Source organism: Populus euphratica, unplaced genomic scaffold (genome assembly GCF_000495115.2).
Source record: "Populus euphratica unplaced genomic scaffold, PopEup_1.0 scaffold3.1, whole genome shotgun sequence".
NCBI lineage: Eukaryota > Viridiplantae > Streptophyta > Magnoliopsida > Malpighiales > Salicaceae > Populus > Populus euphratica.
Window position 1 is genome coordinate 5,484,217 of NW_011499847.1, and position 71,643 is coordinate 5,555,859.

The following is a 71,643-nucleotide window of genomic DNA, read 5'->3' on the forward strand; positions in this document are numbered from 1 at the left end:
TTTTAAAATCCAACCTAAAGATGAATTTAAAGCAAAGTCCAAATTACAAGTTAATTCAAATTAACCCGAGTCGATATAAAAATAAAAATAATTAATACTATAGTTTAGAAATCTAACTTAAAGTAATTCAAGACAAGGTTCAGTCACTTTTAAAAAGGATTATTTCAAAATAACCTGGGGTTAATTTGAAGAAGGCTTGGATTGTTTTGATTGTTAACATCGGTAATAAATATGTTGAAACAAGAATTGAAGATGTAAAGGGCGTTTTTAGGACTGTGCTTTAATGTTGCTGATTGTTGCATAAAGTTTTGAGGTCCAATTGAGGAGGCATTTTTGTTTCTTAGAATGAACTTTGCTTGGCTACCTTCTAGTTTGTCTGTCAAAAGGCTTGTGGTGAAAGTCAAGTTTGAAAAGATATGGCTGGTTTCGGATGTCTGGTTCAAGATATCTGGGGCTGAGCTAAACTGAGGATATGGCTGGTTTCGGATGTCTGGTTTAAGATATCTGGGGCTGAGCTAAACTGAGATTCTAAATGTTAGAATCGTACATCTTTTCATTAGTCTCGGTGCCTGTTTGTGCTTATAACCTCTTCCATTTAAGCTAGCATTTATCCGGAGACACAAATACATGTACGTATAACTACTTCGTCAATAAGCTTTGACCAACGTATAGCTCACGATCGAGGCCCTTCAGGGTATTCAATTTCCCTTTAATAAGACCAGCGGTGGCAGGCGTCTTGCGCCTTCCGCTGTCAAAGATTTGAGCTTTGGAGTTGTATATTTGTCAGCCCCGTGCTGTCTTATCTGTCTGCTGGGTTTGCAGGGTGTTCAGTAGACCATGGGGATTAGTCGTGGTGCGCGCAAGCTAGTCCGAACACCCCACGTAAAGCAAAAAAAAAAAAAAAACTAGTAGTAATTTAAAATTCTGCATTTATGATTCCCAAAATTAAGGGAGCAACAATATAGATATTTTGTCCTTATTGCAGGGTGCGCTGAGACATTCCAGAACTTTATGGGACTTGTCCATTTTAAAGATATAGCCTTAATTGGCGCATATCATGTGCGTTTGATGTCCATCTTGTCCTTATAAGCGGCGTTTTATAAATATATTTTTAAAAAATTTAAATTATTTATTTATTTTTTAAATTTAAATTAATATTTTTTTTATTTTTTAAATCATTTTAATATATTATTATAAAAAATAATTTTTAAAAAATAAAAAAATATTATTTTAATATATTTTATAATAAAAATACTTTAAAAAATAACCACTATTATATTTTCAAACACCTTGACACGTGCATATCGGAGCTATATAACTCGCTATGGTGATTTTGTGGAAAAGGTCGTCTCTGACATTTAGTTTTGCAGGGGCTAAATAATTTTATGTTTATTACTTTATAGTTATAAAACATAAAATTTTATACAATAAAACTGCAGCAAGCCATATACCATATTCTGAAATCAAATTGCTTTCCAAATGTTTTTTTTTCCCTGAAAGAAGTATCCATGAAAATAAAAATTATTGATAATTAATATTTTAATAGATTGATTTTTCACCCCTGATGTTATCTATAAAAATATTACTGATAAATTATATGTATTATATCAATAAAACTATTAATGATGTAGTTATTGTTTGATATCCCAATAATTCATCGTGGCGACTGGCGTGAACGATGTCGACAATAATATGCTTAACTCACAATTTATACGTTTTGGTGGAGGTTGGCAATGGATTAGCAGCCTGGGTTTTTCAGGGCAAAAAAGGGAGCTGAAAAGCTGATGGACTCGGGCGTAGAATTTACTCCGTTGGATCAAATCATCAAGGAAGCAGTCGACTATTTAAAGAGCAAAGGATTTGTTACTTAATAAAGAGCTCCTAAGAAGTTACCCGACAAGCTGTGAATTCCAATGACCTGCGTATAAACATCTGTAGCTCAGAAAATAAGGTTTATATACTTGGCAATAGGATTATTATTATTATTATTATATGAAATGTCTTATTTCATGGATCACATGCCAACTGCAAAGGTCTTGCTATTCATTAAATTACATATCAGATTATAAAACTATGATAATTATATAAAAAATAAATAAAAATAAATTATAAAATTTAATTTTTAATCAATTTAATAAAAAAATATAAAATTAATAAATATTGATTTAAGTAATTATATTTGTGAAACTTCACCTGACTTGATTTTGTAGATTGACTCGAGACTCAAATAATTCAAAATCTTGATTGAGTTTTAAGTAATTATTAATTAAATTTATAATTAGTTCGATAAAATTCCGACAACATATCCGATTAATACGAGCTAATCCGGATGAGAATTTTTTTTTTTTTTATCTTTTCGGTTTGATAAGGCAAGGAGAGAAGAGATGAGACTGATGGTGTTGCAGCTGTTGCTGGAGGAGAGAAACAAGGGATTGGAGAAGTGGATCGATAGATGATTGTGGTGCTGATATTGGGTGGAACAGTGGCTGTAACAGCAGTAAGGGGGGCGTGGTGGCTGTAAAAATGATGGGGACGGAGACATGGTTTTGGCAGTGGTCGTGAGAGGCCATACTGTTTGTTAGCAAAGGAGGAAAAGAGACAGCTCTGGAGGGTTTTGACAGCTTTGGAATGGGTATTGACGGATAAAGGGAAATTGGAATGGGGGCTTTTTGTTTTTGATATTTGAGATTTTTTTTTTGTTTTTAGTTATTCAAGATGAACAAAAATAAAGTCGTGAGATTGAATGATTAAAAATTAGAAAATTTTCGTGTATTTTTTTAATTAATTTATACATATTTAATTTCACATGTTTTTTATAATTTATATTAACATGATTATTTATTATTTTTTAACAAAAAATAACTATAGATAATTTATATTTACATGAATTATTTTTAAAAATTTTAATATGTGATAAATATATTTCATTCTATATGTTTTTAATAATTACATTCATTTAAATTATTTTTTAATTTTTTGATGTAGAGTAGGTATAATACACTTGAAGTTTTACATTTTTTTTTTCCAAAAATTTATATCTACATGTATTGTTTTAATTTTTTTATATAAGATATTAAAACATTAAGCATAAAAAAAATTAACTCAGATCACCCGTGTAACCTAAGGTCTAGCTTCTTAGTTGGGTTAGGTTTAATACATGGTTAAAATAACAAACTTGTAGTCGGGTCATAATAAGAAATAATCAAATAAAAAACAAATTGAAATTAATTATGAAAATTAATTTTCAACCAATTAGGTATTAAAATATAAAATTATATTAAAAAACATAAAAAAATTATCTCTAGTTAATTAAAATTAATTTATCAAACTTGCGACTCAAGTTATGAAAAGATGATAGATTTATAAAAAATAAACTAAAACAAACCATGATATTTAATTTTTAATTAACTAAATATTAAATAATAAAATTGAGGAAATTTTTTTTTGAATCAACTGAGTTAATTAATCACTTGTGATTTAGTCATGAAATTAAAATAATCTTATACAAATAAATAAATAAATAAAGTTCAATTCTCGATAAAATTAAAATTAATTTATTAATTAAAAAGATATAAAAAGTGATTTTAGTCCAACCAATTTAACATATTAAATTCATGACTCAAATTATTAAATGAGGATAATTTTATAGAAAATAAACTGAGATAAATGAATTCTAACTTTAAATAAATTTAATATTAAATAAAAAAATAAAAAAATTAACTAAAATTTTTTATGATAACCAAGTTAATTTATCAAACTTCTAGTTCATGTCATCGTGATAACAAAATATTTTAATAAAAAATAAAATGAAATAAATTATAAATTATAACTTCTAATAAATATAATTTTAAAGATTATAATTAAATTTATAAATAAAATAAAACTTCAATGAACGAGAAAGAAAATCAAAGTAAATAATGTCTTGAGAGAAGAGTTATTATAAAGGAGTGTTTTTTTTTTAAAAAAAAATGTTAATTGTTAATGTTAATATTAATGGTAATTATTAATAATCCATTATCCTTTATAAAGAAGCACATAGCTAGATACTGAAGTCTGTGAAACAAGAACACGAAGGAGAGAGAAAAACAGAAGAAATCATGTCGAAGAAAGGAGAAGTGGTGTGTGTTACCGGTGGAAGCGGTTGTATTGGCTCTTGGCTTGTCCGTCTCCTTCTCGACCGTGGGTATACCGTTCACGCCACCGCAAAAAATCTCAGTAAGTTAAAAAAACGACTTGTAGTCCGTCCAATATTGTTAGCAGTGGTCGTCCTATTGTGTTTTGCTAATTCTCTGTCCTCTGATTTGAATTGAAGAGGATGAAAAGGAGACGAAGCATCTAGAATCACTTGAAGGAGCAGACACTCGTCTCCGTCTTTACCAAATTGATCTCCTCGATTATGACTCCATTGTCGCCGCAATCAACGGCTGTGCTGGCGTCTTTCACCTGGCCTCTCCGTGCATCGTTGATGAAGTCCATGATCCTCAGGTACTAGAGTTGCAGTGATAACTTGTCGCCTTTTTTCCTTTGATTGATTTTTTATTTGTTTAGTTACACAAAATTCTGTGCATTTCCTTCTTTATTTTTCCTGAAAGAACGAGCTTTTGGATCCGGCAATTAAAGGAACAATAAATGTATTAACGGCGGCAAAGGAGAACGGCGTCAGGCGCGTCGTGGTAACGTCTTCGGTTTCTTCTATTACGCCAAGTCCTAACTGGCCTGCAGACGTCATCAAGAATGAGGATTGCTGGACGGACGTTGAGTACTGCAAGCAAAATGGAGTGAGTACTGAGTAGTGTCTTGTTCTTTTAATTTATTTCCAAATAAATTTTACTTTGTTGACTTTTGTGGATTATAATGTGATTGATTTTGTTTGTTTTGTTGTGGTGATTAGTTATGGTATCCTTTGTCAAAAACACTAGCCGAGAAAGCTGCGTGGGAGTTTTCAAAGGAGAAGGGTTTGGATATGGTGGTAGTGAATCCGGGTACAGTTATGGGTCCGGTTATTTCACCAGTGCTGAATGCTAGCATGGTGATGCTTGTGCGCCTTCTACAAGGTTATGTTGTTCACTAACTCAATCTATGACACTCTAAGCAGTCAGATCATAGAAGTATCCTGTCCATAGTTTGTAGAACAGCAGAATTAGTCATGAACTAGAATCCAACATCACTTTTATTTCTTTTGCACTAATAGGCTTATAGCTTATAGCTTATCGCTTCAACAGCACAATTAGATTTCCTTCTAATGCACCTTTTTCTCCTGCCGGATAGTAGCTGTGTCAAGGAAAAGTTTTTGAGGAAAATGCATAGAAAATTGCAAGAACCAGGAACAAAGATTAAACTTTTTGTTAGTTTTGATTGTCTGTTCATGTGCATACCCTTTTTTCAATAAGCTAACATTCATTATACTATTGCAGACATGCAAACATGTTTATGGAAGTATCTAGCTAAAAAGCCTTTAACTCAACCATTTTGCTATTATAATTTCTTGAATAAGGAAAGCACTAACAATGACTTTTTGTCCTTATTGCAGGCTGCACTGAGACATACGAGAACTTCTTTATGGGATCTGTCCATTTTAAAGATGTAGCCTTGGCGCATATTATAGTGTATGAAAACCCATCAGCAACTGGCAGACACGTGTGTGTTGAAGCTATATCTCATTATGGTGACTTTGTGGCCAAGGTTGCTGAGCTATATCCTGAATATAAGATTCCTAGGTAAAGAATTTAAGTTTGTTTTTCTGAGTGTGTACTGTGTGGTGAATATGAACAGACCTATGTACATTTTTTTTATGCCTGGTAATTTGATTATGTTGTCTGCAAAACACTATTGAAACCATGTACTATATTCTGAAATCTACTTTCCTCTTCAAAATGCTCTACCACATAATTTATCTAAACTTTGCACGTGGATGTACATGTGCGAGAAGCATTAAAGCTATCGAAGTCTTGATTGCCGTTCAAAGTGTCTCGGTAGTTGGGAGCATTAAATTTAACTAGTCTTGCTCTTTATTCTCGTACAGTGCTGTGCTTGCTGTTGCGTTGTTGATCAAACTTCCGTCCATTGCCACCCCTGCTTCATTGAGATCTTAAAACTTCTTTCTGGCTGTTTGATGGTGTGAATCATTACTGCTTGATCCTTAATGTGCCTATTCATGCAGTTTGCCGAAGGACACCCAACCTGGGTTGTTGAGGGCAAAGAATGGAGCCAAGAAGCTGATGGACTTGGGTTTAGAATTTATTCCCATGGAGGAAATTATCAAGGATGCAGTTGAAAGTTTAAAGAGCAAAGGATTCATTTCTTAAGAAAAAGCTTCAGTGATCAATCCATGGGGTAGAACTGATTAGTGTGTTTGTGCAGGAACAATCACAGCTTGCGTATGGAGGTTACCTGTAATGTTGGCAGGTCTCAGTGTTACCGTTTTAGCTATGTGGACAGTTTGAACAGGCTTATGTATTCGAAGAAAAAAAAAAAAACTTGGTTTTGCTTTGCTTCGTCTTCTCTTTTCTCTCCGCATATCAGCGTGTCTTTTGTCATTGATGGGCCAAAGTCTTAAATTCTTGGCAATTAGCATGAATGGGATCGATTCAACAAAATCATTGCAGTTTATGAAGTCTTTAATTGCATGCTTGCAACAACTAGTTTTCTGATAGTTATCTCCTGTTTATGATATGCAATCATTTAATTATGTGCAATCGGTGTCCTGTAATAGTCTTCGGTAGGGGGGAATTCTGTTTGTTCATGCTATGATCACAAGAGATCACAATCCATCTTCTGAGGTGAGGTAGACTACTTCAGTGGTGTTAAGAGCGTGGGAGGGGTGGTGCTCGGCAAGTGCAAGATCGAAGGAGCGGGTAAAACGTAAATGTTGCACGCAAACCCATCAACATGTCGACATTTTTGAATTTGACTACTTATAAGTTTGTTAAAGCAAAGCTAATTTTTTTTTAGTTTCTAAGCCCGAAACCCAAAATCAGTACTGCTTGAAGAAAAACAACTATTAGATTTTTATTTTCTAGCACATGAAAATTAAAAAAAAAAAGAAGAAGAAGAAGAAAGGGGTACCGAATTCCCTGTTTTCCTGGATACATTTCTTTGTGGATGGAAATAATGAATTTACTATCCTGCCCTTGAAAAAATTCACAAGGTTAATGATTAAGAGTAGAATTTTGTTTGCAATAGAAGCTTTTTAGTATTTTAAAATTGATCAAGGGCAAGAATAGTGTTTAACTTTTAAATTGTATAGTAAAATATCACAGACACCCTTAAGATTCATACATTGTTGGATGCCATTGAAATGTAAAATTATATTTTTAATTAACAGATGCACAGTAAAATAATATATTTTCCCTTGTAAACAAAATTTTTTTTGCTTGCCAGATAGGGGTGTTTTGGTCTTAATTCTTTTTATTTGCACGGTAAAAATCTTACTCTCAGGGTTCAAATTTTGATACCTTGGTTTTGATTTTGAGGGTGTTTTTAGCATTAATTTGTTGGGTTTTTTTTTTATTGTTATTGAGTAAAGCTAGGGGTGATTTTATTTTTTAATAAATTAAAAAAATTAATTTATTGTAAATTAAAAAAATTAATTTATTGATGCAGCTAACTTATTGTATTTGGATGAAGTGTGGAGTTGATTTCAATAATTAAAAACACTGTTATAAAGCGTTTTTAGATTCACACTAGCATCTTTTCCGTGTAATGGTGATGCATACAAAGAATGATCTATCAGTTTGGTTTCGACAATTATTTTTTATTGCTTGTCTCTTTTCCTAAATTTTTATGTTATATCTTGTAATTTTCAAAACCAACCCCTTGGATTCTTTCTTTCCCTGAATTTTTATGTTATACCTTGTAATTTTCAAAACCAACCCCTTGGGTTCTTTTTAGTTTTTATTTAGTCCTTGATTTTTGGTTAATATTTATTTTATTTAAAATAATATATGCAAACCAAAATTTGTTTCAATTTAATCCTTGTTTGATTTTTTTATTTATTATATTTGATCCCCGTTCTTTTAATTTCTATTTATATCACCTAGGATAATTTTTATAATTCTTTATTTTTTTTGCAATTAAACCTCTATTATTTTTTCATATCAAATTTTATTCTCATTCTTTTAATTATTTTTTTCTTTGCAAATTTTTAAATTTAATATTTTGTTTACTCAATTTCATTTTTCAATAATAAATTGGTTTAGATTTAGACTTTTTAGTTAATTTTGTATTTGAGTATTTGATTACGAGGTGCAATTTGAAAAATTAACCTAATAAAGAGCTTTGTTAACGTTGCTTAATTTTTTTTTATCATTTTTAAACCATTGCTTTTTCAATTTTGCTTTTGATATTTATTTAATTGAAGATTGATTTTTATTTTTTATATACTCTTTACGCCTTTTGTTTTTTTATTTGCCTGAGTTATCTCATTGTTTTTTATTTATTATTATTTGTTAAATTTATTTTTTAAAAATAAATTTTATTCTTGAATTAATTGGTTGAATATAGACAAATAATCACTCTAATGCATTTTGTTTATTTTGCTTTTTTAGGGCATTCTTCTACCGACCCATGCAATTTCTTTTACTATCACTGTGCATCTTGTTGCAATAGAATTTGAATGTCTTAACAGATTTTTTTTTTAATTGTGGATGATGTTCATAGTAAAGTGATTATGAGTTTTAATGAATTTTTTTATTTTTTATATATATGATATCGATCATTTATTTTTTTAGTTAATTATTGTCAAATTTGTTTTAGGATTCATTTTCTATCATTACCTTTAATTTAAATCAATTTATTAAATTAACTGATATTACTGAATATAATCAAGTTAATAATACAGGCATCAGGTTTTTTCGTTTTTTTTTTGAAATACTATTGTTGCTTGAGTTTTTCTCATGTAAAAAAAAAATGAATTAGATGGCAGCACAGCGTGGGTTACAGTGTAGTTGAAAACTAAGGGCACATGAAATCAAGGCAATGGATGATTCTAATAAATAAAAAAATTGTCGTAGTTTTTTTTGCCTGGAATAACATAAATGGACCGTTTTGGCTGTGCTGGCAGCGTAATATGTGGTGGCAGAGTCAGCTGACATTCACCTGTGAAATCCATCATTTTTGTTTCCTTGAAAAATCTTCCTCAAGGATACCCTCACAGCTCAAAGTTATCCTCATCTTCACTTTCAAATAACGTCGGAACCACCTAATCTCTCTTCCTCTTCTTCAAATTAAAGCAAACAATAATTAATAAAAAAATCATAAACTTTCAGTGATGGCTTCTCGTCTAACAACCACCGCCCTCTCTTTCCTCACTTACCTCTTGATTCTCTCCTCCTCTTCATCTACGACAATTCTCCCTTCAAATTCTGATAAAGTTTCCCTGGAACTATACTATGAATCTCTCTGCCCGTACAGTGCCAATTTCATAGTGAATTACCTTGACAAGCTCGTTGAAGATGACGATCTTCTCTCCATCGTTGATCTCTACCTCTCTCCTTGGGGCAATGCCAAAATCAGAGGAAACGACACCTTTGTTTGCCAGGTTCTTTATAAAAATTGGCCCTTTCGAGATTTTATTTCATTGACTATTATCCAACTGAAAAGGTCAAATATTTTTGTGGGCAAGGAATTGCCAGGCTGCTAAATTTCGTTTATTTGATGTTTAAATTGCAGCACGGTCCATATGAATGTTTATTGAATACTGTGGAAGCTTGTGCAATTCATGCTTGGCCTAAATTGGTTAGACTTCTTGATTTCTTCAAGTGTGATTTTATCTGGTTTAGAATAAGTTTTATGTGGTAATTAAGGTACCCAGTATTGGTATTTGTGTGTTTTGGTTCTCTGTCTTAAAATTGTGATGTTTATCATGCAGGAAGACCATTTCCCTTTTGTTTACTGTGTTGAGAAATTGGTTTATGAGAGAAAGTACCCAGAATGGGAGTCATGTTTCGAAGAATTGGGTTTGGATCCAAAGCCTGTTTCCGAGTGCTATACTGGTGGATATGGAAATGAGGTTAGTTTACTGTTAGATTTATTATGCTTTTGAATGAATCAATTCAAGTTGTGTGAGGCAATTTTGTGTCACCGTGTTCTCTATGAACTAACAAATTAAGTTACCAAGAATAGATCTTCATATGTGGTGATTCCTCCTAGTTTACAGTAATCAACAGTTGCTTTTTTAAGTTGTTCATTGAAATGTATGGACCTCGTATCTGGTTGATTAAGATGATTTGTTCTATTGCATATTGGCTGGGGGATCTGGTTGATTAAGATGATTTGTTCTATTGCATATTGGCTGGAGTTTTATGTAGACGCACAATGAAGTTAAGGCTTTGATTTCATGATTGTTTGATGTTAGGAAGCTCCAATAAAGTTTTGACAGTGATTTGTTACAGATTCTGATGACGATCTGAGCTTAGTCAGGGAAAATTGTCTTAACTTTCAAGTTCCTGGGGCACAAGTAGGGAAACGCCTTTGATTGAAGCAAATGCATTAAGAAATTAGCTATAATCTTATTATACTTGCTACTGTGGTTTTATTTGCTGGATTGACTTAAAGGGGGTAAGAAAATAGTTTTGTTTTCTTTACCCTGCTATGAAGATACTGCCTGGTTGGTTATAGGCAAAATACTAAACTCTGAAGCTTGGAAGAGAGAAAAGTTTGAATCATGCAGATGAAAAGTTGTGCTCGTTAGATATCTGAAGAACCAGCATACTGTTTAAAAGAGGGATAGTTCGGGCAGGCAATACATGGACACTGAGGTGAAATTGAAATGGAATAAATATATTGAAATCCCTGTGACGATTATAATTGCTTTAGACCTCTGCCTTGTGACAGTGAGGAAAGCCTGAAGCAATGCTCGAATCAAATGGTTCTAAGAGAAAAGCCCATGCAACTAGAAACCTTAGCTCTGATTCTGAAATTTCAATGTACTGTGATCATGTCATCTTCGGCATTTCTCCCACTTGTGGCTTGGTTACCTGTATTTCATTTTGGCCTCCCACCTAAATGTTCATTGTCTTGTACTGCAAAAAGATAACTCAATGTTCTGCTGACTCCCTAATGTTTCCTTCTCTCTTTTGTCGTCATGTTATTTATTTGATGGTCCAAAAATTGTTTTCGGCACATAACTTATTGTATCTATATTTGGCACATCTATGCAGCTTGAACTAGAGTATGCTGCTGAAACAAATGCCCTTCAGCCTCCACATAAATATGTGCCATGGGTGGTGGTGGATGGACAGCCACTTTATGAGGTTTGTTCTTTTAACTACAACCATGAGAAATTTGTGTTGTTTGTCGACTACAAAATTTGTTCACCAAAACTTTCTGCATCCCGGTTGCAATTTTGCTATTTGTGATAATTGTTCTTCACTCATGAACCATTGATGATTGATCATAGGTTATTGATTTCTCTGTACTTTTTATTTTTTTCAGTTTTAGAAGATTACTTGATACTTGATGGAATTTAGAAATTACTCTGCTGTGATTTTTTTAGGACTACGAGGACTTCATAACTTACATCTGCAAGGCCTACAAAGGCACTGCCACACCCAAAGCTTGCAGCAAACAATCTCGCCATTCCATCCCAAGGGCGAAAGCAAAATCAATCTCTCCAGTTTGCTACAGGGATACGATTGTATCAACATTATTGGAATCAATAAGATCAGCAACATCATTGTGGATGCAGTAGATGAATATCAGGGCCGCTTCAGCGTAGATGCATCTCAATTTTATTTACTTATTCCCTTGTTGGCATTGTAGTTATGATGTCAAATTAGCAGTACTCAGCTAAGCGCATGTCTAAAGCTGCCCCCCCTCGACTGAGCATGATCTATCTATAGTCATCTACTACTTGATAACATTGTGCTGTGATTGTGGGATTGGGATATGGTTAGATGATAAGCTGCCGGTATATATTATCAATTGAGCTACAGGTATGTGTCTGGACGAATAATTGTAACGTGTATTAGATGCTGCTTGAAAACAGACGGTCCGGTGGTTGGTTGCATGGATCTAATATGAACCTATATAGAGATGAAGGCGCACTTGAGCGGAGCAATGGATAGTCGATGCTAAGAATTGGAGTTCTGATAGCCCAGTTGAGCCTATGTTCACAAGATCATGTGTACGGCTTACACATGAGGTGGAGGCGTGCCCATCGGAGCGGACGAATCCAGTAGTTCAGATTTTGTCATCACGATTCTATTCTTCACTACCAAGACTTTAATGTAGTAGCTGTTACACGCCTTTGAAATGGTCTTATTATATCCCGTAGCGCTTTCTGTCTCACCTACGTCGGGAATTTTTTGTTTGAACTTGATTTTGGTTAAAGCAACCATCCACTGAACCCTCTCATCTCTCCCAGATTATTTACACAGATTCATGGGAGTCGTGTTTAAATGTCGGCGAGGTTGATAATTCTTAAAGTTTAAATAAAATCTTTAGCAGACCTCTCTCCCCCGTCGATATGTCCTAGTGGATAAGGAGACAGGCTCGATGTCTGTTGGCCTTTTCCTGAGCAGGTTCAAATCCTTCTGTCGGCGGCTTTAGCTTTCGTATTCGTGGAATGCTCTGTTTCTTTGATGGGTTGATTGGTTCAAGCAATTGCCCTCCATTTCCAGCCCAAATTACCAGATCCAGTTTTGGACTTAAATAAGCTGAGCCTACTACCATGACCGTCCTGGCCTCTTTCTTTCTTAAAAAAATTCAATTTTCCTCTTATGCTCCTTGTATGTCCATCCTCTTCCTCTGTTCAGGTGGATATGTTCTCTTTCGAGAAAAACAATTCAAGGACTTAACTGATTGCTATATTCTTTCTTATCTATATTTTTTTTAATGATAAAAAATTTAAAATCAGTTTTCATATACCAAGATGAGTTAAATTCACAACTGATTTCAACCTCAATAAATTAAACTGTATAAGTGACGGAAGAATGTCAAGATATCTGGTTCTGTAGAAAAACATAAACTATTATATGAGCAGATTTAACGAATAATTATACTTGGATTACAAGACAACATTCAAATGTGTATATTTTGGATTAGATTTCGAATCATGTTTAACAATGCACATATTATATTTTATTATTCATCTAATAAAGTAAATGTACAGAAAACATCTATCTCGAAGAGAAGTATCTGTCATGTTTCATCTTTACGTGCTGAGGACGCCCGCAAACTATTGTTCATCGAAACCATGAATATGTGCTATCGATTACGCGATATCATGATGATCTTGTGATCACAAACAATATAATTAAATGACTCAGGCACATCAATTTTCTCATGATTTTTGAAAATGGCGAATGACCAAATAATAATAACGGTGGAACCACTTTAACAAACGTTCAGGGGTCTCTTTCCAGTAAATTTGTCCGTTAGCACGCAAAAGTCAGACATCCCAAGCCAATATTAATACTAGGATTCTCATGTCCTCCCCTCCCATGCATCTTCGCATCTGTATCCCACTCTCTCTGGTCTCGAAAAGGGTTACAGCAAGGCAAAACAAAAGGCAATTTCAAAGGAAGGAGAATGATAGATGGGTGTGGGTTCATGTTCTTTAGGATCAAGGGTTGCAGTGCAAAAGGGAGAGGAGAAGAAGGGCCATCACGCACCGTTTGTCAGTAAATTTTACGATCCAGATATCATGTCGGCGACCAAAACTACAGTTTGTCCAACTATGCAGGACCCACCATGCTGTGACGTTTCAAAAAAAAAAAACACCATACAGTGACACTCCTCTTCTCCTCTGGCCCTTTTTTTTGGTTTTACCAAAATCCCATTGCCCCTCCACTTCCGGGTTCCACCGACTGTTTCTTTCTCTCTAGCTAGCGGAAAACCCTAGTTGATTTCCGGATGTAAAGAGTTCAAAGTAAAAAAATCAAAAGGGTTAAATTGCTCGGAGCTTGTGCAAATGCTGGTCTTTCATTGGAGATTTTTACTGGATAGAACTAGAACTACCCCGCGGACAACTCGCCAGTCCTAATGAGTCCTTTCCTTTTCTTTTTTTTTTTATCGTACAAAAATCACATGTGATCTACTAATGTAATAGCTTGTTTATCGAGATTCTCAGCAAGAATTTAACATTTTTATTTTCAAGAAATATATATATATATATATATATTAACTGATATCTTTTAATTCGGTCGAGGGGTATTGCTTAATTATGCCAGACATATATATATATATATATATATATATATATATTAACTGATATCTTTTAATTCGGTCGAGGGGTATTGCTTAATTATGCCAGACATGCAACCCAGAAATACGTAATCCTGTTCATATTGGATAAATTTTGAACCCAAAAGCATGTAACTCTGCTTACCCAGCAGACACGAAAATATTTATTTATAGCTAAAGGTTAAGAAATCAACAAGCTTGTATCCTACATCTAAATTAATCACATATATAAACACACAAGCCCATACTTTAATTACATAATTGCGCTTCGATGCTAGTATATATTTTCTTTCTTTCTCAGAAGTCATGTTGTCCTCTCTTATCTGCTAAATTTAAGAACATTAATTGGATCACTCAAATACATTCATTTATAAACCATCTAATAATTAAGTTTATATTCTATATCATGGCTCAATGTTTAGTCGTCATGGGATAGTTTTAACATGTTTTTTTAATCATTAAGTCAATTTTTGATGTCATTTTCTAGCACTAACGCTTAATATATACACTCGCACAAACCCTCATTAAGTAATAAAAAATACATGCTTGTAGGTTATAATTCCAGCAAGTAAATGGGCATCGAGCAATCAAGCGACAACCCCCACTAAGAAAATGGAATGGGAGGGCAACAAGGCCAACGAAAGCAAAGCGTGAGGCAAATTCTCTGTGGATGGATACGATGCGAGATCACGTTATCTTTCTTAACGCCGTGTATCTTACAACTTTATCTTGACAGCCGTCATCCTTCAACACGCACCAATTATATATTTCTTCTTCATTAATTTATTTATTTATTTAATACGGAAAACAAGCAGAAGAAATTAAACGACACTGTCTTTGTTTTTGTTCTCAAAAGTAAACAACGTTCTTGTCTGTTTGATTATCTTGTTGCTTGCTACACGTATTATATTGGTGGTCTGTGATCTGTGGTTTTTCATTTTCTACGCTTAGATTAGACGTCCATTTTTTTAGTTAATTAACGAATTAAATAGAAGTAGTTGCACTGTGCATAAGTTCAGAGATTAAATATATTAAATGAAATATGAGGTAATAAATTAAAGGAGTGAGAGTGTACGTAATACCATATGTTTAATTTATCTTCTAGAACGAGACGTCACCACTTATTGTGATAATAGCTAATCTTATTTTATTCTAGAGCTGTTGTTTTAGCGGTGCGGTGTGCTAACAACTGTCACGACCCAAATCCCGGATTCATGACCGGCAACGCAGGAGGAGTGTCGAAAGGACATCCCACCTACGCTAAGCCTCAAAACATACATATCAAAGTAATAGATATTCAAAAATACGCAGCATTTCATAATCTTGAGAAATATTATATTACTCAAAGCTGATGAAGTCAAAGGATAGTCAAAACTCTTCATCAGTAATTAAAACAAAATAATAATTCATAATACTCATTACATTGTCAAAATCCAAACTTAATTAAAACAGAGTAATAGTGGAGCGTCTAAGACTTCGAATCAAAACAACCTTGAACAATAAGCAAGGCATACCGACCCAAAACTGAAGAAGTAGGAACACTCAACAAAGTCCAACTGCTATTAGAAACTAAGAACCTGAAATAATATTAAGAATGAGGGGTGAGTTCAACCAACTCAGTGAGGGAATAATATTTAATATACATTTTAGATATTTTCATATTAATAATTTGTCAGATGATTTATCTTGATATACATATACATATACATACTAAATATATTATCATAACGTAGTAGAATGATATACATATACATACTGAACATATTATCATAACGTAGTGGAATACATGTCAGAGATCAGATGACACCCGAAGGTGACCAGATGACACCCGAGGGTGACCAGATGACACTCAAAAGTGACCAGATGACACCCGAAGGTGACCACTATGGGATGATCAGTCGCCGCAGGCTGATGCTTCTCTCATCAGCTAGGTATACAGAATACTATGTGCACATAGGCTAACTACTCTCCGTTAGCATGGAGTTACTGACAAGTCCTATATCAAGGCATAATAGATATTTACAGAATCATCAAGGAAACGTATATCATATCAAATAGAATTTAGCTCGATAAAATGCGAGTGCAAATTTCAAGAATAGATGAGTACTCGAAAAACAAAGCAAAATATATAAATATAAATATTCAAGAGATTAACTAATCGTACTCATCATATAATCAACATACATATTTACTTATATTATATGCATATTAAAGATTATCCCACTCACCCGGAAAATATAGAACTAAAGGAACGTCAGACGAAAGACCCGAAAATCCTATTGAGGATCGTTAGGAGAACCTACAACAATATATGAAATATACTCAAAAACAACTCAAACAAAATATCTCAATGCATAAAATAAAACTAGGTTTACTCTCCTAGGTTTAGGGACTAAAATGATAATTATCCAAATAGGGACCAAAATGTAATTTTACCAAAATTGGACCAAACTGTAAATATATAACCATACTGAAATTTCACCCATAAACCATCCTTCATTCTGTCCAGAACGAACTAGGGACCTAAAGGTAATTTTTATAAAGTTTAGGGACTAAAATGTAAATTCCTAAAATTTAGGGACCAAACTAAAAATATTCCAAATCAATTATCAAACTGAGATTTATCATCCTTAACCTCATAAAAACACCGTCCAAAATCTCAAAATACCATTAGGGGTCAGATTATAATTTTCCCAAAGTTTAGGGACTAAAATGTAAATTCTTAAATTTAGGGACCAAACTGGAAATATTCCAAATCAATTATCAAACTGAGATTCATCATCCTTAACCTCATAATAACACTGTCCAGAATCTCAAAATACCATTAGGGGTCAAATTATAATTTTTCCAAAGTTTAGGGACTAAACTGTAATTTCCACAAATTTAGGGACCAAATTGAATTTTCGTCATCTTCAACCTCAAACCCAGAATTGTTCACAGATTACCTACTGTTCTTTCCAGAATTCCAACTCAAAATTCACAATTTACACAAATCATAACTCAACATCATCATCTTTACCAACAATCTCTCAAAATCAACTAATTAATCAATTACCCACAACAATCAACCCTATAACATTCAAATTAATTCATCAATTAACCCAAAACACAAATTTTCAAAACCCTAATATTTATCAAAACATAAATTTAAATTTCAAACAACACATTTATACATTTAACAACCTAAATCTTACCTTTAAAGTTATTTCTTCTCAATCTCTTCCCTTTCCCTTCTTTTCCCCTCTTTTCTCTTCTTCTTCTTCCTTCTCCCTCTCTTACGTTTGCTCTCAAAAAAACACAGCTCCCTCTTTTGTTCTTTTGTTTTATTTTCTTTCTATTTATATTTATCAACTATTATTCAATTACCACAATACCCCTCATTTAATTATACTTACTCTTTAAGTCACCAAGGGCTTGGTTGCCCTTTCCTACTAATTTTCAAAACATCACAACAACACCCGCGAGAATTTCCGAACTATTATATATATATATATATTATTTGTTTTTAGAATTGTATTTTTCATTGTATTGATTGAATAGGAATGATACAATTTACGGAATACAAACTTATATCAAAATAGGAAACTAAATATATAAGAAAATCTAGAAATTAATTACAGAAATTAATTTTTCTAATTCGAGGAACAAATATAAAATTTTATACCTATACAATCCCTGATTAGACGAGATAAAATTTCAACATTTTTCCTCAAGTTGGTACATAGGTGTTAAACATGCTCAACTTATCTAAAAGCTTTAAGAACACTAGATTTGAGACTGTTTTGGTAAGAATGATAAAGCTTTAAGAACACTAGATTTGAGACTGTTTTGGTAAGAATGTCACCTAATTGATCCTCAGATTGAATTTTAGGCAGCTCCATAATTTTTCCATCTAATTTCTTCTTAATAAAAATATGTCTATCTCGACATGCTTTGTATGATCATATTGAGATGGGTTATAGGCAATAACACATGCTGCTTTATTATCACAGTATAGTTGAATTAGTTGCCTAGATTGGCAACCAAAGTCCTCTAAAAGAAGTCTTAGCCATAATACTTTACAAAGTCCAAAGGTCATACCTTTGAATTTAGCTTCTGCGCTAGAACGAGCAACAATGTTTTATTTCTTGCTTCTCCATGTAATGAGATTACCTCTTACAAAGATAAAGTAACCAGGAGTAAATCGCCTATCATCTATAGCTCCAGCCCAATCAGCATTAGTATATGTATCTATGCTTTGGTAATCTGAATTCTTAGCGAACAAAATCCCCTTTCATGGAGTAGTCTTCAGAAACCTTAAAATTCGCATAACTACATTCATATGTTGTTCTTCAGGATTATGTATAAACTGGCTAACAATAATCAATGCATATGCCAAATCCAGTCGTGTGCGCTCTAAGTACATCAATTTGCTTACAAGTCTTTGATATCTTCCCTTATCAGTAGGTACCTGGTTGGACTTAACACATAACTTTAGACCTTCTTCCACTAATGTTTTAGCTGGCTGGCATGTTAACATACCAGTCTCTTGTAATAAATCTAAGGCATATTTTTTTGAGATAGAAAGATTCCTTTATTAGATCGAGACACGTCTATCTCAAGAAAATATTTCAAATCACTTAAATCTTTCATTTCAAATTATTTGGACAAGTAATTTTATAGAGCCTTCCTTTCTTTAGGATCATTTACTGTAACGATCATATCATCCATATATATATAATGAGTGCAGTGATCTTATCCTATTGTTTCTTCAAGAATAATGTGTGATCTGAATTGCTCTAATAATAGCCAAAAGCTATCATAGACTTTGTGAACCTTCCAAAGCATGCTCTATACAATGCTTTCTTTAATCTGCACACCTTCTGACTCTCCCTTGTTGATATCATGCACCTCGATGGGAGATCCATATAAACTTTTTCGGATAATTCTCTATGTAAAAAGGCATTCTTTACATCAAATTGTTGTAATGGTCAATCCAAATTCGTAGCTAAAGATTACAAGACTTAAATTGTGTTGATTTTAACTATAAGTACAAATGTCTCCGTGTAATCAATCCTATAAGTTTGGGTGTAAACTTTTACCACCAGTCTTACTTTGAAGCGTTCAATTATGCCATCAGCTTTGTACTTCACAATGTAAATCCATCAACATCCAACTAGATTTTTTCTTGGTGGAGGATCAATGAGTTCCCAGGTTTCATTTTTTTGCTAGGATTTCATCTCCTCGTTTATAGCTGCTTTCCACTTGGGATCAATTAAGGTTTCCTGCATACTGTTAGGAATATGTAAGGTAAATGGCTTTGAGGGACAGAAAAAAAATGAAATCTGGCTATGGCATCGGAGTCTAGGGCATGCTTCCTTTGGGTATCTAAAGAAATTATTTCATAGTTTATTTGCAAAATTTGATATTTCTAGTTTCCATTGTGATTTTTACGAATTGGCAAAAAGTTATCATGCTTCCTTTAAGTTATGTTTGAATAAAAATCTACTCTCTTTTATTGTTATATATTCTGATGTCTGGGGTCCATCCGAAGTTACTACTTTTAGTGGATCACGTTGGTTTATTACTTTTATTGATGAATGTATCAGAATGACCTGGTTATACTTAATGACATCCAAAGGTGAAGTGAATTTGTTATTTCAGAAGTTTCATAAAATGATTGAAACTTAATGTAATGCATAGATTCAGGTTCTCCGCATTAATAATGAAGGAGAATATTAGAGTTCTGAACTTTAGAAATATATGGAATTATTAATCAAACTACTTGTTCCAATACACACCAGCAAAGCGAGGTTGTAGAGCGAAAAAATCTCAACATATAGCATTTTTAGAGTTGTTTTAGAGTGTGCTTGGTAATGTAATAACTGTTATGGTTGTGGTTTTAAAAAAAATTATTTTATAAAAAGTTTTTTTAGTTGAAGTTGGTTTGGAAAAATATATATTTGGTTAAAATTATGGTTGAAATTGAGATTGAACATAAAATAGTTTAATGTGTTTAGTTAAAGAATAATTTTTAAATTTAGGTTATAAAATAATTAAAAAAGACATATTAATATTGATGGTTTTTAATTGAAATATTTTTGATTTAACTAATGTTATTGCATCATGAAACAAATAATATTTTATATAAAATATTTTTTATTGTTGTATTAAACTATGCGCAAATTCATCACGTATGAAATCTATCAAAAAATAACTACAGTTTTCATGGTTTTCTAAGCATGCAATAATATTAGGTAAAATGTCATCAGCACCAAAATTGAGATTGCAATCAAATTCTGCAAATGCTACGTCATCATATAATCTCCTTTAAATGTAATTATATAGTATCATTGAATCGTGTTAAACATTAGTTTTTCAAGTAAAATACAATATCTGAGAATTTTTTTGGGTTTTTTTATTTTACTAGGTCATACCCGGTTCAATGCATTTAGGTTTGGGATGAATCCAGGCTAACCTGTTAATAATAGAGCTACTCTCCACGGTTTACTTAAACAATTATGAGTGAATTAATTTACTCTCCACTATTCACGTAGCAGAACAATGAAGAAATGAAAGTGTAGAGGAAGAAGGAGAAGGGAAAAAGTTGGAGGCCCTGGATGGTGGTGAGGGAGCCACTCGCCACTATTCTTCAACGTGAATAGTGGAGTCTCCACTGTTCACGTAGCAGAACAGTGGAGAAATGGAATTGCAAAAGAAAGAGAAGAAGAAGACCTGACGACCTTGGATGGTGGTGAGGGAGTTGCTCTCCACTATTCTCTAATGTAAACAATCTCCATTGTTCATGTAGCAAAATACTAGAGGCATGGAAGTACAGAAAGAGAATGAAAAGGGGAAAAAATGGTAACTTCTTTTTCCTCTGTTTTTGTTCTTTTTCTTGCGCACCTCTGATTACTGTGTTGTAACATAGTTTGCAACAAAAACAACAACAAGCTGCTTCTTCTCACCCTACGTTGTATACACAATAAACAACGGGATCCATGAATAGTAAATTCTATTTTTTTTTCTTTACCAAACATATTGCTCCTGTATTTTGCTTTAAAAGCAAACACCACCTTGTAATCAAACTGTCTCTTAAGCTGACATTCTTCCGCTGTGTTGATACAATTATTTCTTGTCATGGTTATAAAGTGAGGCTAAACTCCTACTCACTTATAATTTTTCTTATTATTGATGTAATTAAGAAACCAGGAGAATTTTATTTAGATTTTATGATATTAGCATATTATTATTATTATTATTATTATTATTATTATTGCAACTGAACTACTAGCTCAAGATACAATAATTAAGTAATAAAAAACCAACTAAAAAAAAAGAACATTCCTAATTTAAATTTCATCATTTGCATTTTTCAGCTTAGATACAAGTACACGATTGATAAGCTATTTTATACTATTTGAAATAATTGCACATTTGCGAGGATGTTCAGAGTATATTTATGATATAAAAAACACATTTTAAAATTTTGAATTTTTTTCAAAAACGTTTATTTTGTTTTTGAAAATGATGGAGAACTGTAGACCAGTCTGGAATAAAACGGGACGGTATGGCATCACGTCTTCCTGCCAGGGAAAAGACAAGAAAGAGAAACACCCGCATGGATAGATTGATTTGCAAGCAGATTCTTAAGGGGACACGGGGACCGATCGTTTAGCTGTCTTAAGCACTGTTTGGCATAGTAATTTGGAAGCCTGTGCTAAAAACCTGCATTGATTCCGCCTAGAATTGGTTAGGCAGATAAATGATACGTGTCTTTTGTTTAAGAGAGAAGGGCAGCAGCTAGTGAGCGGCCCATTTTAATTGTCTTGAAGCACGACCACGAGTCAAGATCATTCCTAAATAACCTTGACCACTTTCTCCCATCCAAGTGCTGCTGCCTGCATCCCCTAATCACGTGCCCAAATTGGAAAATAATGAATTAAACCTCACAACTCGGGCTGGCTGCAAAATTGCTAAGGGGATTGATAGTCTCACCAAGCTGAAACTTATTTATAAATTTCAATTCAGCATCCACAGCGATTCTCGTTCACATGCCTTTCAAGCTGCATGCCACGGCGGGGGAAGAGAGCTGCTCATAGCCATACGATATTTTAGATGCCTTGCTCTCTCAGTGCCACGTAGGTACAGGAGGGCAGTTGCTCCCTTATTTTTTTTAAAAAATATTTTTATATTAATATAATAATGTAGTGAATGGTTGGTATTGAAAAGTTGTTATTGTATCTCATTTCCTTTCTTTTTTGGCTTATCCTAATTATATAAAGTCTCAGCTCGTTCCTTATCTTTCTTCAATATGCAAATGTTTCTTTAAATATAGTTAAGTAATTAACTTTTTTTACTTTATATTTTAGATAAATTTCCTTCATCTTTTTTATTTATTTTATTATCTAATTTTAATTTTATTTTTTATAATTAATTATTAAAAATATTAAAGTTTATGATAATTTAAAGATTTTGATATGAATATATTCAAAATAAATATTTAAATATGTTAATTTAATCAGTTAAATATTTATTTTTTATTATAAAAAATATATTAATATTCATATAAAACCACTATTCTTGACATCTCTTATATTAATAGAGTAATTTATTGAAATTTAATATTTTTATATGATTTATTTGTAAGTAAAATATAAAGTAAAAAACATGATTTTCAAATACTGTTTCTCTTACACAGACGCTAAACATTATTACATAATCAAATAGCTAAAAATCACTAAATATAATTTAATCAATAAACTTATTATATATATATATATATATAGATATGTATGAAGCGGTTTCAAAATATAAAAATTTGAATAAAACAACTATAATATAATTTTTTATTTTAAAATATTTTTACATTAATTTTACTTCATATAAATTACTATATATATTTTGAATTAATTTTTAATACCTATCTATATAACATAGTATTTATTAATATTTTACTCTTCATTTAAAAAAACTCTGGCCCCACTGTGCTCTCTCATGGTAAATTCTCAAGTACATGAAACATTTATAGATGGTAACTCACAGGTAGCGTTTTGTGCACCTACTCATCTTCTTTTTTTGACCATTCAACCACACACATTAATTGGCCAGTCCGTGACATGTATAATAAATACAGGAGATCAAAGGGAAATTTCCTACTTAGAAAAGAGAAGAAAAGAAAAACAATCTATCTACTAAATTATTCCTGAACATGAAAAATTGAAACGCTATTTGCAAGAGCCCGTAGGAGCTACAATGGCCACCAGCAGTTAGCTAGAAATTGCTCATTCCCTTTTCTAGGATCGTCCAACCATCCATTCCCGAACAAATTCCTCAGGTGCATCAATGGGCACACCACTCGATCGATTTCCCTCAGCTATACTGCAGTAATATCCCATCACGTCATTGCACTATATTTGGGGACTAGACAAGCTTTCAAATGGAAAGGAAATTGAAGGTGTTGTCTTTAAACACAGCCCCTGAGACTGTATCACGGAAACTGCTAAAAAGGCAATCCCAATTTTCACCTGACGACTGACCACGTTTATGGGATGATGATCCTCTGCCATGTTAGGAGGGCATGAAGGAAGGTTTCGACCCTTTGGAAAATGGGCTGGGAAGAACCACTCGCATGACCTAAATGTTAGAGCAACCATTGATGTTGGCCGTAAATACATGGTGCTTCGCCTCAGGGGTGACTGCTTTGTCCGTTTATTTTTGGGCCTATAGACACAGGGCATGTGGGGGCTCTTTTGTTTTTCCAATATAAAAGTAATAATATATTCCTCACATCAATCCACGCGTCAATAATTACACCGGCTGTGGTGTGAGACAAGACTAGTCGCTACAAGGTGTGGTTTAGCAAATACCCCCAACCAATCCCACACCTTCCCTACTGATCTATCACTCTTTCTTAAATGAAGTACCTTCGGCCCAAACGACAACCATGAATGCTAACGTAACGACAAAGAAACTAAAATTTGATCAGTATCTCTGTGGGCAGGCCTCCCTCTCTCCGTTTTCAATTTTTTTCACCTTTTTTTTTCACATTTTGGTCCTTTTTGTACATAAATTGCCCATCAGGCCAGAACCCACCTCCCTCCGAAACCTTGTAATTAGACCCGAAGATGACAGCATAGAGTGATTTGCGTCAGTCAGTTTCGTTGCATTTCAAGAATATAACGTTTTCTGCGCAAGGAGAACAGCATTAATGAGTCGAACTTTCTTTGAACTTCGTTCCCGGAAATCCATTGTAGCTATGGAGTATACACGGTGTTAGCTATCCATCTATTTATTTTGCTTATTTTTCCTGACAGGAATAATGGATCAAACCTAGAAGAAGCAGCAGCAGCAGCGATCTCTCAAAAGTAAATTAGAAGGGACGAATCTATCATTTTTTATTTCCTTTTGACCTCTTCAGGACTTTGATATGGTTAAAGTTACAGCTCAAACGAAGGAAAAAGTAAAGCACGGTAATCAAAATGATTTGATTCTACAAAAAGACAGAAAGAGAGGCGAGGAAAGTTGCTGCTATATGAAAAATGATCGGGAATAATATTTTAAGATTGAAAAGAAAAAGAAAACCAGGACAGGAAGAATAGTGCAGGGAAAAAAACACCAAGTAATTTAAGAATTTGAGATCACCACCAAGTGTTGCATCATTTTAATTGGATATGGGTCTGAATTGAAATATAGAAATGGTATTTGTATGGGAGTGACTGGTAGGTCTGTGCTAATAATTAACAAAATATATAAAATACCATATGCTATATAGTAAGATATGCATCAATGATATATCAATAGAATGGAAACTAAAGGTTGGCTAGTGGTCATTTTCACATTGGGGTGGTGGTTAGCAAAATAAAATAAGAGCAGCAATCACAGGGATTATTTTTATTCCATTTCATTGATGCTTGTACCCTAATATCTCTCTCTCTCTCTCTTTTTTCTCTTTATCTGTTGTTATCGCAGGGAAGAGATGTTGTTTTCATAGGGATCAGAGAGGAGGATCAAAATGAATACTATCCTGAATCTCACAACCCAAGATCTTAAAAATCAATGCAAAAAGAAAAAAGAAAAAAGAAGAACAAGTCTAAGATCAAGATGGATAGTTAGATGGTGTAGTAGTATAAAGGTAGCACCAGAAACTGTAAGTACAAAATGTGTAAATCAGTGACGCACGTGTGTGTATTTGCCCATGGTGGGGAGCCCAGACGATCAAGAAAAGCCGGGACCATGAAGCCACATTAGTTGCTAAGGAATTAGGATTTGGTAAAAATTAATGCTGCCCTTCTTGCCAACATGCCTGCAGCCTCCCAAAATTCGAGTAGTTTGAACTTTGATGCTAGCTAGAAACCAATCACAAGAAAACAGTGCTAGGAAAGAAAACAAAGAAAGAAGAGAGGATCGAAGAATTAAAAATGCTAATTAATAACCTATAGAAATCAGTGCAGTCATCATATTGTTCAAGTGATATAATGGTCAATCTTATCAACAACTGTGCTGTGATATTTAGTACAGGGAGGGAGGGAGGCGAGATAATTATGAAATTAATAAGCAAACAAGATTCTATGGAATTCTTTCTCGCAGTAAATTCTTTACATATGGTGGAGTTTTAACAGGTCAAAACAAGAAAGAACCTGAAACAGAGACAGAATATAGCAGTAGTAATCAAGGCATCTAGGTCAGTTTCCTTGATTGCATAATATAAGTAGATGATCCAAGGGAGTTAAACTAGGTTTAGTTCAAGAAAAACAAGGGTTTTAGGTCTCCTTTTCATTCTTGCTGAACTCTACTTTTTCTTTAATAATAGTAATAATAAGGCCAAGAAAAAGAATAAACACAGTCACGCTAAAGATTTATACTTCTCAACTACCCCATTTTCCTATGTTCTAGCAAATTTTCAAATAATTGAATTATTGATCAATCTCTTAGTAATAATATCACGGGTACTACAAAGAAGAGACAGGCTACTATAGTTACCATTGAAGAAGGAGCCGGAGATATGATTTTTTTTTTAAAACTAGATTTCTAGTTAAATTTTGTTCAATGGTTCGATCCGATTATAAAGTGAATCGACAGAGATCACATATATCTCTTAAAAATCATAGTTAAGACAGGAGATTAAAATTAACAAAAAATTAAACACTATACGGTTGTTGTTGTAGTAGCAGCAGCAGCAGCACTACTATCAGCATCACCACTCCCCCCTCCGCCACCACTAGTAGAGCCACCACCAGCTGCCTCCACCGACACATTCACTGCAGCAACAACAACATTAGACCTTTTCCGCTTCTTCTTCTCGTAAGGAATCCCTCTAGCTTTAGCTTGACCTTCTCGAACTTCCCTCAAGTAAATCCTGACAGCTCTAGCCCCAAAAGGGTTCGATTCTGGCCGTCCACCGTTTTCTTCATAAGCAGCCCTAAGCCGTCCGATTAGCGCATCAAGACTACCCCAGGCCTGCTTAAGTGGACAAGAGCAAGGTGCTGGCGGGTTCGGGTGCCCAAAATAAGGACAGCCCGTTATGTGGACTTTGGTCTTACCAAATTGATCCAAGTATTTCAAGAACTCGATCACATGTGCACCACTGCAACGAGCTAGAGTTAATGGTGGCTTGTGGTTCTTTAAGTACTGTAAGAAAGTGTTCCAGTCTCTCCTCTTCTGCGACTCGTATCTACTTGGTGGTGCTGGCGGTGATGATCCCTCTGGTTGCTGTTGTTGTGGCAGTGATGCTGATGATGATCCCGCTGATGGACCCGGTTCTCCACTATTCGGGTCGGGTGCAGAAGCAACTCCAGATGTTGAGTCCATGAGAGTGATGATTGGGGGTGATTTTTGCCGATTTCTTGACCAAGTAACCTTGAAAGCTTTTCGGACTAAAAAGAGTGCAGTAGTGATATCAGCACAAGTAGCTGTGACGTTTCTTGTGATAGAAAGGAACGATGGCGCCGCTGAGCTCTGTTTTTTGTATGAGTTTGTGAAGATTCTTTCCAGGGGAAAGAGATCGTGTTATGAGTTTCTTTATGGGTGAGAAGGAGAGGGCTTTCTGGAAGAAGAAAGACGAGAGAGAGAGAGAGAGAGTGTTTGTGTTTAGTTGATGGGACGTGAAAAGAGATGAATGAATGAATGAATAGGACTCTTCTTACTTCCTGGGTGAGAGAGAGAGAATAAGCAAGAGCAAGAGAAAAAAAAAAAACGAAATAGGCAGAGAGGGTTATGGTGGTCGTCAAGAGGATTTTATTCACATGGTGGCCCCTGGTGGACAAGACAATGTTTACTATTCACCACGGCGGCCCCTCCCTCCACTCTCCTTTCTTTCCTTCCCCCTCTATTCCAAACTTCCAATTCTTATAAACAAATTACTGTGTTATATAGCAAAAACGTTTACGTGCTTACCAGGTGCGTCCATACAGCGAAGTGAAGGGGACTAAACAAAGAGTAGAGCGCGTGGTGGCCACGGGTGCTGTAAGGTGCGTTGAATTGGTGGTCGTAAGGTGGTGGTGGATTAATGGGGGTCTTCTTAAGGTCAAACAAAAATTTGGTGATGGTGGAGTGAACACTACTACTGCATAGGATTCTGTATACTGTTTTGTTTTCTCTGCCTAAAAATGGAAATTTTGGCTTTGATTTGATATCCACAACTTCTTCTCTACACATCTACTGCTCCTTAATAATTAATTAGCCTCTGCCAAATGAGTCAATGGCGTCGCAACACACTGATTCTGATAAAACTGCTTTTTAAATGTTAATTACCCTCCCAAAACACTGCTTGTGCCTCCTCTTTCTTGCCTGCACGGTTGCGTCCCTACACATTTCAATCGCCATGGCAAATTGTGTTTTTTCCAGGTGATTGCTCTTGTTAAACACTCTTAATGTACAGTGCTATTTATTTAAATATATTCTTATTATTGTATTTGTGTTTTTTTAGAGAGAGAAGCGATGATTTTATTAATATTAAACTGATATAAAACCAAAACTCTTCACAACGTTAGTAAAGCATACATGGCCTTCCGAGCGTTCTTTTGCTGCATGGATCAATAGAAGAACAAGTCGCCCTATCAGATTCCATTTATAAAAGTTTTTAACCGTTCAGCATTGTCAATGAATGTCAATTGTTTCACATAACAAAATAAAATCTCAAAACTTTTATTTAAAGGATCTAATCTCTTGAATCTAATCCATATACCCACGATCAGATTAAAAAAAAAAATAATTAAGCCATGATGGCATAAAATAAAAAAAATATAGAAAATCTTGTTCACATAAAAAAATAAAAATAAATCAATAAAAAAAGGTTTTCACTACTAAAAATAGAAAGAATCATAGTATTTATTTTAAAAATGGTCTGGCTAGCAGATATACTTGTTAAGAGCCATTTAATAATCCAAATCTATCATCTCTTCTCTTTATAATTTTTGTGAATACTTAAAAACACCATCATATAAAAAAAAAACACTTACTTAATTAATATCTATAATCTATATCATTTATTTGATCCTATTCTCTTCTTCTTTTTTATCCTAATCCAGCAATAGATTAATTATAATAAATGCATTTAGATGATGTTTAATGCGTTTCTTAGGGCTTTTGTTATTTAAGTATTGGATAATTCTTGTCTCAGTTTCAATACTATATATTATGATTGATCTTTCATAATAATATAATCAAAACATTCACTAACTTTTGATTAGATTTTTTATAAATGTTGCACTTTCTTAAATTGCCCATATATATTGGCAATTATAAATACATCATAAAATATATTTACAATACACTTTTTTATGGAATATCAAGAAAATGCTATTTAAAATAAATGTTGTTGTACCAGCAATAGCTGTTAAACTATGTTTTTGAGCTACAGAAATGCTCAATCTAACTAATCATCTTAAACATTCTTTAAATTTACTCAAGATCAACTCTCCTTCTTTCTTTCTTTTTATTGGTGGATTAAAGAGAAAGTGGATAAAAAAAGGGAGTGAGGGTTAAAAATATTTTAGGTGGATTCACAAAGACATGTATAATCAGGCATAAGCCAAACTCTCGAATGGTTGTGTTGTTAATCTTTATTCTTTTTCTTATTAATCAACTAAATTGTATAAGAGTTTATGATTAGTTCCATAAGTTACCCTTTTATACATGAGAATTTGTTTAAATAACTTTTGAATGGATATATATGATACTCAACCAAATATCCAAACACGTGAAACAATCAAATAAAAATATTTGAATTTAAAAATTTTAAATAAAAACAATGAAATATTATAAACAATGAGATACTCAACTCTACCAAAATCAATTGCGGGTTATTTGAAACAATTTTTTATTACATTCAAATTCAATCATAGTGTTTTATTCGAATTAAATTGATAAATAAGCTGACTTCATGTGTTTAGAAAAAATAAAATTTAATTCATTTTGTTTTATATATTACCATCATGATCAAAATATGAGTATTTTGAAAAAGTTGATTTTAACATTAAACTTCTCCTCTTTAAAATTATAAATTAAACGAGTTGATCTTTGATTAATTTTTATAGTATTTTTAGAAGTTAAATTTTATTTAGAATTGATAAGTTCATGATACTCAAAAGGATTTCAAAAATTAGATTTCATTAAAACTTTTAAATTGAATTGAATTCAAAAATTTTAAACATGCTATTAAAATGATGTACTGTAAAGAAATTGTGACAAGCTTCTTCTTTTGTATGTTAGGATATTCTATTTCAAGCAAGATCATTGAATCATTTTTTTTAGAATTCTAAGAAAACAATGTATTTACAATAAATTTCTTTTTGGGCCTCGTGATAATATGAAAGCCAAATTTTTTTAATTTAAAGATGGAGTGTCCAATAATAATGAATAGAAAAAATCAATCAAATTATGAATACTCATTGTGACATAAATAAAAACCAATTAGAAAAACTTGTTACTAAAACAATGTTATGCTTAGAGAGATATCTAGATTTTGAACACAATAGTAAAAAGATTGTTTAAATATTAAAGTGCTCAAGTTGTAATTAATGACATCTTATTAGATACTTCATGAGATCTATTTAAAGAGATAGATACAAGAAAAAAAAGAATAAAATTTATACTCTATCAAAGTGATAAAAATATCTTTACCTAGAATTTTTTTCTCTTACTTTGTACTTTTTTTTCTTCAAAGTGAGCATAAAATATTATTAACTAATAGAATGCTGCTAATTACACCTTTAGCACCATAAAATTTTTTATTTTTTCTTGGCTCTCAAAATTTCATAAAAATACTATTGTAACCAGTCAAATTTGCATGATTGCACACAATGTTTTGAAATGTTCATGGAAAAACCTTTATAAACTAGGTTTACTTGATTAAACTGTAAAATTCCTACTTCCTACTTGATCACTTGTGATAAAAAAAGAAGAAGAAGAAGTTGGATTAGGGTTGCAAAAGCAAAGTGGTGCCTCCAATATTTAAGTTAATAGTGATGCAATTATAATGAAAAATAATGAAATTTGTTACCAAATAAATTTCTAAAATGTCAAAAACATAGTAACTATAGAGAAACATTCTAACGTTTTTATTTTTTATTTTGTCAAAAGTCCATTGCAACCTTTTAAATAGGAAAATTATAAAACCCTATTGTAAATAGGAAAACCTAGTAAAATAAAAATAGAATACGAAGAATATCGAATATCCTAGTAAATATCTTTTATACCTAAATAAAACTAACAAATCCTAACAAAATTTTCTAATAAAAAAATATTACAATATAAATAATTTATCCTAAAATAATGGGATTTGTGTAGTGTCAATCCCCTCTACTTGCAAAAAATTCATCCTCGAGTTAATGAATAGAATTTGAACTTTTTTATTTAAAATAAATATTTTTCAGATATGGAACTTTGTCTAGCCTATTCATTAAATAGCGTATCTTCGATCTATTAACTAAAATTTCTTTATCATCATTGATGCTTTATAGTATGTATCTTTCATTACTAATTGTTTTTAATTTTTATCTCTTTTTATCAAGGAGTTGCTCCCTCGTATCATTCACTTTGTCACCTAAGCCATCATTGTCTCTTTTTATAGAAATGTCTTCATTTTCCTTTACCTTTTTATATATGTTATCATCATTTATATTGTTTCTTTTTTTTAAAAAAAAAAAAAAAGCATTATCCTTGTTTCTGTTTAACTTGTATTGATCATGATCAACATTGTGTAAACATTCATATTTATACAAGTCTTGTTGAGATGAGGATGATTTGGAGAGCCTCTATTTTAAAGATTTTAAATCCCATTATATGGAGAACTTTTGAGTTATGATGTTCATTAATTAAAACTTCATCTTCTCTATATTGACTTTGGCTTTAAGTTAGTTATTTTAGGATTATTAACTACGTCGACTAGTTCCTCATAAGATGATATCTGACTTTTTTATTCTCATGATATAAGGGAACAAATATATCTCTTTATAATTATCTCATACAAAACCAACTTTGAACATTCATTTTATTTTTTTCTAACGAAATATCTTGAACTTGTTTCAACCATGAGAAAGTTGTCATCTTCGATCAAATCTTCACCAATTGCCTCGTATCCTTTTCAGGTAATCTCAAATATCTCACCACTATATTATAATTAATAAGTATTTATAAATTCCTTGATATTTAGATTTCCATTTAAATTTACAAAATTAACCTTTAAATAAAATTCATTCATCCCATGAGAACATCTTTTAAGTGTAGTCCTATCATAATTGACAAAACTCCTATAACCGCTCATTGTTTTAGCTTCGTCAATCTTCAACATATAAACAAATTATGGTTATTTGTAAAGGATTGTAAGAAATTACATGATGGTTAGTCCATTGTGATGTATATTTATGAGCATATACTTCTTCGTATCATAGTTTTTGCATGCATTTTACCCTAGTAATAGCCGATATAGTCCTTATGTTATGTTTATTACAAAATGCTCTACTTGATCCAACCTCCATGCTAGGGTTTTTTGTATGGTATCCTGAGTCCTAATAATACCCTATATGGCCTTAACTCTTGTTTTATAGGGTGGGATGATGTTGCCAACATTTTTGTCTATCAAATAGGTTAATATACATTAATACCAATGATGATTTGTAATGAGCAAAGATCCTCAAGTACCAAAAATACCATAACTATAGAGAAACATTGCAAGATTTTGAGTTTTTATTTATCAAAATATTCTTATCAAATGACAATTACAAACTATTTTAATTGGAAAGCTAAAAAAATCTAGAAAAACATAACATAATACAAATAGAATCCTAATAATATTGAATATTCTAATAAAATTATCTCTTGATCAAATAAAAATAGTAGATCCTAGAAGATGCTAATAATTAAATAAACACTACTATGAAAATATAATCCGTATCTCATAGCCTTGTGGAAAATAATAATATAAATGGAAATGTATATAGATGGTGTATTTATAAGTTTTAACCCTTTGATGATGCTATTCTATACACATTCATAGTGGTTTAATAGTCTTAATTTCTCTTACTTGTAATTCCCCGAATTTCTCCTTTATCATCATTATCTAAGGTCTAATTTGTTTGCTGAAAAATAGTTTTTTTTAAAAAACAAATTCATGAACTATGAATTCATTAAAAGTGATTTTTTTTTTATGTTTGGTAATATCATAAAAAATGAGTTGAAAAATACTTTCAAGTGTATGATTATGTCGTTAAAAACGAGTTGAAAAATAAATTATTAATATTTTATTTTTTTGTCAAGTTTATTAAAAAAATATGGATCAAAACTGACAAAAATAGCAATCTAAAGAATATAAACTAAATTTGTTAGATTATAAAAATTAAAAAAGAATGATATTAAAAAAAATTATAAATTATTTCAAATAAAATAAATAGCTATTAAAAATAGGGGCCATGTATTAAAAAAATTTAAAATAAAAAATGATAAGATAAAAATAAAGAATAAAAAAAGAATCAAAGTTGAAAAAAAGAATTAAAGTTGGTATAAAAATAAATTAAATTAAATTTCAAGAAAAAAATAATATATATATATAATAATAAAAAAAGTGACAATTAAATTTAATATAATTAATAAATAGCAAGATTTTTCTTAACTCCTCTTTGAAAAGTTTTTTTCAAATAATGATCATTCTAATTTAAAAAATAACGTTTGCAATTTCAGCAACTCCTTTCTTTCCTTCTTTTTTGCCTTAATAATGCTTAAAAGCTCCATTGTTCAATGATGGCAGTATCCTGTTCATGTAGATAGACAAATACCCTGTCCCACGAAATCGATTAATTGAAGGCATGGAATGGGGAGGGCCTGGGCGTACCATATCTGTAATGCCTTGCTTTGTCTAATATAAACATATGCCGTGGTACTGATAGACATGACCTCTTGAAATGACCAAGTGTCTTCAGAAACCGAGGATTTATCGTCTCCTAATAATCTCTGCCCCATCAACACATAGAAACCCCACCGTGCTCTATTCCTTCTAGTTCTAGCTACATGGTTTTCCTTGATTATTCTTTTTCTTCACATTTCTCGTTTGTGGACGTCACGGTGAAGATAGCTACAGGGGAAGGAGGTGCCCATGTATTTGCGTGGGGTTCTTGCCATGCGTGCTTAGCACCTACTTTCTCTCCTCTCCCCTACTCTAGATGTTTTTACTGAAAATATCCCAGGTTATTAGACCAGCAACCCATTGTTTTCCTTCAAGTACTGTTCTTTTTTCTTTTCTCTCTCTCTCCTTTTTTCGTGGATTCGGACACTGATTGAGCAGGGTGGGGGTCCAAAAACATGCGAAGCAATTACGCATAATTGGTCATAGATCTGCTATGCAGCCGCTGGTCCTGACATCAGTTTTATAGCTTCAATTTCTTTGCTAGGAAAATGACAGTCAATTGCGTTACATAAACATTACACGTATCATGGTTCTTAGATGCTTCCGCGTTATGTCAGAAAAATATTACAGTATGGGTCCACATGCAGTACGTAGTTTTTAACGAGACCCGCGCCTGATCTTCAAGGTAGCTAAACTGTAAACAGAGTCATAGCCACTTCCATGCTTGAAACGAGATCTGGAGACCCAGCTACTAGATTATAAGAAGAAAAGGATGATTCTTCAGTATCTGAAACACGTGAGATTTAAAACATGATATCATCGGTTATTATGAGCCAATCTTGCGGGTCGTTTATTTGCATGACGGTATAGGATTTCAGTAAGAACGACATCGTTCTTCAAGGGAATTTAATATGCTTAATCAGGCCTAAGCCCAGCAAAGTCCAGTTCTCAAAAGGGATCGACAGGGCCTCGTAAAACTCCTTTTCTTTTCTTCCCTGAACGACGAACCTAATTAAACACAAGGGAAAATATCATTAAAAATAATGATTACAGCATCTAACGCATACACACACACACACACACACACACAAACGAAGTCATCTCACAATATTAATTAGTAGGAGACAATTTGACTAATGACTGCTTAGGGTTCTTAAACATGTTTCACAAGTTGAGATAATGGTCATTATAATATGATTCTGAGGTGTGATTCCATTTGCAATCAACTTGATTCAATACTTGTATAGGTGGGTCAGTGCATGATTCCCGTGATACGTTGCCCGGAATAAAATCGCTCTTAATTTCATGCTCTCCGTGATTATATTCCAAATTTTCGTTTGATAGTGATATCTCCATGGTAGCCTTTTTTTTTTTTTTTTGGTTAGGATATAGCTCAGCTCAAAGGCTGGGCTGGTCTCTCTAGGGGCATGATGTGTGACGCAACTTTTTTTTTTTTCTTTTACATCATAGAAACCTCCGTTAATAAAAAGATGGAAAATTCTTCAAAAAAAAAAAAACTGAAAGCACTCACGGCACCGTTTATGCTAAGGGGTTATCTAGAATTGCATTTTTAATCAGTGTTTTTCATATAAAAAATATTTTTATATGAAGTTAATATTTTTTTTAATTTTTAAATGAATTTGATATTTGATGTGAAAAATAATTTTTTAAAAATAAAAATATATTTTTTAAAAAATAATTATTATTACACTTTTAAACACACAACTCCTCCTGCATAAAACACTTACCTATGCTACAATAATAAAAAGAAATTAAAGAAGCAAGAACATGGATCTAAAATCACTTATCTCAGAGAATGGCGAGTTAGAACTGAGAATCTGCTACACAAACCACAACATATCATTCAAAACTCCAAGGGGTTTAATTCAAGACTCCAAATCTATATATTTGCAATATGATGGCTGTAATGGAGCATGCCTTGACCAAAGCTCAAATTCACAATAATCCAAGAAAATACATCATTGTTTATACATGGAAGATTGACTTAAAACTCAGAGTAGATCGGACTAAAAATCCCTCCAAATTACCCTTTTTTTATCTTCGTTTCAGACACTCCACTTCGAAGAGGGAGTTCGAAAAATCAAAGAGACATAATTGTACAACCTCTCTTACAATAAAATAAAATAAAATAAAAAACTACCAAATAATGCTGATCGAAGACTCCATCGTAATTAAAGAAAAGCATATTATTTTGTGGTTTATAATGGACCAGTGCGAGGTTGGAGGACCGATTGAAACTGTACGTTACGTTCGATATTTAGTTTTGACCGGGCTAGCATGGGATGAGTAATTTTTAAAAAAAATAAAATAAATTGTTTTGAAAAATAGTAAAATAATATAACTGTTAATCATTTTATTTTTCAAATGAAGAAAATATAATTAATATGGTATTTGATTGAAAAAATATATACATTATATTATAAATATCTATAGCTCAATATAACCCAACTTTCTTTCGTTTTATTTTATTTTGTTGTGTTAAGAGCTTCAAGCTCTTTTAATTTATTTTTTTAATTTATTTTTATCCCATTAAATTACATGTCAAATATCCGAGGCTTCTATCTCTATCTTCACTGTTCCAAATGTTAAAAAGTTCCCACACATTCAGCACTTTCAATATGTGATGTAGTCATTAAAAATATGACAGACAATTTGTTGTATAAACTCCACCGTAAAAATGTTGCGAAGCAAGACAAATCGTTTACTTTTGTTTTTTTGGAAAAAAATTGAGAACTTTTGACTTTTCAGGGGAAAAAAAGAGGGTGACAGCTTAAAGATTACATGAAGGAACTGTTTATTTTTAAGTCCAGTCTATGTTTTTTTAAAAAATTAGTTTTTTTACTTTAAATTAATATTTTTAAATTATTTTAATTTACTAATATTAAAAATATTTTTTTAAAAAATAATGTATATTATTTTAATATATTTCAAAAAATAAAATAAAATAAAAAACAGTACCTCAAAGTTAGTGGCCGGGATGAGAGCAGCTCTTTTAACAGTGCAAAAATTTACTTCAGAGGCTTGACACACCATGCATGAAGAGTGAGGTAAATATTGAATTTGTCATTACTATGGGGGGATCCCTTTTCTTTATAGGCTGGTACTACTTTAAAAATGGTGGGGTTCAGTAGCGGTACTATATTATTATTGGCAGTGGGATTCCAAATGTCAGTGGAATTAAAGAAAGGAAAAGTTTTTTTATTTATATTCATTAACGTGAGTGAGAGAGGAATGGAAATGATGGGTTACCTGTGAATCTGATTTAAAGCCCTCACCAAAAATCTTCGAGCGACACACCACAACATAACTACAAAAGGGAAAACGAGGACGGGTTCTTCTTTTCTTTTCTTTTTTCCTGGTCTGCTGCGTTTCGTACGTACCAGAGCCTTTCATGAGAGCTGTGCTGTACGTTGTCCAATTTGTAATTGGATCTTGGTTAAAAATTAAATTGACTTGCTCAAACGTGGGATAAACTCAATAAAGTGAAGCCCTATTTACCTCCAGATGTTGTCTTTAATTTTGTCGATTATTAGTTCGAGTACGAGACGCCCTGTTTCTGAGCTCTACTGACAAGAACCATCCGCGTGGTATGCCATGTTAGAGGCCTTGCGGGGCAAGTGCAGACGTTTCAGAATATTGATGGGGGCAGCAAAGTAGTCTACAGTAGATAATGCCGGTGCGAAAAGAGAGCACCGTCGTAAAAACGAGTTAAAGAAGTGATGTGCGGGGAAAGAAACGAAGGCAAAAGCTATGAGGTTTCAATCATTTGTATGAAAGTGCGACAAACTGTGTAAGAAATAAGATGCTTGCCACCAGCCACCTAATTAAAGCACAAGTTGATAATCATTTTGCCACTCATTAAAGCAAGGAATCGAACTACGTAAGGTTCAAGTCCTCCTTGAGTTGATAAGGATCTTGAAACCCTAATGGCCTGTGACACAAAAAATTAATTGCAAAACCTAAGGAATTTCTTTAAAAGAAACGAGGTGTACTAGCAGGAGTCAACAGGGCTTCACTGCTCACCATTTTCAGGTATGATTTCTGTGCCATGTATGACCGTATCTAGAGATGTATTAGTTGGAGTAGATTTTTCTTTTTAATTAATCAAAATCATTTCCAAATTATCCAAGTTTTTCAGATGTGAATTAAGATATCCATGTGGATGGTTGAAAAGGAAGATGAGCTCTCTTGTTGAGAGCCGTGCGAGACAATGCAGGTGACACGTACAGAGAGCTGGAACAAGTGATGATCAAAATCATAGTACTTACTATACGCGCGTGTGTTAGCACGTGAGACTCATCATGGTCTTATTAGATGGTTGAAACATGTTAATTTCGTCAATCACGAGTAATTAATATTTTTCAATTTTAATATTGTTCATGACAAATCACCTTAGTTCACACACCTAAAGCAACTAATTATTAACAGAAAGTAAGCATGGTGGGAAACCAATTTATCATTGCTTACTTTTTCATCCGCTCACAAATCATTCTCGGTTGAATCATGCTGATTTTATTAAATTTTTAGTTTAATACTCCAACTTATTTTTTGCACAATTAAGTTTAAATTAACACCCAATTGTTATTTTTCAGGAAATGATTGGGCTAAAAAATAGGAATCATAGTGAAAATAGTGGATAAAATAAATGTTAATGGGTTACATTTAATGAAAGAAATTTCACCTAGATGTTTTTTCCTTCAACTTCCTAATAAGACAGATATTCATTAAATTTGACAGCAGGAAGAACTTAGGGTTCTTAGAGATCTCTAGTTCTTTAAGCTATTTTTTAAGTTTTTTAAAATCATGAATAGATTTATTAGGTTTTAGAATGTTTTCTAAATTTTTTAAGTAAATAACATGTTGAAAATAGTTTTTAATGAAAAAAATAGTCAAACATCTAATTTTTAATTTTTGGTGATCCCTGGTAATTGAATTCTACATGAAGCAAGCAATACATCACTTGCTTTAAAAAAAATAGTAATGGGATGGACAATGATAAATTATCCATCCCTTTAAATGGAGGATTAAAGTGAAAATAATAAGTAAAATAAATATCAACGTGTTTTATTTGATAAAAAAATTTTAGTTAGATGTTTTTTCAATTCAACTTCTCGGTAAGGTAAATTTAACAGTGGAAAGAATTTAGAATTTTTAGAAATTTTTAGTTTGAGTTACTTTTCTAAGTTTTTTATATCATAAATAGATTTATTGAAATTAGAAAAAAACCAAACCTTTTATTTTCCTGTCATCCATCATCATTGAATTTTGCATAGAACAAATAATATACCACCTGTTATTTTTTTTTTTTTAAAAAAAATAGTTATGGGATGAACAACGACAGATCATCCATCCCTTTTTAAAAAATAAAGACAGATCCATGTGCGTGAACTAGACTGAAAAATAATAGCTTGTATATTATTTTCTTTACTGAAAAAAAAAAAACCACCCGGTGATGATAGAACACGGGTACAAAAATAGTTTACAACGACCTATCGTTGGTGGAAAAATTCCCAGATGGCAGCCCCTCCGTTTATTATTATTATTATTATTGCTATTATTATTATTCAACCCTCCTTTTCTCTCGTTCTCTCCTCCCATGATCGCCATTTTATTTTATTTTTGAATAATTTCACAACTCTTAAGTGGGTGCGCATACCTGTTACTCCACCCGTAAATTAATCAATTTAAAAAGAGATAGAAACAGGAGAGAGGGAGAGAGAGAGAAAACTATTATTAGTGAAAGGGATGCTATGGCCATCAACCCTCTTGGGTTAATCAATATTTAACCTAGGGTTTACATCAGTGGTGAAAGCACTGCACAAGCTTGGAGTGTCCGATTACGATGCAAACAGATGTTAATCTATAATCAATGATTGAAATAGGGGATAGATACAAGGTTTTTTTTTTTTTTTTCCCTTAGCCATTCTTGGATAGGCATCTCCTGTCTGGATCAATCGCCTGTCATCAATTCAAGTAAATACATCTACAGCCAGGTGAAAGGTGCCATCTCTTGACAGATATTGTAGCCAGGAAGGACGCCATGCCTGCACCATTATCAACAGGGATCACACGATGGGAGAAAAATAGAGACTGATTAACAACCAGTAGCTAGCCATCCAAACTTCCACAGGGATGATGGTGATATCATGGAGTCTTGCGCACTGCAATCTCATCTCTTTACATTTTCTGCAGTGTTTTTATTTAATCATCTAGCTAGTGCCTTCTTTTCATATATAATTTCTCATTACAGCCGAATTCAAGACTAGAAGATGTCAGTCTCCCAACCCCACAAATTTATTTTTGTTGATTCTTTCACAGTGTTTTGAAGAAAAATTGGGTTGCATACTAGGTGTTTTCATAGCTAGGCATGACCCACCACCATGGATTCTTTTTTAATCACTCATCACTACAGGTAGTCCCAGCTAGAGCTAAGAGAATGAAACCTCTGTCTATGGAATATCCTTAGCCTTGACTCGAGTGCCAAATAAATAATTATGAAACTAATGATAAGCTAGCGCATGTTAGCTGAGCTACTTGGCTTGTGTTAAAGGATCATTCATTCGTAGTCCCTCGAATTTAAATGCGATTAAATTTCCAATCTTGTATTCTAGGAATCAAGCCAATTATTGACAATACACGTTTTATAGAGAACAGTGGAGTGAAGATGCATATGGACTCAATTTCATCGTGCAATGGTAAAATATTTGAATTATAGTTTAGAGGTTATTTTTTATAAAAAGATTTAAAATAAAAATGGGTTAAGGTATAAATATATTTGGTAAAAACCGGCTATCAAATCAACTTTATCAAAAAATGATTTGATATAACTTTTTATTTTTTTATTAAAATAAAATCTTGACTTGACGTGGTAATTAATATTTTCTTATTTAAATTGAAAACCATTTTTTAAGCAAATATATTAGATTTTTTAATTAAAATCTAAAAAAAACTGTAATCGATTTATAAAAACCATAACAAATGAAATCTAGATTTGTTAAGTGATTTAATCAATGTCTGATTAGAAACACCAATACTACATGTTTATTAATTTTTTAATATATTTTTTATTAAGAATTATTTTTTAAAAAATATTTTGCTGAACAAATTCTCTTTTTTAATTTTAAAACGGAATTAATGTCGTTACCAAATCATCAAAGTTGCGTCTTGGAAGACTCCGTTTTTATCCAAGACAAAAGCGTAAGACGTTAAAAACGTAAAATGAACATGGACCCCCTGGTGCATGATAATACTTGTTGAAAGCGTTGCTGATACTTGTTAAATGCGGGTTATCATGTATGGAGGACACGCACGCTTCTTCTTCTTCTCCTTTTAATTATTATTATTATCTTAAATCAAGCATTGATGTGGATGTTTCTATCATGTCTTTTCCTTTTTTTTCTCTTTTTATATAATACATATATAATCACACACACACGATAGAATATCTACTAATCCTTTTAGTTGCAATTCTATTTTTTATTTTGACAACAACATATTTTTTTATAAGAAGCTTTACTTGAATTTAATTAAACTTATTAGGATCATGGAAACAAATTTCAATTGAAAACAAAAACATTAATTAAACGATAATTTGCACATACTTATAAAAAAGATATATAAAATTAAAAAAATAAATGAAGATCTTACAATACAAAAAATAGTTATTCTATTCCCATTCATATTAATGAATAGATTATTTTAAAAATTCTACATTTTATTTAAATACATAATTATTCATAAAGTAATTGATAATATCATAAAATCTTCTTAAAAACAATAGCATAATTGGGTAATTCCTCAAATATTATTTTAATAAATTAATTTTAAAAGAATTTTATTCTTGTTTGCATTTAAAAAAAAAAAAAACAAAATGTTCAAAGAACTTTAACGAAAAAGGCTAGGTCCATGTTTATGACCTTTTGTTTTTTTCAAAGGGTAGGTGACATGTTTCCATTTTTTCTTTATAAAAAAATAAAATCTGCCTGAACAGACAACATTTCTTCAACTAGTGTAATACTGATATTTAAATTCCAGAGGCTCCACACCCAATGTTGCAAAGAATTTGAATTTTACAAGTCATTCAAGAATCATGATGATCGCTACTTCGTTGTTACGAAAAAAATAATCGAGTGTATATGTTTAGGTGATTTAGTTACAGAAAAGAAATTAAATTTGATGGAAGCATATGATAAATTGAAATTATGAAAGAAAAAACCGCACAGGGTCTGTTAACTAGCGATGCTGACAAAAAAGTCCTCAAACTTGGTACAAGGGTAATCTGGTCATTACATGTTCAGAGACCAAGAGAGAGATCGACATCCAGATATTATTTCTAACGTTGTCTTAAAATATTATCGCGAGGCAGAACGATGGATTGGACATCCAGTACAAGGCTTTGTTTTGTTTATTTCCGGATGGTACAAGTTTTCAAAGGATGGTTCTATTTCTCAAGTCCTTGATAGACTTCACAGGTATCTTGTCCAACTAAGGTATAATTTATCGTGAGTGCGTTCACTTTAGCTTTACCCTCTCTTCTCTAAAATCCACGAAATTTCTAGAGCGGAATTGAAGAAAAAGCAGCCAATTTGGTCCCGCCTTCCACTGTACGTGAAACGACCCTTGAAGTCATGAAGCCAATCCTTTGATGAGCCTCCCAAAAGGATGAAGTATCCGCGGATGCCATGCATGTCATAGGCCATGGCAGACTCGGCGAAGGAAATGGGGAGGATATCCCAGCCTCCATTGCAAACTCCGACAAATACATATTTATGTAAATACAAGAATTCGAAACGGAAATCACACATGATACTCTGCTATTGCCACGGAAAGTCATTTCAAGGCAATGCTTCGGTTGTCCTTATGAATCCCTTCAAACATTAATTACAAACCCAGAATGATCAGATATGGTCCACTGATAAAACTCAAAATAATGATCGATATCGAACCAATACAGGCAAGAATAATTATCATGTACAAGATAATACGTCAATCACATGAGGTAACAGAGAGTGCTACACGAAGATCATTTGAGGTTCCACATATATACATTCGATATGTCTCTATTTCTCGTTGAAAACCTCTTGGATTGTGAGCTGCATAATGGTTGTTTCTCAAGCTATCACGCACTGAAAATATAATCTCCCTGACAATAGGTTCGTGACCATTTAGAAGATTACCCATGCTTAGCACTTTTCTCCAAGACTGGTTAGCAGTGGGGGGGGTGAACATATTCGATACACACTGTCTCTCGCGTGTCATTACTTGATACTTGACGTCAAACTCCTAGGTGAAGACAACAGATCCATGTCATGTCAGTCCAAGTTAAAATAAAACTACTAGGTTACCAAGGTTCTCGACCCCAATCAATAAATACAAGATAGTCACTAAAGACATTTTCAGTGGTGCCATTTCAAGTCTATCATGTGTAGTTATCCAATTCAAACCTATAAGACGGCCAGTATAGCTTGAGTCAATACAAAATCATTTTGAAGATGACATTATCAATACTGCTGGATATTAAAATATCCTTTCATTTCAGTTTTAACTCATCACTTAATGCAAATCCAGGGGCCAATACAATCAGATTGATGTATTGCTATTAACAGGAAACAGCTTTGATGGCATGAAAGAAGTTTTACCTTTTCATCAACTTCTAGAGAACCCGTTGACCCTGTTCCCATTCTTGGAAGATAAAAGTTGTAGTAGTCGGTGAAAATTGTTTCAGAGAGGCGTGGAGCCTGCAAGAAAGTCCGATGAAGAGAAGATGCAAGAGTAAGCAACTTCTCAACATGTTCAAAGATAACACAGAGGCGTCTTAGGTCTTCGATGGTCTCACTGTTGCCAGATACATGATTTGCTGCCATAAAAGACAAGATTTGCTACATTTATTGAACTCGCGAAGAAGTTTAATGATAGCATGGCAAGATGAAGAAGAAAAAGGAAGAGAGGATCTACTTTGCAAAGGCTTCAATGTGGAAGCCATAGTACGGTACAGTTGGTCCATTTTTGTTGTCATCTGCTTCAAGCCTCCAAAATTAGTCTGGTTTAGTGTGTCAGCTGATACTCTGAAGGAGGTACAGACCATCTGCTCAAGCAGTTGATGAGGCCGCAATGTCTCTAAGTAATGAAGGATCTATAGAATTCAAGTAACCTTTAATTGGTCAAAACAATAAAAGGAGCTAAGAGGGAAACTATAAAGACACGGGAATACATCCTGACCAAAATATATGATATCAATCAAAACATTTATCTTTAATTTTTTTTCCTAAAAGAACCACAAGAGGCCTATGAATTTGCAATCAGCTGTCTTATTTACTCTAAAAGGTAATGATCTTACATGTAAGTTGCCACATCATTTACTACCAGTCAGGTTACTGTTTGCAATTAATGGAGCTTGTGGAGCGGATTATAGAGCTAATTGGAAAAGAATTCAAAAAATCAAAGGTATGGATAGACAGACCTGAGCACAAATAGAATTTGGTCAAATTTCAAGTAACTGGCTCTGAAGCTTCAGCCAAGAACAATGTGCACTGTTTTCATGTTACCCGTTGCATAGTCTCAAAAGGTTTGAACATAGGCATCACAACTTCTGATTTTGTTTAGCTAAATAGGACAGGCTGGGGTTTCTAGAAGCTAAGAAATCAATAGAGATTTTGGGAGTAACAGTAACAAGTTCAAAGAACAATCAGAATAGTAAGACACAAAGTTAAGATGAATGCTTTTGGCGAACTGCACTCATCCTCCAAAAAACATCTACCAGTCCTTTAATTGCATAAAGTTTAATTTCCTTCATCTTTTCCGCACAAACATGATACACGCATACCAAACATAGCATAGCATGAAATAGAACTTAGACTTGTTGCTATTGGTACAAGCTGAACTTAATGTGAAGATTGCAATAAGAAATAATCTGACCTTCTCTCCTTCTCGAAAGGGGTCTATTAGGGGTTTCTGCTCATACACTGGCAAAGCAGGAGTATCGTTCCAAATCTTTCGCCATAAATTCCCTTGCTCCGACATCCGTTGCGAAAGTCGGCCATGAGGTGGCCAATCATCCTTCAAGCCCTTCGTCACTGGACTTTTAGATGGTCCACTTTCCTTATTATCATCATTCTCCCAATCTCCCGGTGAATGCCACCGGATAAAATCTTCAAAAACAGAATCTGGATTTGCTGCTTTGAATGCTGACATGTCTGGTTCAAATTTTCAAAGATTGCAATATAAAATCTTAAGAAAGTGAAAGAAAACTATGGTTGGATTAGAAAATGCACATTTGACAACAAATAAATACTTTTAAAGAAGAATACAGACTCAATCCACACAAGGACATTTATCACATCATCAATGTGAGTGCAATATGCGATGAACATCATACGCTTATCTTTGATTATAATATAAAGTATTGTTGTTTTCTATAATTTATTTATTTATTATAAAAAGCATTTTGTTTGTTATTGAAGCCCTCCGCTGATTAAAAATTTTTTGAAAGAATATTTTGGAAGTGATTACAAAAAGGCAACAATAATGAACTGGAAAACGAACTGATAATAACAAGGACTTGAAAGGGAAAAAATGGAAGCTTATTCCATACCTGATGATAAGATATCTTTCTCCAACTGAGCAGAAAAGCTCTGGAATGAAATAGTATAAAGTTTACTCAGCTAATGAATTTATAAGTTTCTTTCACTAACACAAAATAACATATTACACCCTCTTGATTAATAAAGATAGAAAACTTTAAAAAAACTAATTTGCTTGTCAAATGTTAGATCCCAGAATCCACATTAGCATGATTTTTCAAGAGTAACAAGGGTACTCATTTTAAAATTGCATAGAGGTTGTTTGAAATCATTTTCACTTGTTGATGCATATAACAACAAACTTACTCTTTTTTACTAAACAGAACTATGGTGTTTAGTATTTCATTTTTTTCTTTTATGATGCCGAACTAAGGGTGGTCCATACCCATGCTTTATTGAACAGATGAATTCCAACTAAGATCAGTTGTGTTTCCTGTTCTACTGTGATGAAGATGTTTAGTCCTATCAGGCACAAGACACCATCAGACATTAAGACAAACTTCTGTGAAGTTTTTGAGGCTTAGCAAATGAAAGTCAGCTGCCTAGTGCCAACAAAATCCTTCCAACTATAAAACTAGTTGAGAGCTTTTAAATTAGATCATCTCATTCACAAGTCACAGCTCCTCACAATTGATGTTGATAAACAGCATATGAATACAGCCATACTATGAAGTGGTGGGCGTACCCATCCCAACCAGGGGATAAACAACATATGAATACAGCCACGCTATAATCTAGTGACAAAGGAAAAAATGTTGCGGGTAAATAAATAATTTGAGCTTACAAAAGAATTCCCAAATGCTTCAACAGCCTGCAGTCTTTCTTCATGCATGTCTTCTGTCATAAGTGGAGCATCCTATAACATTTAACAGACAAATATAAATAATTTTTATCCATTGAACTTTGTTGATAACAATCATGTGATAAGAATGTCAAATGGTTCAGACTCTAAGAGATATAAAAAACCTGTGTGAAAGGGGCATGCATGCTCTGATAAGACTTCAGAAGCTTCATAGACCCCACAGCACCAGCTGAGCCCCTCCTGTTATGATCAGAAGATTTCAAACCAGTAGATAGAATGTCTCCGTGCTTCATGCTACGCCTTGATGTCGTCGTTCCACTCCCATGCAAACCATCCTTTGTCAAAGGGCTGCCACATGGATAGCAAAGTTATGTGCCAGGAATATGCATGGGATAAAATGAATTGTTATTGATGGTGAAAGGCCAGAGGTTGTAATGTTCGATACTGTATTTCTTCACATCAGAATGTAAATGCATTTCTAACAAAAAACCAATCTGCCCAATTCAAACTCCAAGTCCTTCAGGAGCCATTTCTATACTAACAACTTTGATCTCTAAAAATTTACTTCATGAACTTTTTAATAGCATGCAATATTGCCAAAAAAATAAAAACACCTAAACTTCAGAGGTTCTTTTAATGGAAAAGTAAGGATCCAAACTATTTTATGTGCATAAAAGGCTAAAAGGCAGAATACAATGGACCAGATCATGGAAGGAAAAGAAATTGATGATGAAGAATGCCAAAATTCTAATGCATAGTTATTTTTTATTATAACTGAAATATAATTACTATGTGTTCATCCATGAGATTCATAGGGCCTACTTTACTCCTAACACACGCACACCCGGAAAAAAAAAAAAAAACCAAAGGCATGCAAACAACCTTAGCACAAGGAAGAAACTGAATTGAAATACACTGTCACATGAGTGTGACAAAAATACACAACTAGATGCACTTTAGCAAAACAATGTTGATTAAATGGGAACTTCCAAAAATCAAGCACAAATCCCCTGCCTATAAACCAGCTCTCACTTAGGTTCCCGTGAATGTTTTTGCTCAATTGGTTCCCCAATGTATCAGAAATTATCAAGTAGGTCCATCCATCTGTATCCATTAATGTTTTATGTCAAAAATGCCTATTCATGAACATTTTTTAAGAAAACTTGGTGTTTTCTGTCATGATTTACGATCTTTTTAGACAGGATTCAATTGGGGATTTAAAAACAAAAAAATTGGTTGGGGACTCCATTGAGAAACAGGTGATACGTTGGGGACTCATCTGAGTTTACCCCTTATTTTTTAGAAGGATAGAACTAATGAGTTGGGGAAAAAAACAATACAATACCCTCAAGCCCAGCCAATTTTACATAGAAAATAAAGGAGCTCTCACTTGCTTAGTTCACCTGTCTTGAATCCCATCAAACTCATCACCATGTTTTTGTTTATTGGTTGTCTTGTCCCCAACCGGACTATCTTCCTGCATAATCCATTGAACTAGCACTTAATGCCCAAGAAGAAAAAACAAAAAGCAATCACCTGAGTTCAACTCAGTAAGCAGCAGAAACACTAGAAAAGAAATTAAAATAAAAACACCATGTCACCTCCATATGATCATAGGTATGATCATTGCTGCCTACACAATCTTGGAAGTCTTCATTCATTTCACACTTCTTCTCAATGCATATAGCAAGCTGAGCAGCAAAAAGCAAAATGATATGACTGACTCCACGTGCTATAAAATGAACACATACAAAGTGCTTAGATGTTTTCAGATCCTTGTTGAATCTGAATAGTTTCAATTATCAATTGTATGTCATACCAGAATAGAGCGCTACAAATGACGATTGAAAAACATAGTTTATTTGATGATGTGTGTGTTGCTAGGCAGAGGCTGAAACCAGCATATGAATTGGGATTTAAAAAGATGAATTTTGGTGGCTGTTTGGCTGTGGGAAATGTTAAAATTAGGTGAAGGATTTCCAAGACAGCAAGCTAGTTTGGGGATTGGGAAGATCTTTGTGCTATTTGGATTAGCGATTAGATTATGGCACAAAATAAGTTGTTCGATAGTTTTTATGATGAAAGGAAGGGCTATTTGTGACAGTTGACTGAGTTCCAGCAAGCAGTAGCAAATTTGAAATCAGAAAATGGAGAAGAAAATGATTAAACAAAAAGGAAATAGAGAGACAAACTGAAGGCACCCATTCATAGGGATTGCTAAGCAATTTTCGTATTCTTGACAAAAAGTAATGCAGGGTTTTTTAATTATCAGATATAAATCGAAGTAGAGTAGGCAAGGAATATCTCTTTATAAAAAGACCGACAAGTCTCAAGAACTTCTTCATTGAAGAACAAAAACAAGAACCCATCCCAATTCCTCAAAGACAGGTCAACATTTTCATGGTTTTTAATTACCAGATTTATTCATGATGCCAAGAAAGTTGCCTGGGTGCCAAATTAGTAAGTCATTTTACAAGGAAAATGATGGGTTTTGAGCAAGAAAACATCAACCTGGATATTTTTAAAAGAAAAGGAAAATACAGAGCACAGGTTTTTCAAAAGTTCAACTCTCAAAAGCTAACACCAGGCAAACTCAGGCTGATAAGCTTTCTAATGTCAAACAGAGTATTACCATTTGCAGTTTCTGGTTAATCAAACAAGTGGATAGATCAATTGAGCCATTGGCTTGCATTTTAGGTAGAGGCTGTGACTCTTCCCAACACCAACGAACTTCCCGGATAAACTCTATCCAGAGCACAGCAATAGCTGAAATACATAAAAGAATAAAAACCTAGTCATATAAGAGAAACAACAGAGATAAAAAATTAAAAAATAAATAAATAAACTCAATAAATTCATGTGTTGTGCAATTAGATAACAATATTCTTAATCCATATTACACAAATACAGCATATGCCATTTTTACACATACCACGTATATTGCAAGTCCCCACCCAAAGAGCATGTAAGCAAAACTGTGCAAAAAGAGATCCAAATGGTGCGCCTTTAATAGCTCGAGAAATCTTATGCTCACCTTTAGCAAATGCAGCAACTTGTGATCCTGATGGAGGAAAGATAACAGTTAGAAACCTTCAACAGAAATGGGTACTCAACAGTTTCCAACTGCATCTAAATCCTGTGTATTTTCCTTCAAATAATGCCCCATTAATTTAACTTGTACCATTTCCAGAGATTCAATGACTTCTATTCTATGTTTTCTCATATTTCCTTCCATCCACAGTACCAAGCTAATTTCAGCTACACTCAGCATTGGATAAACTTTGCCCGTACCATCCAAAATGGGTCAGACAGAGCAGCACTAACCATGCAGCAGTGACATGTTCATGAAAGAGTAGTGATATTTTGTAATCTTTTTAGCATTGGCACAATATTTTAAACACTAAAATGTGCCAGCAATTAAATCCAGTATGTTTTAAGCAAGTCAAAAGCTTCTTCCAAGCAATTTGGCAATCTAGATAAACCAAGCACGAGAAATCAAGCTCAGACTTGTCTAGGCATGCCCTTATTGGATTCATGACTGGTGCTAAACAACTAGCCAGCATATACAGTATTGAAGAAGTGAAATATCATTTAACTACAATAAAATTATGAATTAAAGAGAATAGAACCAAGCAGAACCCCAACCCCCAGCAAAACCAAATACAAAATTCCCAGCAAAACCAAATACAAAATTTGTACCCTCATGAAAAAGATCTTTGAACACACGATCAAGAACAGTTGGTGGCGGTACAATCATCGAGGACTTGAGATTATCAGACCCAGGGTTTTCAACTGCTTCAAACCAAAACCAAGAATAAGAGAAAAGGTTAGCAAGCAACCAAGTTAAATTGACAGGACAAGACATTAGAAATCATTTCAAACCTGACACAAAATCCTCCATAAATTGGGCATCAAATGACATATTTAGCGCATCAACCAAAAGGCGCAATTGGGAAGCAAAGCCAATTCTGTTTCCTTCTGAACTATCACTTCAAGGAATAAGAGTGTTTCAGATGTACAAAAATTTATCCAAGTTAAGATAACAAAAAAAGCAATGGAAAGCACCGCATGTCAAAAAAGAATCCACCAGGATATGCTAATCATATTTACAATATCAGAATTGGGTGAAAAGGCAAAACTAGTTTATTGATGGCAATATATTTTGGTTTCTTTGTTTTTATTTTGGCAACCCATACCACAAAGCACAGTGGAGAACAGTGAATGGGGGACATCGTTTCGTGGTAATTGGGAAAGCTCAGGATTAAGGTTGTGCAACTTGTGAATTTGGAAATTTAGCACAAGGAATTTGGATTCTGATCTGAATTATTTGACAAGGAAATAGAAAAGAACCAAGAGTTTCAGGAAAGCAGGTTCAAGAAATCACTACTCCCTCCTTGGTAGAAAGCCTCACTTTCTAAAGGGTAGAAAACAGAACAGCCATAAAATCTTATTAATTGCTTGAATTGAGAGTTAAAAAAGATGTTAATAGAAGTTCATACCACCTTCATGGTAACACCTCTAAGCAACTATGGCTATCGACTAAAGAAAAATCCCAGCAATGGACCCATGACATAGAAATAGTAAGAATAAGATTTTGTTATTAATAGTATCACAAAATTAACAAAAATAATATTCTGAACATAATAATTTTCTAATCATAATCGCATGTGAAGTGATCTATTGAAAGAAATTTCTCACAGATTTGGAGACAGATATGGAAGAATCATCCACTTCTCAGCTTCATGAGGTGATGCGTTTTCAAGTTCAGCCATTTCAAGAGAGCTTTCAACCGTCTTCTCAGACCATGTGGCAGTCAATTCAAGTCCTGTGCCATTTAATGAAGCATCAAAATTAACAAAGCGAATCTTCAGAAAGAAAGGTTTACAGTACAAACGTAGATGTGTTTTAATTAGCTCAAAAGAACTTCAGGTATGGTACCTGGATACCAAAGAAAAAGGAGAGACAAAGATGATAGACAAAATAGATAGTGTTACATAAGGTAGTTGGAATGAAGTTCATTTTGGATATTTGAGCATGCATGGGACAAGCCTGGTAAAATGGTGAGCATGTGCTTTGAAACTAGAAATATTTCTATCCAACATATTCCACTCTCGAAAAGACCAATAGAATCAACGATGGAACAAGGACAGCAACCAGAACTAGGAAATATTATTAATCAGCCATGGAACAAGGACAATAACCAGCCATAGAAGTTTACCTTTTACTGGGTCCTCAGCAGAATACCACTCACTCCATGGACAATCATCATCCCATTGCGATCTACTGCGGGTCTCATTACCATGATTGTCACCATGTTCTTCTTTTTCAGTACCAAGACTTTGGAGATCATCATCATCATGGTGAATGGTTCTATATGTTGATGTCATTGTAAAATGAACTTTGCAAAGATGCATAGCAAAGTCCAGGGTAGAGTAGGCCTTCAACATCAGATAAAAACACAGTAGCATTAAGAAGGGCAAGAATCCACAAGTGAACATAAATGCCAAGCAAAAAGGAAGCTGAAGTGGGAACAAATTTAGGTGTGAATAGGTTTTTGAAGCAGATTCTGATACAGAAATTGCATTCCTCTCTCAAGGCACTTGGCTGGAAATTACATCTGTTTCTTTAACAACTTAAAGAAGAGTAGTTTAACAACAAGAATGTGCATAAAGAATACAGCAGGAAAATATATGAGCATGAATTATCTGACTATTCTGCAAAAAGGTAAAAAATGCAATAATTTCATAGGTTGGTGGAACAGTAAAGATAAGAGGACGCCCTATATAGATCATTAGAAAGGATCAAATCCACAGGAGACTTACAAACTTCGAGACAAATAACTCGTATAACCCTTCCAAGTGCATGAGCCGTACAGGAACCTGGCTACCAATACGATCAGCCTCGAATCTTCTAGTAAAAACAGTTCCCATATTTTGAATTCCAATATAAGCCTTCCTAGAAGGATCATGAACTGGGACAAAAGCTGGCCACAAGCTGCATTTCCAAATACAAAACATTAGAAGCTGATTTGATGAGCTCACATTCTAAATAATAAAGCAACAGAAATTAGTCATTCAGTTTCAGAGAGCCATCATGAAAACCTATTGAAATTTCAATTTTGTTTTATTAAGGAAACAAAACTGGTGTTACATCGACCCAATAAATAAACAGGTTGTTATGCCTAGTGAAATGTAGTGCTACTATGTAGGCCCATAAACCACCATGTTACACTAATATCTAGAATCTTTGATTCAAAAACTCACCTGGAGCAATTTGTCAAAGCAATTGCAACTGCACTTAAGAGCTTAGAAGCCTCGGGTGAATCAAGAACCACACCACTGGCACTTTGAGGAGCAATAACCTGGTAATCCGAAAACACAATAGTCATGACTACAACATAACTTCAAATAAACCCAAACAAAATGCATTTGCAAATACCAAAAAATCCTTCACTCCAAAGCATAACTGCAAATCATGCAATGTACTATTCCCATCCGCAATTTTGCCTGCACCAACCAGAACTTAAATAAACAGATAACACTCCTGCAATCTCTACAGAAATAATTAAACCTATTTAGAGCAAAATTCTTCAAGTACCGCCGCTGCTGGTTTCAAAATAATACTCCATGTTATAGCTTTTCATCGCGTATTTCAACTCCATTTTAACCTTATATAACTTCTGCGAAAAATCCAACTTAACCGCACCCTTTTCCTACAGTCAAGTAATCAACAAAACCAGTAATGGAGCCTATTTCCCATATCATTCATTCCAGGAAAATTATATCTGGTAAATTGATAAAAACTTACCAGTAAATTATTTGGACCATCGGCAAGCCACTGCCTACAAACTGCTTCTATTTCAGAAATAAACCTATAAATTAAAGAAACAATAGATAGATAAATAAAATGGATAAATAAGTTTGCTATTATAATAGCAAAAAATAAAAATAAAAAACCTTTCCCAGGAAGAGGCAAGCGTAAAATCATCAAATCTTTCGAGCTGCTGCATCCAGTGAGTGAAACACGATCAGTTCATATACCTTATAAATCTTGAGATAATTAATATATATGAATTTGAAAAATCGAAATGCTAATTAAACCTCATCGTCGTCTTCTCCAGATAAGTCCACTTTGCTCGTAGATGCCATTAGAGATGAGGTTGGCAGAGATCGCTAAATGGAGAGATAGGTAGCATTGGCAATGGAACTGATGGACTTGAGAATGGATTGTTAGTTAATCCAGATCTGGTTAGAAAAAGACGATCATGCAGGCTATTCTGCTTTCCTTTACGTGTTCTCCTACCTTGGGAATTAGGACTTTTGTGTATTTTCAATTTTCTTTCACTTTCACCGCTCCCAAACACACTCATTTTTTGTTATTACTATCTATAGAGTCCATTTTACCATTTCACCTGTCTTTGGATTATTAATTTTTTTGTAATTAATTATATAGACTTTTTTTATTTTTTTCCTCGTAAGTTTTTCCATTGATGCAGGTTAGGGGTGTTTTATACTTAATAATATTAGATCTAACATATATTTTTAATTATTATTATTATTATTATACTTTGCTGTGAACTTCATAAATATCCTGTGAAATCTATTTCTAAAAAAAAAAACATCTTGGCCCAGGAGAAAAGAGCCCGTAATATCTGTTCCAGACTTCTATTCATGGAATGAGGCCTGGGCTATTTGAAACCCGGAGCAAGGGGCCCAGCCAGCAATCTTTTTTCAAAAAAAATAAAAATTTATTATTTTTTTAGATTAATATTTTTTCTAATTTTTTTTTACTCATTTGAATATATTAATATAAAAAATAATTTTTTAAAAATAAAAATATTATTTTAATATATATTTTAAATATAAAATATTTTAAAAATAAACCCGACGCACTTCCAAATATGTTACCAAATCATTTGGTAGTAAAATATGATTACAATTGTGTCATGTAATTAAAAAAAATATATTAAAAAATATTTGGTTAAATATATATATTATGATTTTTTATTAATTTTATTAAAAATTCTTTCTTGAAATCTTTATTATAAAAAAATATTATGGATATTTTTAAAAAAACTTATTTTTTTGAACTATAACCCTGTTTATTTTGTAAAAAAAATCACCTTAGAGATTACTTCCTAATTTTTCAATGTTTATTTGTTATTATAAAAATTAATTAATGAAAAGTACTTTCTAATAAAAAATTAATTTTGTTATCATAAAAGTGATTTTTTTAATTTTAAATGGAATATAATTTTCAAAAGTTTTTTAAAAAATCAAAATATTAAGTTGTCCATTGATTGTTTTGTATTTTAATTTGAATTTTTTATTTGTATTTTTATCTCTTCCCTTTAAATTCAATTTTCATATCAACTTTTATCCATTATTTTTCAATTATTTTTTTATCTTGTTATTTTTTAATTGATGTGTGTGTATCATATTTGATCTTTTTTTTATTGCTCTTTATTTTGTAATCTCTTCATCTTAATTTTTTATAAGTTATATCTAGTCCTTATTTTTTTATAATTATCTATCTTATCTAACATAATTTATGAAATTAAAAAATATTTCCTTTAATTTTATATTTTAAAATTTTATATCTATCATATTTGGTTTAAATTTTTATAATAATTGTGAAAAGAAAATTAAAATATTTATAAATTATTTTTTAATTTAATTTTTATGGTATAGTCAAATTCTTGAAGGTATTTTGTAATTTATGTTTTATAAAGCTATTAAATATTAAAAAAATATTTTTTAAAATTTTATTTTTTATAATATATATTCTTAAAAAAATATTCTAAAACAAAAACTATCACAATGAAAAACATCGATGCAAAGAAAAGCAAAGACTACGTGGGCCCTTCAAGTAATGCAAAGCAGCCACCCATGCCATAAGTATCGTAGCCGGTGCTGTCCCCGACAGTTTTGCCAAGATAAATGGCCCCTGCATCACGTGATTTTTGCGTTGTGGGGTCACTTTTCCGACCGTTTGATCAACTTTTGACCCCACTAATCTCGTCTAATCTAAACCCCTTCTTGGTCCCACGTTTTCCACTCTTTATCGTTAAATGCTCAATCCTCACCGAGTTCCGACGGCATGGTTGGGATTTAGTTACCTCGTAAAGGTATGTTTGGCTTATAGTTTTGATTGTGGTTGTAGGTTATGGTTGTTTTTGTATTTAAAAAAATTAAAAAATTTTGTTTTTATTTTAAATTAATATATTTTTTTATATTTTTAAATTTTTTTAATATACTGATATTAACAATAATGACGACCCGTTCTCACAAGTAAACTCAATAAACTCGTAGTCGGATGTCCCCATGGCTGTTGATGTGACTATAATGATTGTTAAGGAAGAATATTTGGTAAAAAGAGCTATTAAAAATATTTGAAAACTAGAAAGACTTCGGAGCTAGCTTTTCGGTTTATAGTAGTCGAACTAGTTTTTATTACTTGTGCTCAACGGCGACTCATATGCTTTTTTATAATCATAAAAAATATTAAAATAAATGAAGATAAATAATATATTTTTTAAGAGAATAAATATCAATAAACTAAATTAATCTAGTTAAAGTAAATTCTTTAAAAATAAGTTAAAACAAACAAAAAAACAAAATATAAAAAGACTTGATTTTTTAAAAAACTTAGTGAAAAATCATATATAAATAAAAAATAAGATAAAATTATGAAACTCAATACCCAATTAAATCCAATATAAAATTATAAAATTGAAATACATGAGTCAGAAAAAACAATAAATTAACTCTGATAAATCTTTTAAATCTGAATAAACTTGTTAAATTTACAGTCCATTAAATTATAAATTTGAATCAATTAAGAAGCTTAATTTAATATTAAAAGATAAAATAAATAAAAAATCAATTTAAAAACTTTATGAGATTAAAAATAGAATTAAGAAATATCAAAGTTAAAATATGATATGTAAATATAAAAAAAGATTATGAAATTATAAAAAGAAAATTGATTTAAAAAATTATTTTAAAAAAATTAAAAAAATAATGATCAAATCTAAAATGAAAAAATAATAACAGGAAATAATATATATATATATATATATATATTTCAATTCCATAAACTAATTAAAGTAAAAGAAATGGCATTAAAATAACATGATCAAATCTCAATGAGAAAAAAATTAAAAGATGGTTTTGGGATGTTGTAAGGACAAACATGAAAACCAATAAAGAAATAGAGAGAGAAGGAGAAAAAAAAGTTCATTATTGCTAAATTGATGGGAATTGAGCCACACACCAAAAGTAACCTCCACCGTTATAAATCAAAAAACACTAAAAAAATTGGTTTTTCTTTGCCATAAGCTACTGCACGTGTCATCCAAGAACGAGAAGGTAGCTCATTACTGATGCGTTGGTAGAACACACAACTTTTATTTATTTTTTTATTACTCGCTAATTAAGTAAATGACCAAATCACCTCTAAAAGGACTTGATAATGGTAAAAAATAAAAATGAAATGAATAATATAATCCTGGAGACAAGCCTGTTATTTTTCTTATTCGGCAGTAAAGTAGCTACATCGCCGATGCCAAAAGCAAATATCAAAAAACCTTTTTTTATTTATTTAAGGTAACCAGTAATTTAACTTTACCTGAAATTATAAAAAGACTAGGAAATCATCAAACAAGTCTATAAGGACAGGTGAATTTAGTTAAAATATTATTTTACCCTTAAAAATCAACTTTGTGTGATTTTATATGAAGAGCAAGGATATCAATTCTCTGTCTTAATCCACAGTAATTAAAGGCACATCCACGGTGATTATTCCACAAGGCTTGGGTTCTGTTAATTGCGTGAACCTTCAGCTATCGAGCAGTTCGAGTAGCTTTTTAACTAGTAAAATCAACCCCCACTAGTGCCAGATAAATACAAAATAAGTTTACTGCTGGTATTAATAAAAAATAAATAAAAAACTAATGGAAAAGTAGTTTTTATTATTATATTTTCATGGCGTGAATGATAAATTTTACAGTTTAATTTAGTAAATTAAAAATAATAATTTTTTTATTAATTTTTTTATTTAATATTAAATTTATTGATAAAAAAATTAAACAAATCTAAAAAAACAAGCAAATCAAAAAGAAATTCTAATTACCCTTAAAAAACAACGTGCCGTGGTTTTTTCTTGAATGGCAAATATATTAATAGTATTTTTTTTAACTGTGCTGGTGCTATGTTTTTTTTTATTGTTTTTTTAACATAAATTTTATTTTATATCATGATATTTCTTTTTCATCACATGAACAACAAATTTAACGGGTTAATATAATTGATTTTTTTAAGTTAATTTTTTTTAAAAAAAAATTTTTTTTATTTTTTATTGAGAATTTTGTCTCATTTTTTGTTTTATTTGCTTTTTATTGTATTTTTTTAGCTTTGGCATTTAAAAATAATGACTAAAAAGTTGATTGGAATTATTTTTTATGTTTTTTTTTCTAGTTTCATTATTTAACATCAAGTCATATTAAAAATTAAAATTTTCAATTAGTTTTGATCCACTTTTTATGAAAATATATTGGTTTCGTTATTAGAGTTATGGGCCTTGACTTCATTTTTTAATTATATTTTTAAGATATTATTTCAGTGTCGTGACTCAGGTCATGAATTCTTTGACTCAAAATTTGTTTTTTATTGAGCTGTCCTCATTTTATGATCCAAGTCACGGGTTTAATAAGTTAATCCAACTAATTTGGTTTTTTTTTTTTGATTCAGTTGTTTTTTTTCATTTTTTTTATTATTTAACATTGTATTTGATTGACAAACAAATTTCATGATTTATTATGTTTTTTTATTAAATTATCTCGATCTCATAACCCACAAACAATGCTTGATGGATTCACTTAATTAACTTTATGTATTTTTATCTTATTTTTTAATTATTTTTCCTGCAAACCTCATCGTTCAACATTGAATTAAACGAGATTGATTAGAAATCAAGCTTCATGATTTTATTTTTTTTACTCGTTATAGGATTGTTTTGGTCTCGTGACAAAAGTTGCATACTTAACAAAATAACTTGGATCAAATATTTAACAAAATACCTTGGATCAAGTCAAGTTATTTTTTATTTTTTTATACGAGATTATGCTGGTCTTATTATTTGGGTCGTAGGTTTAATAAATTAATTATTGTCATTTTATTTTTTATTTTTTTAACACCATCTTTTGACACTAGGTCTTATAATATTAGTTGTGAGTTTGACAAATTAATCCAAGTTGCTTTTCTATATTTTTTCAAACAAAAATTTAATTTTATCATTGAACATTAAGTTAATTGAGAATAAATCTTCATAATTTATTTTGAATTGTTTTATAAAAGGTTATTATAATATTACAATACGGATCGTAAATTTAACATATTAACCCAAATTAACACGAGTCAATCAACTATATTACTGTGTTAATATTAAAAAATCATATTTAATTTTTTTAAATTAAATTATATTTTTATAAGTTATTTAAATTATTTTTTAATGCACAAAGTTAGCTAGGGCTTTGTCATGTCCGCTTGCCATGGTTTAGTTTTACATTTCTATTGTAAGAAAAATATTAGTAACATCTTAACATTATTTTTATATTTTTTAAAAAAATTAACCTCACCCGCAGCGCCGAGAAGGTTAATGATCTTGTTATTGTCTAAATTTCCAATTTAAATTGGATATTTTGATTTTTTGTTTTAACAAATATATCAATCATGTAGTATGTTTCACGTTGACGCGTGAAAACTTAATTGTTAAAACAGAAAGAGTGCATTAAGTGCACTGTAGTAGATAAACGTGTGTCAACACGTGTTTAGCATCCAGCATCTCATCCATAGTTACCGAACTCAAATGAACCTGGTTATACCCCAAGGAACCTCACCAGATAAACTCTAGGGGTTTTTAAAAACTTTTTATTTAAAATAATATAATTTTATCTCCACACTCTTAACTTTTTTATTTTAAAATGGCATCTTTTATGTGTTAAAAAACTTAGAAGACTATCGATTTTGAAATAATCTTAATTTTTTTATTAAAAATTAAATTTTCATATATTTCAAATTATTTTAATATATTAATTTTAAAAATATTTTTTAAAAAATAAAAAATATTATTTTAATATAATTTTTTTAAAAAAAACAACTACAAATTTAAAATTAACTCGCTATCTTACAGTAAACTCAGCCAATCTCCAACCCCGGTCTGGATATGATAACTGTGATCTCAACATCACAAATCACAGACGTTATCAAATCAAAGGATCACGTCATGGTATTCATCATCCTCAATCATACATGTTGTTTATCATATTTTTGTGCTGCTTTTCTAAGTATTTAAAATTACGGTAATTGTTATTTTTAAAAATATTTTTTATAAAAAATATATCAAAATAATATTTATTTTTATTTTTTTAAATAAATTTTTTATTTTTTTAAATTAATAAAATAATTCTTTTTGAATTTTTTTTTGAACCACCAAAAATAAATAAACAGTGCCGAAAACCGTGCGCTGCCTGTTGTGGGTTCTTAATTTATACTGCACCTGAAAGAGCAGGGATACAATCATCTATCGCCCCATGGCGCCAAGTAGGCCCGTGTTTGGTGCGGCGGAATAGTAATGTTTGGCCAAGTTGTAGATGTAGTTTTTAGTTGTCGCTGTTGTAACTGGGAAAAAGTGTTCCTTTAAACATGTTGGATCGCTTTCATGCTCAAGGAACCCGAAAACCTTTGGTATTTCAGGTTCTAACTTTTGGCTTTCAAACAATTTTGTTGATGACCTTCGGATTTTTTTTCTTGGATATTATCCATCAGACATTAATCGCCTTCTCTATCCTCCGGGATTAAAGTTCTCGAAATGTCATCGGGCACTTTGAGAGTCCGGCTTTCAAACAATTTTGTTGATGACCTTTCAAACATTAATCGCCTTCTCTATCCTCCGGAATTAAAGTTCTCGAAATGTCATCGAACACTTTCAGAGTTCAAGAGAGAAAATGGTCAGGTGCACCATTTTCTCTCGAGCGGGATCTTGGATAAAAGATAAAAACACGTGTTGTGATAAACTAGACTGTAGCTTCATTTCGATTATGCATCCGTGGATTTCAATTTTGCGATGATATATGGATTGTTGAGGTCGATAGACTCCAATTTCGCCTGGAAAGGTAAAAATAAAATGCAGTCGATGGATAATGCAAGATTAAGGCATAATTTGTTCGTGTTGTAAAAAAGCTTTCTAGAAAAATAACTTGTTTTTTTATTAGATTTTTTTTTGTTTTATATATTATTATTATAAATATTTTTAAAAATAATCGTAATTACAATGCGAAAATGAGCTCTAACAAAGCACTCCCACGGTGGTTGTTTGTTTTTTCCTTCTTGATCCCTTGCATTTTTTATTCGCTGCAGCTTGGTTATTACATTAAATTTCTTTTCATTCACGCCCTTTCAAATTATGTAAATTCAATTAGATGTCTATAAATCCTCCCACAATACTCTGCTCACAATAAATTATGTTTTCATTACTTTGGGTCTTGATGTCTATTTTTGTTTTACGCTCCATTGTATTTCTCACCTTTTCATTATTAAATTAAAGATTTATTTTACCAAAAACAAAGTAAATTAGATGGTAAATTAATAGCCTATAGATTCTCCCATGATAATCTGCTCACAACAAATTATGTTTTCGTTGTTTTGGGTCTTGATGTCTATTTTTGTTTTACGCTCCATTGCATTTCTCGTCTTTTCATTATTAAATTAAAGATTTATCTTACAAAATATAAAGTAAACTAGATGGCGGATTAATAGTTTATAGATCCTCCCACGATACTCTACTCACAACAAATTATGTTTTCGTTGTTTTGAGTCTTGATATCTATTTCTGTTTTACACTGCATTGAATTTCTCGCCTTATCGTTATTAAATTAAAGATTTATCTTACAAAATACAAAGTAAATTAGATTGTAAATTGATAGCCTATAGATCCTTCCGCGATACTCTGCTCACGATATTATCCACGTCTTTTTTTTCTTTTTGGATCCCTGACATTTTTTCTTCGTTATAGTTTAGTCATCAAGTTAAACTTCTTTTCAATTACACTTTTTCCAGAATTATATTTTACAGGCATAGGATAGGATTTGATCCAAATTTTTTCTACAACTGTTAATTTGCTGGATCCTGATCCAACACATAGGTGATTTTGGTGGTTTTTCTAAGGACTTTTTTTAACTGCTGTAAGATGGAATTCTGAACTTCAAAAACGAACTGAACAACACTTTATTGGATTCTTTCCCGGGAGGGTACAGCTGCTGTGGTAGCCTTGTTAAAATCCGATCAGAGAAGTTTTTTTATTTTTTTGAGATTTATCAACACGTGCAGTTTCACATACATATGTTTGTCTGGAAGTGCACAATTTGATATTACTGTTCTTGTCGTCTTGCTATTAAGAAGAGCCTTCAAGTGGAGAGCTCTTGAATCATTGAAAAAACACTGATATCAACCGAACCACAGTTCATTCACGGTATATTTAAAAATATAGTTGTAATTATTATTTTTTAAATAAATTATATTTTTTATTTTAAAAAAATTATTTTTAAAATTAATGTATTATAATAATTTAAAAAACATATAAAAAATTAAAATTTTTTAAGGTGATTTACATAGCATTTTCAAATGTTAGTGTTACTGTAATTGTAGCTGTGTTATCAAACCAAAATCATCACGTATTTATATTTGATATAACATTTTAAAAATATTTTAAAAAAAATTAAAAAAGTTTTTATTTTTTTAAAATTAATATATATTTTTTATATTTTTAGATTATTTTAATATGTTAGTGTTAAGAACAACCTTTTAAAGATTATAAAAGTTATTTTAATATATTTTAAAATAAAAAAATTTTAAAAAATTAATCACAAGGTTTATATAATTAAAATATGTTTTTAATTATAAGCTTGAGAGGTGAAGTGTAAAGTTTTCATGGCATCCAACAAAACCTAGAGGGGCAAACCTTGGTAAAACCTTCAACCTGCAAGGAACATTTTAATTGATATTTTATTTTTATCTCCATTAATCTCCACGTATTAACAGGTCTTAAATTAAATTCTTTGTTAATTTTTGCTAACAGAACAATCTAGTGATCACATGTAACTCACTTGACGTCTCTTCCCGTATAAAAATCCATCAAATTCTTCAAGATCTTTTTATTGTGCCATTCAAAATTCACGTAATAGAATAAAGTGTATATAAAAAAATATAAAGTCTTGATGTCTTTTTTCTTATATTTCTTGAATGATTTTTATTTTTTTAGTAAATTCATGATTTCGTTTTTATAAAAAAGAAATCACGTGAGTTTAAAACGACCACACAATAATTTGTTAATTAAAACTATTGCAAGGATTTGATTGAGAATGAATTTGATATATACTGGGAACATGACTGATGTTGTTTGTACAGGTCGAAGACTTTTTCCGAGGTCTGTCCGGAACTCGACTACAAAAAACACAACAAATTACCAAGTACAAACAGATCAAAGGTAATGCTAACAGACTGCGATCTGTCCTCATCATGCCCCCTCTCTCCCATTATTTATTAGACTTCACCCTCCATGACAAAACACCCCCAACAGCTCAACTTCTCTTCATCCCTCCCTGCCATCACTTTTAAACCCAAATAAAATAAATACCGAACTCGGAATCTGAACCAAAACATAGAACAACCCTTCATTTCCTCCCTAGAACCTTAATCACTCTGGTCTTGACCCAAGACTCATCAACGAGAATCCATGGCAGGAGCACTAGAGTGCTGGTCAAGCAGAGCCAGCACAGACGAGGACATTGTTGAACAAGTCCTAATGAGAACACATGACAGATCAGAAACCTCATCATCTTCAACAACGGAAGCAGCATCTCTACAACTACCTGATCAAAGCTCGAATCTTTCACTGAAAGACACTATTTCCTCATCTTCTGCAATGCAAAAAAAGCTTCAAAGATTGAGTCGAAATGTGTCCGAAGCCATTGCTTCACTTAAAAACTCATTGAATCTTGATTCACCACGTGACTCACAAGTGCAGCTAACGAGTTCTCAGCAGGGTAATTGTAGTGGTAATAAGAGTGAGAGATGTAGAAAGGTTGTGTGGGCCAGTGTTGTACGGAACCTCACCCAGTTGTATCCAGGGAGCCAGTTGCCGGAGAAGCTTGTGTCCAATATTAGAAAGCACTATGATTCTTTGCCTCTCAGGTTTACTTTTTACTGGAGATCCAATCTTGCTTTACTTTATTGAATTTCTGCGACTGGGTTTTGTTTGATGGCCACGAAAATGGAGGAAAATTAGATAACGATGTAATTTTATTTTTTTTGGATTTACATTGCCTCCCTATTTAGCAAATATAGCGCACGATTTTATTTGCTCCCCCCCCCCCCCCCCCTTTTTTTTTTTGGGGGGGGGGTGGCGGGGGGGTCTACTAATAGAAAGATAGCATCGGTGTTAGAATTTGAGATTTACTCCACTATACCGAAAAAAGCTTTCTAAAAGCGTTTCGAAGAAAATTACCTTTTGTCTTCAAAGTTTCTGTTTACTTGTGTTATTTGCGTGATGTTGTCCTTTTCTTTCTTTCTGGTTAATTCTGGGTATTTTTGACAGTTATGCTCAGGCAGGGTTTGATATGAAAGAAGTGTTTATGCACATGAAGATGATAGAGCAGGCGCTAGTTGATGAGCAACCGGCAATAATGATACAAGAAGTGTCTGATGATGAGATACAGGGTGCTGTATACAAACTCACATTTGCTTGTAACTCTTCCATTTCGTGGCCCGTAATGTCTGGTGCTTTAGATAGTGCTTCCATTTGTTGCAAGAAGATACAGATCTTTGAAAAGAAGGGATTTACTCTTGGGGTGGTTCTTCTTTTAGTTCAAGCTGGACAAGCGAAATCATTCAAAGCTCGGATCGAGAATGCTTTAAAATCTTCTGTAAAGAAGTCCAAATCAACCACAGTGAAGCTTCCATTTGGGCTTTGTGGGTGTCAAGAAGAGAATATTAGAGGAAACTTTGGTGAAATTGAAGAAGATCCCTGCGAACAAAATTCTAGGAATGGCATTGAGAATCCGAATGTGAAGATTCAGCTCGAGATGCCCTTACCCACTTCTTCGATAGTTGTAGCGGTTGATGAGTGGCAAACGATTAATTCTGGCGGGGATGAATTGGGGAAATGGCTTTTGAATTCTGATAATCTTGAATTCATTGATCAGATTGGACCAAGTTCCTTTAAGGGAGTTTATAAGGGCAAAAGGGTGGGAATTGAGAAGCTTAAAGCGTGTGATAAAGGGAATTCTTACGAGTTTGAGCTCCGTAAAGATCTGCTGGAATTAATGACTTGTGGTCACAAGAACATTCATCAATTTTATGGCATCTGTGTTGATGAAAATCATGGATTGTGTGTGGTGACCAAATTGATGGAAGGTGGATCTGTTAATGAGTTAATGCTAAAGAATAAAAAGCTTCAACCCAAGGAGATAATGAGAATTGCTACAGATGTAGCAGAAGGAATGAGGTTTATGAATGATCATGGTGTTGCATATAGAGACCTTAACACGCAACGAATTTTACTGGACCGGCATGGGAATGCTTGCCTAGGGGACATGGGCATAGTTACTGTTTGCAAGAGCATGGGCGAGGCAATGGAGTATGAAACAGACGGTTATCGCTGGCTAGCTCCAGAGGTTTGTTTTCTATCTTCCTTCGCTAGTTTCAAAATCCATGTCTTTGAAAGAAGTCAGTTCTGACCATAACTATCCATTCGACAAGCACCTGCCACGGCCACGAACCTAACCGCGATCAAAATTTATTGTGTTGACAGTGTTGCCAATTTGCCATAGTTCCAAGGTTCCATGATGTGATTGCTTACGTGGACAATGAAACCAGTCTATCTTGTTCTTTAGTATGCATTTGAAAGGTTGTTTTGATTATCACAATTTTTAGCAAGTAATCACAATTCCATGTCGTCCACCAATCCCCCGTGGGGGATGTCCGCTTATTGTCTTGCTCTGATGTTGGGATAGTTTAGTTTTTGAGAGATCATTGATGTATTTTGAGTTTTGTTTGCATGTTATAGATGCTGCATCTTTTATTGTGTAGCTGGGTTCCATCTCTTATTGCATACAGGTACTAAGACATGAATACATATAAGCACTGCTAACTGTCACCGTGAATTTATGCCATTTTAATCTTTAATTTCCTAGCTATTACAAGGTACCGGAAATTTAACCAGGAGAATATTTGGTAGGAGTGTCTTTTCGTGAAAAACTATGTTATTACTGTAATCAAGGACATTGCTTAGACTCAATGCATGCGGGTGCTTTCTGGTTTCACTCAAATATGCTGAAAGAGACTTTAAATCACTCATCCCAGAATGATTGTTTGAGCATGCGCAGCATGTCTTCATAATTGTTCTTGCTTTACATCCAAATACAGGATTTGCCTTTGCATAAGCACCCTTGTTTTCTCCATTAGGCAAATCATCTCAACCACAATAATATTTTTTTGGTCCACTTTTAGCAGAATGGTTTATTAGTGGAGCCCACTGATTTTATCTTTTAAACTTCGGGCATGATTGATCGCTCTTTTCAACACCAAATCTGTAACCCAATATGCGGGCACAAACTTTTTTCAAATCCATTTACCTATAGGAGCGATAGACATGTATTAAACTCAATGCAATTCTTGACATTAGCTTCAACCAGTCAAGTCGCTGTTGTCCAAATGCTATGGTCATTATGATACATAAACTTGCCTCCCTAAACAGGAAAGATGAACTGATCCCCCCCATTTGTGGTTGAAAACAGATCATTGCAGGTGATCCAGAGAATATCACCGAGACATGGATGAGCAATGCATATAGTTTCGGGATGGTGGTATGGGAGATGGTGACTGGCGAGGCTGCTTATGCTGCATACTCACCTGTGCAGGCAGCAGTTGGTATAGCTGCTTGTGGCCTAAGACCAGAGATCCCCAAGGACTGCCTGCTGATCCTAAGATCTCTGATGACCAAATGCTGGAACAATTCCCCATCAAAGCGCCCGCAGTTCTCTGAAATTCTATCAATTTTGCTGCGGCCTAACAACCAATATCAATAGGTAAAAGTTCTTCCAGCCCCATGGAATGTGGTCGGATTATTACTGAATTGCGTGTAAAAAAGCTGTCCTTTGTCAAGTTATTATGTCCTATCATTGCATAATTGTAGATCTTGGAAGTTCACATAGCAGAAATGAAGGTATATTTCTTCTTGTAACATAACGAATCAATCTCGCAAATCAAGGAAAAGAAGATGAAAAACATGCCTTGATTGGCCGATTGAATTCTTTAGATTGTCTGCCATGGTGTTTATTTATTTCAAATCTCATCATGTTTGCAGCTTGAGTGATGGAAATATAAAAAATGTTTATTTCTTTGCGTCTGTCGTCATGAATGACCAGGCATTCCACATTGGTTGAAAAAGGCGAGGATTATTAGATTAAAGAGAGAAGGTGGAAGAAAACAGAGGGAAAACCAGTTATATGCGGTGGTCCTTTGTGCCTCCAAATTTTGAGTGATACAACGAATTTTGGGTATCCCAGGTTTTCTTCGTTTTTTTTTTTGGACCGTATTTGGCTTCTTAAGTGATGATTTGAAATATATTAAAATAATTTTTTTTAATTTTTTTTTAACATTAATAAGATGCGTCAAAATAATTAAAAAACATTAAATTAATTTTAAAAAATCAAATTTTTAACTCCAACGTCATATCATTTTTGTGTCCGATAGAAAATGAGTTTTAGTTGAAAACAAATTAAAATAAAGTTTTTTAAGTTTATTTTTTATTTTAATATATTGAAATTATATATATATATATAATTTAAAAATAAAATAAAAATACAGCTGTTTCGCAATTTCAAATACCATCTCGGAATCATGGACTTGTGAGACTGAAAAAGGCATTTTGAGTCGTTACTTTTGACTCAAGACCTGTCTCGGTGAAGAATAAGATAATCGTTTTCTAGCTCTCTAGGTCCCAGCTGGAGGGGAGGAAACAGGTGGCTTGGACATAAACTAAGGACGTGCCCATCTGTCTGAAGTTGAAGGTCGCTGGAGTTTGCGGTGATCCTCCTTTTAGTTCCATCATGAGGACCTGGTCATGTAATTCGAAGGAGGCACATGCATAGCATGTGCACCGGGCTACACGCGTCAGGAAAAACTCCGAAGGACGGCGTTTTGTAGAGTATCAAGATCTAGCTTCGCATCAACTCTAGCTACCAGATTAATCAAATCATTAACTGGTAAGCATTTTTCTTTATTGGTGGTCAAATAGAACTTAATAAGATATACTGCAAAAGTATTTTTCTAGCGTTTTTTATATGTTAACATGTTAAAATTTTAAAATTATAAAAACACACTCAAACTAAATTAATTTTTAAAATGAAATTTTAATTATAAACAAGAATCTTTAGGAGGGGTAATAATTACTATTTAAAATATTTTTTACTTGAAAATATATTAAAATATTTTTTATTTTTAAAAAATTACTTTTAATATTAACACATTAAAATATTTGAAAACACTAAAAAAATATTAATATAAAATAAATAAATAAATAAATAATAATTTTTTTAAATATAGAAACAACTATGCCCTACAACACTATAAACTTAGCAGTATTGTGTCTTTTTTAAGAGAAATTAGTTGTTCGAACTTAGCAGTATTGTGTCTTTTTTAAGAAAAATATGAAAAGTGGGACTGGTCCCATTTGTTTTTGTTTTCTCATTAAAAAATGTTTTTATATAAAAAATTAATATTTTTTAAAATTAATTTTTTGTATTTTTAAATTACTTTAATTTATTAATATTAAAAAAATATTTTAAAAAACAAACTATTAATTAAAATAACCACGTAGCATAGCATCTAGGATCAAATTTCAGTTGACGCTGTGATGTGATGATCCTCGTTGAACCAAAAGAGGAGCCTATAAGCTGTCTGGCTGAAACAAGAGTCCAAACTTGCATTTTTAACCTTGTGAATGAACAATCTAGAGGAAGTGAAAGTATTTAGACTGCAGACCAGTTGTCAGATCTTGTCCGTCCACCATGCCTGGACCAGATCCAATGAAGGAATGCCGACATAAACTGAAGTGAATTATGGGATTGGATAAGTGCCACGATATTATTTTCATGACATCATTGCATTAAAGGAATACGATAAAAAGAACATGAATATTTTTAGGCGAATGAACTTCGAATATGTTCTGGATGATTAAAGTTTTTCTCCACTTGGCCACAGATGATTTGTGAGAACTTATGGGTCTCCAAAGTCAAGGCTCCTTATCGTCCGGCGTGCCATCCACTTGTCTGTGCCTCCGGGAAGCAGAGGAGCTTACCGTACAATGTCATCATAACAATCTGCGTAAAGAAACCGTGTGCATGACGCGCCAGCAGGAGCAATAATGGTACATTAACATCCTCTCTATTCCTGTCGCTAGTCACTACTAGCCCGTGACAACTTACAAGCATGGATGCATTAGGCTGTTTCCTAGCTCTGTTGTTCATGGTATGCGGGGAAACATCCCCGGAAGTGGTTTCAAGGCATCCCCCTCTTTGATGCTTTTGTTTGAGAGTTAAAGTATAACTCAGTCCCTTTTCTGTACAAGAATTGATTAACTAGTCCTCGTAGTCTTAAAAACTATATATTTAATCCCTGTATTATTAAATCCATTTGTTAATAACTTTTGTCCCTTTTATGTTCCTTTCCATTTTCTCTCGAGAAAAGAAAAAACGAAAAGAGAACCTGGTAACGCGGGAAAACTTGATGACAAGATAATGCATTTTTTTTTTATAAAAATAACTACTAGATTGAGGATGGCCAGTGTCAGTTAGGAGAGTTTGAGTTTCGAAGAAATGGCCGCTGGAGTGCAGAAGGGCCCAAATAACAAGTCTGAGCTGAAGGCCGTTTTGTTAGCTTCTTGGGTTTTTTGTGCTCAACAAGGCTTTAACATTCTTAACCCAGTTTATGTGCCTCGTCTCATATTTCAGGCCCATACCCTTAACACCGAAGCAAACCCATGGACAAAAGGACCCGTGCAAACCCCCCCCCCTCTCTCTCTAACTGGACTCACCATGAATGAATAGTTATATAGTTGTTCTGACTTGATTTTTATTTATAAAAAAATTAAATTAATGTTTTATAAAATTAAATTAAAATAGCTTTACACCGACTGTTTTCAGTTATTTTATATTAAAACATAAAACTTAATGAACTGATTTTGATTCTGTTTAATTTGATTCGATTTTCGTTGGTTTCTGTTATTTTATATTAAAAAATTATATTATTTTTTTAATTTTTTATTTTCTAATAAGTTTAATTTGTTTTTTTAGTTTGTTTTTTTATTTGATTTGGTTTTTTTAATTTTAAATTTATGAAACCAAAATCAAAACCGAACTAAATTTAATATTTTTAAAAATATTCTAATTGATTTAATTAATTTTTTTGATGGTTCAGTTTTTTACATCTTTTCAGTTTGATTATTTTTTTAGTTTTTTTATTTTAATATTTTGATATATTGATGTTAAAAATATTAAAAAATAAAAAATATTATTTTAATTTAAAAAATAAAAATAAATCACTATTTACATCAATTATTTAAAAACTGAATAGGCCGATGAGCAGTAAGAAAAAGGGGATGGATGTTTAATTACATCTTGGGATACGGGAAATGCTTTGGAATTGAAGCTACTTTGAATAATTATAGAGGTGACGATGGTGTGCTGCAACTTGTGTATATGAAAGCACATCTCCACGTTCACTTGTACTATAAAATAGACGTCTATGGACCGATCACCAGGTGATAAAATGTGACTTTTGTTTTTTAGAGATCAAATGGTCTTGAATCAACACGCAGCAGAAAGCTACTCTACCTCCTTTTTTTTTATTTGTTTTTTTAAAAGGAATGTAGGGGTTGCGTGGAAGTGAGTTTTAACATTTTTTATTTATTTTTAAATTATTTAAATATGTTGACATCAAAAATAAATTCTAGCTCAGTGGTTCTCTTTAAAGGGAGAAGCAACCTTGTATTATTCGTTTGTTGTTCCCTTTGTAGGTTTGTTAATTTAATGTATAGTGTATCTGTATTTAAAAATATATTTAAATGTTGTTTTATATTTTATATCTGTTTTTTTACAACAGCAACATATTAAAATGACACAGAAATTTAAAAATATTTTTTTTTCTTGCAACAAAATTTAAAAAACACTTCAAAAATTAAAGTGAAATATATTATCAGACAAAGCCTTGTTATTTTGTGTAGGATGCCTGTATCTTGTGCCACGCCAGGGCCCATTGTCGCAGAATAAAATAAAGATAAAAACAGAGAGAGAAAAGATTCGGTTTGAGACGGAAGAGAAGATAAAATTCCTTCTTTATTGATTTCCTTTGTTAAAATTCAACTCTGAACTCCTTGCCAAGGAAGTAAACGATAAAAACAATCGATGGCAGCTACCCCGTAACTTCCCCAGAACTCCAAAGCCCTGATTGGGCTGTGTTTGCATTAAAGTTTGAGTAAGTTTTGATTTTATTTTATTTTAAATTATATATATATATGTGTGTGTTTTTTTAAAAAATATTATTTTAATACATTTTCAATTAAAAAATATTAAAAAAACACTAACCACACTATAAAAATTACAAACACTATTTTTAATTATAATATATTTTTTAATATTTGAGATATCATCTAATCATGCATGTTAATTAAAATTATTTTTTTTAAAAATGATTTTAAAGCTGTATCTGCTATATTAATTTAATGTGTTGATAAAGTTTAATATTTTTTTGTTTTAGCTCCAAATTTTAAATTAAAAGAATTAGTTTAATTGATTATATTTAAGATTTATTTTTTTAAAATTATTAATTTGAACTTTATAAATTTTAGGATAAAAACATTTATACCACAGTTACTTGAATTGATTAAAGTATATATAAATTAGTACAAACATATATCTTAATAATTAAAAAAAATTTAAAAAAAGGTGTCTATTAAAGATATAATTATTGATCCTCCTTGTCTCCCTCCGAGTAAAGAGAAATTCGCGGACCTTGTCACCTGACCGAAAGTCGTGTGTGCCTGGCGTGGTGGCTGCGGTGGACCCTGTTTTCCATGGAACATTCTAGTAGCCACCAAAGTGGTTGAATTGTTGAATTCATTACAGTTAACTAGAAAAAAAAAAAGATGAATTCATTACAGTTAACTAGAAAAAAAGAAAAAGAAAAAGAGCTGATATCATTTAAATCAATAAAATATACAAGCAAGAAGCGTGTATTTTTTTCAGTTAACACAAAGTTTAATAGGCTCTGGGTTATGTAATGAAAACAATTCCCTTTCTTTCTTCTTCTTCTTTTTTTTAAAAAAAATAAAAGAAAATAAAATCTTTCAATGAAAACTAAAATTTTAACCGTGTGAAACTAGGCAGGCCAGATAGTTTCCCCGTGCACATCTGAGTTAAAGAAAACCGATGCTTGGAGCCCGAGATGCTACACAAGGCCCAAGATTTCTATGCATTATTTGAATTAAAATTCACAAAACGTGTCGAGGTTAATGTCAGGAGATTTTATAAATTTAATCACACCAGGTCACACACACACACACACATATATATATATACACATATATATATATGGACATGTCTGTGTTTATCATGAATTCCAACA

At 32.4% G+C, this 71,643-nt stretch overlaps 5 protein-coding genes and 1 long non-coding RNA gene across 13 annotated transcripts; 3 read left to right on the forward strand and 3 right to left on the reverse strand.

Annotated features, from left to right (window-relative positions):
- Positions 1-1,444: 1,444 nt before the first annotated feature.
- Positions 1,445-17,632, reverse strand: LOC105110268 (uncharacterized). The gene is made up of 3 exons (XR_839441.1): positions 17,379-17,632; positions 15,931-16,483; positions 1,445-1,457 (listed from the first exon to the last, which is right to left on the reverse strand). It is a non-coding gene; the product is annotated as an uncharacterized LOC105110268 (long non-coding RNA).
- LOC105110251 (NAD(P)-binding Rossmann-fold superfamily protein) lies at positions 3,983-6,685 on the forward strand. Of its 3 annotated transcripts, XR_839436.1 has the most exons (7): positions 3,993-4,215; positions 4,313-4,485; positions 4,593-4,778; positions 4,892-5,054; positions 5,531-5,717; positions 6,161-6,495; positions 6,550-6,685. XR_839436.1 is itself a non-coding variant. In XM_011005243.1 (6 exons), the coding sequence occupies exons 1-6, from the start codon at positions 4,098-4,100 to the stop codon at positions 6,090-6,092; spliced, it is 897 nt and encodes a 298-aa protein (XP_011003545.1). In that variant the 5' UTR covers positions 3,983-4,097; the 3' UTR covers positions 6,093-6,139. The 3 variants fall into 3 exon arrangements, 2 of the variants coding, with proteins under 2 accessions (XP_011003545.1, XP_011003535.1); XM_011005243.1 differs by lacking the exons at positions 6,161-6,495; positions 6,550-6,685 and adding an exon at positions 6,023-6,139 and having other exon boundaries at positions 3,983-4,215; XM_011005233.1 differs by having other exon boundaries at positions 6,161-6,685.
- LOC105110241 (gamma-interferon-inducible lysosomal thiol reductase-like) lies at positions 9,082-11,930 on the forward strand. Its single transcript, XM_011005221.1, has 5 exons — positions 9,082-9,538; positions 9,670-9,735; positions 9,869-10,009; positions 11,160-11,252; positions 11,495-11,930. Exons 1-5 carry the CDS (start codon positions 9,269-9,271, stop codon positions 11,687-11,689), a joined length of 765 nt encoding a protein of 254 aa, XP_011003523.1. The 5' UTR covers positions 9,082-9,268; the 3' UTR covers positions 11,690-11,930.
- Positions 17,633-26,129: 8,497 nt separating the features above from the next.
- Positions 26,130-27,489, reverse strand: LSH5 (LIGHT-DEPENDENT SHORT HYPOCOTYLS-like protein (DUF640)). The gene has a single exon (XM_011005212.1). It carries the CDS (start codon positions 26,971-26,973, stop codon positions 26,311-26,313), a length of 663 nt encoding a protein of 220 aa, XP_011003514.1. The 5' UTR covers positions 26,974-27,489; the 3' UTR covers positions 26,130-26,310.
- Positions 27,490-42,297: 14,808 nt separating this feature from the next.
- LOC105110276 (Rab3 GTPase-activating protein catalytic protein) lies at positions 42,298-53,243 on the reverse strand. 4 transcript variants are annotated; one of them, XM_011005274.1, is made up of 22 exons: positions 53,005-53,243; positions 52,861-52,904; positions 52,712-52,775; positions 52,502-52,616; positions 52,343-52,410; positions 52,168-52,265; positions 51,727-51,898; positions 51,123-51,342; positions 50,603-50,729; positions 49,787-49,893; positions 49,604-49,699; positions 48,837-48,965; positions 48,537-48,670; positions 47,506-47,595; positions 47,308-47,381; positions 46,069-46,252; positions 45,887-45,958; positions 45,114-45,153; positions 44,438-44,715; positions 43,478-43,655; positions 43,162-43,379; positions 42,298-42,805 (listed from the first exon to the last, which is right to left on the reverse strand). In XM_011005274.1, exons 1-22 carry the CDS (start codon positions 53,050-53,052, stop codon positions 42,509-42,511), a joined length of 2,853 nt encoding a protein of 950 aa, XP_011003576.1. In that variant the 5' UTR covers positions 53,053-53,243; the 3' UTR covers positions 42,298-42,508. The 4 variants fall into 4 exon arrangements, with proteins under 4 accessions (XP_011003576.1, XP_011003584.1, XP_011003561.1 ...); XM_011005282.1 differs by having other exon boundaries at positions 49,787-49,887; positions 52,861-52,907; XM_011005259.1 differs by having other exon boundaries at positions 52,861-52,907.
- Positions 53,244-62,343: 9,100 nt separating this feature from the next.
- LOC105110299 (Protein kinase superfamily protein) lies at positions 62,344-68,645 on the forward strand. 3 transcript variants are annotated; one of them, XM_011005301.1, is made up of 4 exons: positions 62,344-63,153; positions 63,557-64,634; positions 65,757-66,047; positions 68,224-68,645. In XM_011005301.1, exons 1-3 carry the CDS (start codon positions 62,696-62,698, stop codon positions 66,045-66,047), a joined length of 1,827 nt encoding a protein of 608 aa, XP_011003603.1. In that variant the 5' UTR covers positions 62,344-62,695; the 3' UTR covers positions 68,224-68,645. The 3 variants fall into 3 exon arrangements, with proteins under 3 accessions (XP_011003603.1, XP_011003610.1, XP_011003595.1); XM_011005308.1 differs by lacking the exon at positions 68,224-68,645 and adding an exon at positions 66,387-66,478; XM_011005293.1 differs by lacking the exon at positions 68,224-68,645 and having other exon boundaries at positions 65,757-66,362.
- The last annotated feature ends 2,998 nt before the right edge of the window (positions 68,646-71,643 follow it).

Excerpts from the sequence above, each read along its gene's own strand:
- LOC105110299 (XM_011005301.1), top strand. The coding sequence starts at position 62,696 with ATGGCAGGAGCACTAGAGTGCTGGTCAAGCAGAGCCAGCACAGACGAG. Across the intron at positions 63,154-63,556 it reads TATGATTCTTTGCCTCTCAG|TTATGCTCAGGCAGGGTTTG; the intron begins GTTTACTTTTTA and ends TATTTTTGACAG. Across the intron at positions 64,635-65,756 it reads ATCGCTGGCTAGCTCCAGAG|ATCATTGCAGGTGATCCAGA; the intron begins GTTTGTTTTCTA and ends GGTTGAAAACAG.
- LOC105110241 (XM_011005221.1), top strand. The coding sequence starts at position 9,269 with ATGGCTTCTCGTCTAACAACCACCGCCCTCTCTTTCCTCACTTACCTC. Across the intron at positions 9,539-9,669 it reads ACGACACCTTTGTTTGCCAG|CACGGTCCATATGAATGTTT; the intron begins GTTCTTTATAAA and ends TTTAAATTGCAG. Across the intron at positions 10,010-11,159 it reads CTGGTGGATATGGAAATGAG|CTTGAACTAGAGTATGCTGC; the intron begins GTTAGTTTACTG and ends ACATCTATGCAG.
- LOC105110251 (XM_011005233.1), top strand. The coding sequence starts at position 4,098 with ATGTCGAAGAAAGGAGAAGTGGTGTGTGTTACCGGTGGAAGCGGTTGT. Across the intron at positions 4,486-4,592 it reads ATGAAGTCCATGATCCTCAG|AACGAGCTTTTGGATCCGGC; the intron begins GTACTAGAGTTG and ends TTTTCCTGAAAG. Across the intron at positions 4,779-4,891 it reads AGTACTGCAAGCAAAATGGA|TTATGGTATCCTTTGTCAAA; the intron begins GTGAGTACTGAG and ends TGTGGTGATTAG.
- LOC105110276 (XM_011005259.1), bottom strand. The coding sequence starts at position 53,052 with ATGGCATCTACGAGCAAAGTGGACTTATCTGGAGAAGACGACGATGAG. Across the intron at positions 49,700-49,786 it reads TATGGAGGATTTTGTGTCAG|CAGTTGAAAACCCTGGGTCT; the intron begins GTTTGAAATGAT and ends TTTGGTTTGAAG. Across the intron at positions 47,596-48,536 it reads TTAACCAGAAACTGCAAATG|CTTGCTATATGCATTGAGAA; the intron begins GTAATACTCTGT and ends TTTGCTGCTCAG.
- LSH5 (XM_011005212.1), bottom strand. The coding sequence starts at position 26,973 with ATGGACTCAACATCTGGAGTTGCTTCTGCACCCGACCCGAATAGTGGA.